Raw genomic sequence first — 72,089 nt, 5'->3', positions numbered from 1 at the left:
GTTAAGGAAAATATAAATTCCAATGAAATTATGGAAGATAATATCATAAAGGAGCATATAAACGCTTTCAAATCCTTTAAACTCAAGTGTCTTGATACTCCAAAGCTTGAGTACATGCCATGTATCAAACTTTGTTGTTCAAGAGATGTTTCATCTAAAAGACGTTAACGAAAACCTATAGACACTATAGCCCAGGACTTTTAGGGTTTGACCTAGAACATTTGAACATAAAGATGAAAATTGATAAATGTGTTGTTTTTGACCCAACAAAAAATATACTGAAAGTCCCCTGCTGTAGAGCGCGAGCTTTCGCCGCCATCTTGGAAAATGGCCGCCGGGAATGCCAGCTACAATGTATTCCACGTTCTTCTTCAAAAATTATGAAAATTGGTACACATAATGATTGGAAACACATGAACATCATGGCAAACTTTTACAGCTCTGTGTTCAATAGTTTGGTCGCCATATTGGAAAATGGCCGCCGTGAAGGCTAGGTACAGTATATTTCACCATGTTGTTGGAAAATTATGAAAATTGATAGGTATTATAATCAGAGCTGTGTGAACCTCATAGTAAAATATTGAACCCATTAGTCAGATATTTTGGCCGCCATGTTGGAAAATGGCCGCCATCAATGCCATTTAGATAGAGTATATGGTTCAAGAATTATGAAAATTGGTAATTATTATGATGAAGACCATCTAAATATCATACTTGAATATTGAAGACGTACTACTGATAGTTTGGGCGCCATCTTCGAAAATGACTGCTCGAAGTGCCAAATATATTACTGATATATAAATTTTTTCGATATTTGTTTATTGAGTAGATGATTTTCATTAACGTAATGAACAACAAAAAATGGATATCTCGAAGTCGAAATTATCGACGCCATCTTTAAAAAGGGCCACACGAAAATCATTGCCCTAAATTCTGAAAGAAAGTTATTCTAAGCTGTTATTCTCAACATGTTGATTAGAGAATATGATTTAATATGGGGTTTATACATTCTAGTGTTGTTTAAGATTAGAATTTAGACAAATATCTAACATTTCATACATATTCATCGTCATCCTGAAGATTTTTCATAATAATTGCATGTCAGAGCCTTTGATTAGGCGCTACACCTAGCTGGTGGCCTTATCAGCGCACTCCCCATCATATTCCAAATTTAACCTGCGGAACCGCCGTTATGGCACGCGGGATCGGCCAGCGGGCCCGACAAACGCCACTTGAGCAGGTGACTGAAGCTGGGCACCTTAAGCGGCGAGCCCAGTTAGGAGGTGGTCGGTGACAGGGAAGGATTAAGGCAGCAGAAGACTCGAGGGGACGGGGGGTTCTCTCCAAGCACAACAGTGCCATACGGCCCAAACAAATAGTGTATTCGTGACCCCTAGAGGGTGGCCAATAGCGGGGGCGAAAGCGGCCCAGCAAAACCTTCACGGAATGGGGCAAGGAACGGTCTGAACCAAGGGCGAACCCAAGGAACTCCCGAACCGTCACACCGAACTCGGGCCCCTCCGCCACGAAGTCCTTTGAGATAAAAAGGTTAAGAGAACACTTCTTCAGATAGGCCAAAAAAGGGCTTGACCTAGAACATTTGAACATAAAGATGAAAATTGGTACATGTGATGTTTTTGACCCAACAAAAAATATACTAAAAGTCCCCTGCAGTAGAGCGCGAGCTTTCGCCGCCATCTTGGAAAATGGCCGCCGGGAATGCCAGCTACAATGTATTCCACGTTCTTCTTCAAAAATTATCAAAATTCGTACACATAATAATTGGAACCACTTCAACATCATGGCAAAATTTTAGAGCTCTGTGTTCAATAGTTTGGTCGCCATATTGGAAAATAGCCGCCGTGAATGCTAGGTACAATATATTTCACCATGTTGTTGGAAAATTATGAAAATTGATAGGTATTATAATCAGAGCTGTGTGAACCTCATAGTAAAATATTGAAGCCATTAGTCAGATATTTTGGCCGCCATGTTGGAAAATGGCCGCCATCAATGCCATTTAGATACAGTATATGGCTCAAAAATTATGAAAATTGGTAATTATTATGTTAAAGACCATCTAAATATCACACTTGAATTTTGAAGACGTGCTACTGATAGTTTTGGGCGCCATCTTCGAAAATGACTGCTCGAAGTGCCAAATATATTACTAATATATAAAATTTTTCGATATTTGTTTATTGAGTAGATGATTTTCATGAACGTATAAAACGCCATAAAAATAACTATTTTCGAGTCTAAATTATCGACCCATCTTCAAAAATGCTCGCTGAAATATTACTATCCTAAAATCTGGAAAAAAGAAAAGGAAAGCCATATTACTCGGATTTTGGTTAGGAAAAACCGTTTTATATGGGGTAAATACATTCTAGTGTCGTTAAGGATTAGATTTAAGACACATTTTTAACATTTCGTTCATATTTCTCGTCATCCTGAAGATTTTTTATTATGGCTTATACCTTGACAATGACCACACATTGCCCAGCAAGCTAATCCAGATCGTCTACATTCACAGTTCTTGACACAAGATGTTCTGCAGGCTGCAGGTACAAATAATGAGTGTTATAAGTTGATATGATGCCGGAAGGAGAATGGTGTGGATGGGTCTTCGACTTTCCCGATCGCGAACCAATCCCCACTGTTCGGGATTAAATCGTTTCCTAGCTATTGTTGGACTTGAAGATACGCTCGGCAAAAATGTAGTTTTGGGGCGTCGGTTGTTGGATGAAGCTTGGCGAGATCAAATGAGGACTTGACAGTATGTGTCAATTATCACCCTGAAAAGAAATCTCTCTTCGGCAGCAGCTATGGCTCCCTTAGATGCAATATGGTCATTAAAAAAGCGCAACAAATTTGTAAGATGTTGATTATCTGTCATTACTTTAAACCACGCCTTATCATAACCACACCCAGTTACAGCATGTAAATGAAAGAAGTGTTCTCTTAACCTTTTTAACTCAAAGGACTTCGTGGCGGAGGGGCCCGAGTTCGGTGTGACGGTTCGGGAGTTCCTTGGGTTCGCCCTTGGTTCAGACCGTTCCTTGCCCCATTCCGTGAAGGTTTTGCTGGGCCGCTTTCGCCCCCGCTATTGGCCACCCTCTAGGGGTCACGAATACACTATTTGTTTGGGCCGTATGGCACTGTTGTGCTTGGAGAGAACCCCCCCGTCCCCTCGAGTCTTCTGCTGCCTTAATCCTTCCCTGTCACCGACCACCTCCTAACTGGGCTCGCCGCTGAAGGTGCCCAGCTTCAGTCACCTGCTCAAGTGGCGTTTGTCGGGCCCGCTGGCCGATCCCGCGTGCCATAACGGCGGTTCCGCAGGTTAAATTTGGAATATGATGGGGAGTGCGCTGATAAGGCCACCAGCTAGGTGTAGCGCCTAATCAAAGGCTCTGACATGCAATTATTATGAAAAATCTTCAGGATGACGATGAATATGTATGAAATGTTAGATATTTGTCTAAATTCTAATCTTAAACAACACTAGAATGTATAAACCCCATATTAAATCATATTCTCTAATCAACATGTTGAGAATAACAGCTTAGAATAACTTTCTTTCAGAATTTAGGGCAATGATTTTCGTGTGGGCCTTTTTAAAGATGGCGTCGATAATTTCGACTTCGAGATATCCATTTTTTGTTGTTCATTACGTTAATGAAAATCATCTACTCAATAAACATATATCGAAAAAATTTATATATCAGTAATATATTTGGCACTTCGAGCAGTCATTTTCGAAGATGGCGCCCAAACTATCAGTAGTACGTCTTCAATATTCAAGTATGATATTTAGATGGTCTTCATCATAATAATTACCAATTTTCATAATTCTTGAACCATATACTCTATCTAAATGGCATTGATGGCGGCCATTTTCCAACATGGCGGCCAAAATATCTGACTAATGGGTTCAATATTTTACTATGAGGTTCACACAGCTCTGATTATAATACCTATCACTTTTCATAATTTTCCAACAACATGGTGAAATATACTGTACCTAGCCTTCACGGCGGCCATTTTCCAATATGGCGACCAAACTATTGAACACAGAGCTGTAAAAGTTTGCCATGATGTTCATGTTTTTCCAATCATTATGTGTACCAATTTTCATAATTTTTGAAGAAGAACGTGGAATACATTGTAGCTGGCATTCCCGGCGGCCATTTTCCAAGATGGCGGCGAAAGCTCGTGCTCTACAGCAGGGGACTTTCAGTATATTTTTTGTTGGGTCAAAAACAACACATTTATCAATTTTCATCTTTATGTTCAAATGTTCTAGGTCAAACCCTAAAAGTCCTGGGCTATAAGGTTAATGCTGCTCCCATTGATTCAACAGATAAAGATTTAGATGTAAAGTACAACCCCGACCTTTATGTAGAAGGTAAATTTGGCCAGTTTAAGTTCATCAGCAAAGATTAACATCAAGTGAATTTATAAAAGCAAGATTGATGTCAAAACACTGTCAGTTTCGCTTAAATCAACAATATCTCTTCTTTTTACTAAATGATGCTAATCTGCGTCAAATAGATTCTGGCATTTTCTATAAAATGAACTGTGTCAATCAAAAGGAACAAATTACAGCTCAACAATACTTTGGGATGCTTAATAAAGATGAGTTGGAATGCGACCTAACTCCGATATTTGGTAGATTGAGAAACACCGAGCAGTACTGGAAAAAACCTCGAAACGATGTTAACTGTATGACGCAAAATTACGGGCCAGCAACGTGGTTCCTTACCATAAGTCCTTCTGAATGGATGTGGGATGACTTACGCGAATACATTATGGAAGTGAACGGTTCTGAAAAGGCATACAAAAACGTTTCTCAGTTAGTTGCGCTTGACCCTGTCTCCACTTCCCGCTTCCTTGAAAGCAAGTTTAAGGCTATGTTGGATTTTATTACGTCATCAGATGACCCGCTCGGTAACGTTGTACATTACTTTTGGAGTCGCGAATATCAATCGCATGGGGCGCAATATTTCCATTTGATGTTGTGGGTTAAAGACGCCCCTATCCTTCACGAGTCTTCACTTGCAGAGGTTGCGTCATTTATCTCTAAGTACGTAACTCGCGCTATACCCAACAAAAATCTTTCGCCAACTCTTCATCAGCGAGTCTCGTCATACCAAACCCACAAACATAACAGCTATTGCATGCGAAAAAAGAAAACCAGAAAAGGTTTTGTATCAGTTTGTCGATTTGGATTCCCAGTCGCTGAACTCCTTACAATAAGAGATATCGTTGAATCAATAGCTGCAAGAAAAACGTTATCTTCCAACAGTCGACTCTACAGTATTGTTCGAAAAGAGGAATGCGTGCGAAGTTGACGCTTGCATGGGAGCCTTCGCCGCAGTGGTTTACATAAGGTACACCACCGAATCAAACCATGTAGGTATAGCCTTAATAACCTCCAAAACACGCGTAGCACCCTTAAAACAGTCACAAAACGGGTTAACATTACCGAGACTAGAGCTTATGGGTTGTTTATTAGGTGCGAGACTAGCTAATTTCGTCAAACCCGCATTCCATGAGAATCTCAATAACGTCTATTTTTGGACGGATTCCAACATCGCTTTAGCTTGGATTAGGGATAACACAAAAAATTGGAAACCCTTTGTTAGCAACCGAGCCGCAGAAATTCAAAAACTATCAAAGGGAGAAAATTGGAATCACTGCCCCGGAGCGCAAAACCCAGCTGACGATCCTAGCAGGGGTATGAAAGCGGGGGACTTAGTAAGAAATAAGCTATATTGGGAGGGGCCCCAATGGCTGAAGGAAGGTAAAACCTCGTGGCCAACTAGCGAACCCCTAAGGGCAAATCTTGACTCGGTCGCCAAAGAAAAAAGAAAAATAGCACTAGCTATCACCTCAAAAGAACCGTTAGGACTTCAAAACATAATAGATCTAAGGAGATATTACCATCTCAACACAGCCCTTAAAATAACTGCCCTCTTGTTTCGGTTCAAAAAAATGCACAGGCAAAGGCCAATGGGACAGACAAAATTACTGGACCTATTAGTGCCGAAGAGTTAGAGTTCACAGAACGTTTCTGGGCTAAATCCGTGCAATCAGAAGAATTTGAGTCAGAATTGGCATGTCTGCATCACAAAAAATGTGTTGAGTCTAATTCAAAAATTGCCACACTAAATCCAGTGTTAAATGATTTAGGCCTAATTTGCGTGGGAGGTCGTTTGGAAGAATCTTCTCTTTCTTACGCTGAAAAACACCCTATATTAATTCCCAAAGGGCAAAGGTTAGCCAAAATGCAAATAGTTAGAAGCCACGCACAAGTTTATCATGGGGGGATGAATGACACAGTTACTCAATTAAGGGAAAGATACTGGGTTCCCAGCGCAAGGCAAATCGCGCGTAGTGTAGTAAAGGAATGTGTCACCTGCAAAAGAGTTAAGGTTTCACCTGGCAAAATTGCCACAGCGCCCCTACCAAGGGACAGAGTTGAGGAAGCGACCCCGTTTTCCGTCGTTGGAATAGATTTTGCTGGTCCGCTATTGGTGAAAGCCAACACAAAAACCCAAAAAGCCTATATCTGCCTCGCCACCTGCGCCGTGACCCGAGCTATTCACTTGGAATTGGTCCCTACGCTAAGTACGGATGAATTCTTAATGGCTTTTAGACGAATGATCGCCAGACGAGGGGTACCCAGCATAGTGTACTCAGACAATGCTAAGACTTTTAAAAGGGCAAGCACGGATCTCAAAACAATTTGGCAAAGCGTTAAGGCAGAGTCTTTCAAAGAATTTTTTGGGGTGCGCGGTATCCAGTGGAAAATCATAGTGGAACGCGCGGCATGGTATGGAGGATGGTGGGAGCGTCAGGTGAGATCAACTAAAACCACACTAAAAAAGATGCTTGGCCACGCCTCCTTATCCTATACTGAATTAGAAACTCTTCTTATCGAAACTGAGGGGATAATCAACTCTAGACCCATCACATACACTTACAATGATGCAAACGAACCGGTCCCTTTGACCCCATCTGCCTTGTTGCTTGGTCGTTGAGTCACTTCCTTACCCCCTCTAATGTTCAAGCGTGAGAAGATACCAAAGTCGAGAGTCGAACTTCTTAAGAGAAATCAGTATCGGGAAAGAATAATTCAAAATTTGTGGAAACGATGGCGGCGCCATTACCTTATGTAATTAAGGTCCGCTCATTATTCCACAAATCTAACTTGCAAAGGCAATTTCAAAAATGGGGACGTGGTTGTCATCAAAGAGGACAATTTACCACGCCACATGTGGAGGTTGGGATTAATTGCAGAGGTAATTAAAGGTCGCGACAATCAAACTAGGTCATGCGAGATTAGGACGACTAATGGCAACAAAATTCGGCGTGCAATTCAACACCTTTGCAATTTAGAAATATCCGAATAGTTTAACATGTTCTGCACCATCGGTGACTTTGTGTCACCTGGGGGGGAGTGTAGAAAAGGCGAACGTGTTACACTACGATTTATATACTTCTAATCAATTTTATAAGCATGCACATAACTACTTTATGTTTATCAATTTCTGTTAAAATTTATGGCCATTCGAAGTAAAAGCAAACATAAAACCATTAAGCCTTCTCCTTGGCGTTCGAACCCCAAAATTGTTCACGGCCCTCTCCCACTCTGACCTTGGAAGCAAAAAGAAAAAGCAAACACAAGCTGCCAACAAAAGACACGTTGAAACGTAAAATGTCATACATTGACGAAGGTGTATCACTTTGGACAATAGGGGGAGAACGCTCAAGGGAGAGATGGATGCTGTGGCCATGGGCCGTAAGCCCACGGGTAAAATGAATAATACAAAAAAAGGCAGAGTTGGACAGACACCGAAGGCGAAAGGACCTCTTTTGCTCCACACTCTGAAACTTAAAATTTTAGCGAATGTTTTCAATTTTCAAAGTCAAATAAAATAAAGTTCTGATTTGTTGATAAACCTGACCATTCATTAGAAAATCGCGACACCTCTGACTGCACTGTTTCAGTCCGGTACAGTCAGAGCAACCAAGCTCTCCCAAGCGAACCGAACACAAAGAGAAACAAAGGGTTGGACAACGCTCGCCACAAGTCAAGGCACACTAACCCCAACAACTTTTCTTTAAATCCATAAATAGAAGTAACAGTGGTGCTGGTTAATCCAGGAGGACAGTGTCGTTATGTAATTTTATTATTGAAATAATTTTCATGTTTACATCAGCGGAGATTTTTCCAACGTAACCACGTGGGAGTCAAAGAGTTACGCTGTTCGCCAATCGGTTACACGCTATTTCCACAGTCCACAGGGCCGTTTGTTTATTTGTCTAAATTGCTATGAATTATTTACGCATTTGATGTAATTACTGACATAAAAGCCAAATTATAGAATAGCATCATTCATTAACTTATTTCATAGATGTTCTTTCCGTTACCGCAAATTTAGCAAGGGTATGATAAAAATTGAACGCAATGTGTTGGAATAATCAAAAACTCCTCTAAACATTACAATAAAGGTTTATTATTTATTCAAACTCTTTTTATAACCTAAATAAACACTGCCGAAACACAATCCAGCTTTAATTTAAACTTAATTAAATATAAATAAAGTGAAATTAAACCAAAAATATACATTTTTCTGGATAAAAACTGAAATAACTTTTAAATAAGATTAAAACTACCCAAGCCGTTGGTAAAGCCAAATGTTTTCTATTTCACTTTTAAATTAATTTAAATTATCTTTACAGTACATTAAGGCGCCAAATACTTAATTTTAGGGTAAAAAAAGAATCAAAAACTCCACAAAAATGCAATTATGGTTAATAATTTATTGAAACTCATTTTATAACCTAAATGGACACTGCCGAAACAGAATCCTACGTTAATTTCAACTTAATTAAGTATAATTAACGTGAAATTGAACCAAAAATATACATTTTTCTGGATAACAAGACGTCCCAAGGGCTCGTAATAGCAGCCACATCGTACCCTACTTAACAGGCGTACAAAAAATTTATATGAATAGCCCCTCGATAAGCTACTTTTAACTGTGCTAAAATGATTACCCGTAAGACCATTCTAAAATCAACAATGCTAAAATGATTACACACAAGTAACCCATAATATCAGAACAGAAAATTTATTAGGAGTAGGCTAAGACTAAAAATCGGTGGAAGGTTCTAGAAAACTTCAACGTCTGCCCAAAAAAAGACTTATAAAATCCGTCCACAACTGACGTCATTGAAGTAAAACAATGACTTGTAAATAAAAAAATAAATCAATAAAATAGGAAAAAGGATGGAAAAAGCACTCAATTTTGAGTCCCGAAAAACACGTTATAAAACACACAGTTGGATAAAAAAGCAAACACTAGACCCCCTGACAAATTACCTACGATGTTTCTAACGTTAGCGGAAAATACTATTTAAATTCAACCGGGCCTTGGTTCGGTTTTTTTACCCACAAAATGTTTCATAGAAAGGCTACAACAAGGATTAAAGTCCAACATTATTCGGATGTAAATCATGTGAAGTAAACAAAATAAGTTGTATTTTTGATTCATTAAGCCTTGTTTTAAATTTATATATATATATATATCGAGCCCTTCAATAATTTGCAATGTCACGTGTTATGAGAAAAACGTTAAAATAATCGTTAAGCCTTTGTTTTTGAATTTTGTAATTTCACGTGCTTTAGCAAAAATTGACACATTAATCCACCATTTTCCCAATCGCCGGAAGTTAGGCTTATCTCGGGATTCATGGAGGGAAGGAACGGGAAGAAATTCGTCCGTCGTCTGCTACAGTAAATATTTTTGGACTTTGTAACTTCTCAATTTTTCTCTTTGAAGAGATTGTCAAATATTATGGTTCAGTCGCCACTTTCCTTTTCAAGTTTTTTTAATAACTTCATCAGTAGTGTAGGGCCATTCCCCTGTAGAAATAATAAGGTCTGGAGGGAGAGGAACAAAGCAGGCTGGGGCACTATAGCTTTATACCGGGTGTTTAGAAAAGGGTTGAAGAACAGTGTGTTCTATCATAAGTTTACAAGTGATACGTTCCTTCCATAAGTATGACACTTCCTATACTTTGTAATGCTATAGACTTACAGCTCGAGATAACTAGTTCGAGAACGACGGAACCGAGAATTGCAGACTACACTTTCAACAGGCTTGTATGTTTCGTATCATAAATCATTTATAATAATAATTATCACTATTATTATAAATCTTTCTAATAATAATAAAAATATATTATAAATATAGAATATTTGAATAATAACTACGCATTTTTAATAGCGTTGAAACGCTGGAAAATATTAATTTCTTATAAAAAAAATTTGGCCCATCACATTTACGCACGCTCCCCCCATTTTCAAATAAATTGAAGATCCCTTATTGTTATTGTTATTGTTGAAGGGGGTGACGCGTCGCCGCGTCAAGCACCGATACCAAGGGTATATTGTGCGCCCCGAGCTGGTTAGACTGCGAAGAGTCCTGTCGCCTCGATGAATCGGAGAATCCGATTGGCCGAGACAGTAGAGAACTGGTGAGGTTCCATAGTATGCATATCAAAATGCTCTAACCTCATGGCCGCGAGGTAGTCGCAGCTGCAGAGGATATGGGAGGAGGTTTCCTCTACCTCCCGGCAGAACCTACAGAGTGGGTCATCAACGATGCCCAATAAGTGCAGGTGTCTATTCAGCCGGCAGTGTCCAGTGAGGAGACTGGTGACCAGCCTAATTTTGCTTTCGGTGAGGGCAAGCAGTTCCTTTGCCCTAGTGATAGAAGGACCCGGGACAAACTCCTTGGCTTGTCTCTGTCCATCCATGTCAAGCCAGAGCTGCAGCTGAAGTGCAGACATCCGGCAGTGAATCCTATGGCGAATGATGCCATGGGGGATGGGAACCGCAGGCTCAGGTCCGAAGAACTTCGCCTCAGCCCCCCTTTTGGCATACATATCAGCCCTCTCATTGCCCAGATATCCGCAGTGCCCTGGCACCCACAACAATTGAACCTTGTTGCGGGCAGCCAAAGAGCCCAGCAGATCCAGACAGCTGAGAACCAGTCTAGAATCGACAAGGCACTGATTTAGTGCCTTGAGGGCGGCCTGACTATCCGAATAAATCTGAATCGTCCGTCCGCGGTAGTTTTTCTTGTTGCAGAAATCCGCGCATAAACAAATGGCCATGATTTCCGCTTGGAAAACACTGGCAAAGTTGCCAAGGCTCTCGTAAAAACCAAACTTCTTGGTCAAGCAGTAGACCCCGGCACCAACACCAGAGTCCGTCTTAGAGCCGTCCGTGAACCAGACGGACTCCCCCCCAGTTCCAAGGACTGGGGTAGTCTCCCAAGTAGCGCGACTGGGAAAGTGCACGCTGAAGGGCTTGTCGAAGTGGTATGATATAACAGACTTATCTGAGACCATCGCAAGTGATGGCTCAGAACTGCTAAACTCACTGAAAAGCTTGGTGTGACTGAAGTCCCATTGCTTGGGCTTCCACCAGCCGAGGTTGTTGAGCCTACAGGCTCCCATAATAGCTTCTTCCTCAAAAAAGAGGTGAAGGGGAAGCATATTAAGAAGGATTTCCAGAGAAGCTGTGGGGGCTGTCCTCATGGACCCCGTGATACCGATGCACGCCAGCCTTTGAAGCTTGCGTAGTTCATCTTGGGCTGTCTTAAGGCGAACCCTGGGCCACCAGACAAGAGCTCCATAGGAGACCACTGGCCTGATGATCCTAGTATAAATCCAGTTTACAGCGCTAGGGCTTAAACCCCAGGACTTGCTGACTGAACTCCTTAAACGCCAAAATAGAATTTTGGCCTTCTTGATGCTCAGATCAAGATGGGATTTCCAAGTAAGCTTGGCATCAAGAGTCACACCAAGATACTTGACCTCGGAGGACTTCTTTAAAACCTGTCCAAAGAAGGAAATATCGTTGAAGAGGTCATTGGTCCTTTTCCGGGTAAACGGTATAAGGACAGTCTTGTTGGGATTGACGGTCAGGTTAACTCCCCTACACCATTCCCCAACATCATGCAGGATGGATTTCATCAGTGCAGCGATAGTCACAGGGAACCTCCCTGTAACAATCACTGCGATGTCATCCGCATAGCCAAAGCAGTGACACCCCCCCTCCCCGAGTCGACCCAGCAGCTCATCCACCACCAGGCACCAAAGAAGAGGGGAAAGAACCCCTCCCTGAGGACAGCCACGGTCGGTGAAGATCTCCAAGGATTCCCCGAGAAGAGACGCCGTCACCCTACGATGCGTGAGCATGGATTTAATCCAACGACACAAAGTGTCGTCAATACCAAACCGCCCCGTAGCGCGAAGGATAACTTCACTAGAGACCCTATCAAAGGCTCCGTCAATATCAAGGAAGATGGCCAAAGACATCTCCTTGAACTCGATGGCCCTATCAAGGCAGTTCAAGATGCCATGAAGCGCCGTCTCTGTAGACTTGCCTTTCTGATAGGCAAACTGAAAAGTGGACAGGGGTGTGTGGGAAAGAACACCATCCCGCAAATACCTGTCCACCAATTTCTCTAAAGTCTTTAGGAAGAAAGAGGTAAGACAGATAGGTCTAAATGCCTTAGCCTCAAGATAGCTCGTCTTCCCTGGTTTGGGAATAAAGATAACCTTCGAGCGCTTCCAGATATCTGGAATATGCGCCAGAGCAATGCTGGCTCTGAATATCCTGCACAGATAAGGGCCAATGGCGTCTATGCCTTCCTGGAGGAGGGCGGGAAAGACACCATCTGGGCCAGGCGACTTATAGGGTTGAAACGAGTTTACAGCCCACTTAAGTCTAGAGTATGTAACTATCTTATTGGCGATGCCCCAGTCCCTTAAAATGCGATTGCTACGAAAAGAAAAGAGCAAAATGCAAGGTGTCGCGTTCCTTAACCTCCCCCCCCTTCCCTAGCCAGAAGAGCGTACTCGGGCCTTGATATGACGTATTATTATTATTATTTTATTTTTGGTGAATTGAATGGCTGAAGGAATTCTTTATTATTTTCTTTTGGCGAAGGGAGGAACGATAGTGAATGGAATGGCTGAAGGAATTCTTTGTTCTTAATTATTTTTTTTCGCTCAATAATTTGCGGCAAAAAACGTGGGGCCCGTTACCTAAGTTACAAAGTATAAATAAAACGTTATCCGGACTAATATTTGTGTGGAAATTTCAAATATAACGCTACAATACGTTTTAGGAAATGGAAAATCATTCGCGTTAAATTTTGGACAATATTCGCGTAAAAAAACTGAACATAATTAAATATTGAGTGAGTTTTTATTGCTCAAAATGTTATTCAAAATACGAACAATATTTCGCATTCGATTAAAACTAAAGTCTGTGTATTTAACGATTTATACGTTATGTTTGGACAATAAAATTGTACACTGTCCATGGACTCAACATCAACTTTTTATCGTGATAATCGTGCGCAATATGATCAATATATTTGTCCAATAAAATTTTGTAAACCGTCTCTTCTCTTAGCCGTTGCGGAGGGAGTGTTACTGCGTTGACGTGTGCCGTTAATTAAAAACATTACTCGTGATTAGTTAATTAAAATGGTTTATTGTCAAAGTATGACTAGTCAGGATTAAATAGGCGCGTTGTTACATAGAAACGTTATTCACGACTCGAACATTACCATCTGATTATAAAGTACAAAATTACAACTAATGAAATCTCTTATCAGTAGATCAATATATTTTTTGTGATAACATTAACGATTATTTTTGCCTACTTTTACGTTTTCTAAAAAATGATCTAAAGGTCTACTTTTTATAATCAAACTACTTATTTTGTCGCTTACAATTTTAAGATTAATTTATAATATGATGAGTTTTATAAATGTCCCCCACTTGAAAGTGTAAAAGCTGCTTTTTGGCCGAAGGAATCTGTTCGGGGGAGGGAGGTACGAAAGTAAATGGAATGGCTTGGTAAAAAAATTTTGCAAAGTATATAAAAGCTCCCGCTTTCGAATTGTATTTCATACGCTCCGTTTATAGCCCAGGACTTTTAGGGTTTGACCTAGAACATTTGAACATAAAGATGAAAATTGATAAATGTGTTGTTTTTGACCCAACAAAAAATATACTGAAAGTCCCCTGCTGTAGAGCACGAGCTTTCGCCGCCATCTTGGAAAATGGCCGCCGGGAATGCCAGCTACAATGTATTCCACGTTCTTCTTCAAAAATTATGAAAATTGGTACACATAATGATTGGAAAAACATGAACATCATGGCAAACTTTTACAGCTCTGTGTTCAATAGTTTGGTCGCCATATTGGAAAATGGCCGCCGTGAAGGCTAGGTACAGTATATTTCACCATGTTGTTGGAAAATTATGAAAAGTGATAGGTATTATAATCAGAGCTGTGTGAACCTCATAGTAAAATATTGAACCCATTAGTCAGATATTTTGGCCGCCATGTTGGAAAATGGCCGCCATCAATGCTATTTAGATAGAGTATATGGTTCAAGAATTATGAAAATTGGTAATTATTATGATGAAGACCATCTAAATATCATACTTGAATATTGAAGACGTACTACTGATAGTTTGGGCGCCATCTTCGAAAATGACTGCTCGAAGTGCCAAATATATTACTGATATATAAATTTTTTCGATATATGTTTATTGAGTAGATGATTTTCATTAACGTAATGAACAACAAAAAATGGATATCTCGAAGTCGAAATTATCGACGCCATCTTTAAAAAGGCCCACACGAAAATCATTGCCCTAAATTCTGAAAGAAAGTTATTCTAAGCTGTTATTCTCAACATGTTGATTAGAGAATATGATTTAATATGGGGTTTATACATTCTAGTGTTGTTTAAGATTAGAATTTAGACAAATATCTAACATTTTATACATATTCATCGTCATCCTGAAGATTTTTCATAATAATTGCATGTCAGAGCCTTTGATTAGGCGCTACACCTAGCTGGTGGCCTTATCAGCGCACTCCCCATCATATTCCAAATTTAACCTGCGGAACCGCCGTTATGGCACGCGGGATCGGCCAGCGGGCCCGACAAACGCCACTTGAGCAGGTGACTGAAGCTGGGCACCTTCAGCGGCGAGCCCAGTTAGGAGGTGGTCGGTGACAGGGAAGGATTAAGGCAGCAGAAGACTCGAGGGGACGGGGGGGTTCTCTCCAAGCACAACAGTGCCATACGGCCCAAACAAATAGTGTATTCGTGACCCCTAGAGGGTGGCCAATAGCGGGGGCGAAAGCGGCCCAGCAAAACCTTCACGGAATGGGGCAAGGAACGGTCTGAACCAAGGGCGAACCCAAGGAACTCCCGAACCGTCACACCGAACTCGGGCCCCTCCGCCACGAAGTCCTTTGAGTTAAAAAGGTTAAGAGAACACTTCTTTCATTTACATGCTGTAACTGGGTGTGGTTATGATAAGGCGTGGTTTAAAGTAATGACAGATAATCAACATCTTACAAATTTGTTGCGCTTTTTTAATGACCATATTGCATCTAAGGGAGCCATAGCTGCTGCCGAAGAGAGATTTCTTTTCAGGGTGATAATTGACACATACTGTCAAGTCCTCATTTGATCTCGCCAAGCTTCATCCAACAACCGACGCCCCAAAACTACATTTTTGCCGAGCGTATCTTCAAGTCCAACAATAGCTAGGAAACGATTTAATCCCGAACAGTGGGGATTGGTTCGCGATCGGGAAAGTCGAAGACCCATCCACACCATTCTCCTTCCGGCATCATATCAACTTATAACACTCATTATTTGTACCTGCAGCCTGCAGAACATCTTGTGTCAAGAACTGTGAATGTAGACGATCTGGATTAGCTTGCTGGGCAATGTGTGGTCATTGTCAAGGTATAAGCCATAATAAAAAATCTTCAGGATGACGAGAAATATGAACGAAATGTTAAAAATGTGTCTTAAATCTAATCCTTAACGACACTAGAATGTATTTACCCCATATAAAACGGTTTTTCCTAACCAAAATCCGAGTAATATGGCTTTCCTTTTCTTTTTTCCAGATTTTAGGATAGTAATATTTCAGCGAGCATTTTTGAAGATGGGTCGATAATTTAGACTCGAAAATAGTTATTTTTATGGCGTTTTATACGTTCATGAAAATCATCTACTCAATAAACAAATATCGAAAAATTTTATATATTAGTAATATATTTGGCACTTCGAGCAGTCATTTTCGAAGATGGCGCCCAAAACTATCAGTAGCACGTCTTCAAAATTCAAGTATGATATTTAGATGGTCTTTAACATAATAATTACCAATTTTCATAATTTTTGAGCCATATACTGTATCTAAATGGCATTGATGGCGGCCATTTTCCAACATGGCGGCCAAAATATCTGACTAATGGCTTCAATATTTTACTATGAGGTTCACACAGCTCTGATTATAATACCTATCAATTTTCATAATTTTCCAACAACATGGTGAAATATACTGTACCTAGCATTCACGGCGGCCATTTTCCAATATGGCGACCAAACTATTGAACACAGAGCTCTAAAATTTTGCCATGATGTTGAAGTGGTTCCAATTATTATGTGTACGAATTTTGATAATTTTTGAAGAAGAACGTGGAATACATTGTAGCTGGCATTCCCGGCGGCCGTTTTCCAAGATGGCGGCGAAAGCTCGCGCTCTACTGCAGGGGACTTTTAGTATATTTTTTGTTGGGTCCAAAACATCACATGTACCAATTTTCATCTTTATGTTCAAATGTTCTAGGTCAAGCCCTTTTTTGGCCTATCTGTCCTGGCCTATTAGCAAAGTAGGTAAAACACTTCGTGATGGGCTATACGCGTCAGTATCACAAACTAAACAAGATGGCCCTGGCCATTAAACGTTTTGCCTAGGTTAGCTAAATTTATTGTAAGGTGACCCCGGCCTAAACCTTACAAAAATCTCATAATATTTGGCACTAATATTTGTGCCAAAAAAGTTAATTTAACAACTATTTTATATGCATAAAAGCATTTATCTTTTTTGGTTTAAAACAGTTTTAGAATTAGAAATGGGGTTGAAGGGACGCTCAGCCAGACAGCCAGCCAGGGTCGGACCTATATTTTGCAAAACCTCTAAAAAGCGCAAAAGTAAAAACCAGGATAAAGGAAGCGCGTGAGGAAATTTTTTTTTCATGCTTAGTGGATAGGCAACTCCCTATCTTCGACGGCAGCTTATTCGATATTTAATGTGTTACAGCTTTGGTTCTGCGTGCTGACAACATACGAAAATATTTCGAGACAACAGACAAAAAATACTCATCTTCAGGATTTAAAATGTCGAGGTTTTAAATAATGTAAATCAGTATTTCCTTTGTCTGTTGTCTGCACGCACAAAGCTACGTTAATGATCGCCACTAAGCCGCTTCAACATAGAAATCTGGGTTTGCGCGTGCTGACAACCAAAGCTGGAACAGATTATATATCGAATAAGCTGCCGTCGGAGATAGGGAGTTGCCTATCCTCTAAGCGTGAAAACAAATATCCTCACGCTCCTCCTTTATCCCTGGTGAAAACATTACTGAATTTTTAAAAAAATTCTACCCTCTCGTGGAACCCGTAATTAGTATTACCATCATTAAATTCACTATTTAAATTAAATAAAATTACTTAAATAATAAATACATTAGCAACATATAATTATTTAACTTTAAATCATCACGATCAATTAATTTAAATTATAATACTAAAAATAGACAGATGGCTGGCAATATAGCTAGATTTGAAAATTTGATCATGCTGAGGTTGCATAGTTTACAGACTAGGAGGATTCATACCATTTACGCGAGGAGGCCCAGCTTTAAACTCACCCAGTGAGTCAGGCCTCCTTGTGTAAATAGTATGAATCCTACTAGTCTGTAAACTATGTATTCTCCCTCATTATCTTAATGTTCATTTTTGAGGAGCTTAAGTTGTAGATTTTTATTTGATTTATTCATAGTAACGTTATTTTAACCTTCAATACCCTTTTATTTATAGTTGAGTAACTAAGTTTTTAGAATGATAACTTAATTTAAATGTGATGTCAGTTTGAAGAGGTGGGGTGGCGTAGCAGTTAACGCTTTCGCCTCGCAGCATGAGGATCCCTGGTTCGATCCCGGACTGTGGCACCGGGTGAAGATCTGGGAACAAATCCTTCTTCGTAGAGTTTGCAAGTTCTCTCCCCGCTGGTTAAAAGGAGTTTTCCTCCGCGGTCTAACCCGGTTACTCCTTTCCATCCAAACTTGCAGAGGTTAAGGGTAACAGTTAGTATAGGGCGCTGTAGGTTAGCTGTGGCATAGGGGCTAGCCACAACCCCTCTATGCATTGTAAAGGGACCCACCTGTAAACAAGCCACAGGCTTAGAGTGGAAAACCCTTCATAGACAAAGCTTAGTAGATCTAGCTAATTGAATTCCCCCTTTCCCACAGAGGTCTGAAATTTAAATCACTTGGCAGAGACTAGAGGTCGTTAACGTTTAGTTACAGACTCTCAATGGGTATTTTAAAAACTAGGTTTCATTAAAATTGAAATTTCAAATTATAATTAAATACTTTTTGTTTGATACGTTCTGGGGTTGGCAACCAGTCTGGTTGAGTATGGGGCTAAACTTTACTTTAGCTCGCGAATTTTAAATACAGTTTTTTAACTTTTTCAATAAATATCATTTATTCAAAGTTAATTATAGGCTAATTTGTTAAAATTAAGGTTCGGAAACTAATTAAAATATATATTTTCCATGTTTTTTAATATTTTACCCTTCATATTATAGGTTGGCTTTGGTTAGATTATTTTAGTTTTCCAAATAATAGCACACCTTTTCCATAATATTGTTGTTTATCTTCATTTACTTCCCAAATAATATTACGCCTTTTCCAAGATATTGTATTTTGTTATCTTCATTTAAGTTCCGAAATAATATTGCCCCTTTTCCAAAATTTTGATTAGGTTCAGGTTAGGTTAGGTTAAGGTTTGGTTTGGTTTGGTTAGGTTCAGCCGTCATTTAAGGGTTATATTTTCAGAAATCCTTAACTCTGCCGATATGGACGACAAAAGCTATGGAAATATTGATTAAAATAGTTTCCGCAACTTAAATGTAATTAATTAACATAAAACTGGGTGCTACGGTTCATTACATTCAATTCTGGCCGTGTCTGGGTACATTTGTCAACAGAAAAATTTGACATGCTAATATCACACATCCTGTGAATTCTGGCCAACATTTCCTATCACTGGTTCATTTTCAGCTTCAGAGCAAATCTCTTCTTCTAACAAAACAACATCAGCTTCAGATGTAGAGTCTAAATTACGAAATACCAAAGAGTTTCAAAATAAGCTAATAATATATAACAATAAATTGGTATTATCATAAAACCATTCTACCATGGATTTATAATAGAAGCTTACGCGTAAGCATTATAAATCCATGATTCTATTTACCCGAGACGAAATGCATTGAACATTGAAGGGTTGTTCTCTTAAGGACTCAGGTCCAAGGCCCAACTTTTGTAACCAAAGGTTACGTCGCTTAGCGGATAATTTGTACGATGCTTCTCCTTGGTTTTTTAAAATGCCCGGTATTCGAAACAAGCGCGTTATCTGTTTTACTTGCGCAGCTTCTACAACTCTTCAAAGAACAAATTCTAACCGTTTTATTCTTAAAAACTGGGTACACAACACGTTAAACCGACGACCCTATATCTACCAAAATGACGTCGGCACAAGACGAAGGGGAATCGGAGCTGGTTCAGTGTTAACGCAGAGCCGAACTGAAATGAATTTGGGTTTGGGTGACTCTGTATTTATGACATAGTAGTATAGACCGGCAGGTTCGAGGCCCCGCACCGACAGAAAAATAATTTCAATTGAAATAAAATACGTTACGCCACCTATGTGGTGTAACGTGGACTATGGGTGAATTTAAGGTTGAAAATTCGCGGGAAATTTAAAATTCGAAATGTTCATTTATGACAAAATTCATCAGGTCACAACATTTCCAGCCAGCCGACCAGCAGAGGTCGGAACAATCGTTTTCCAGCTCTAAAGAGCGGCAAAACGAAAAACCAAAGAGACTGGAAAAGGTGAAAACAAGAGAACAGGGGAGAAATCCGTAACCTCGGATCTTAACTGTGATACATCCCAAATTAAGTTATTAAAGAAATGTGATAATAACAAAGATGATCTCAATGATGAAATTTCTATGGCTCCAGTAGCTAAAAGTCAAAAGGCATTGAATGTACCTAAAAAGGCTCGCGTAGCTAAAAGTCAGAATGTTCCTTCAGCTTCTCTAGCTCAAATGAAATCGAAAGGTAAAGTTTGAATGATGCCTGACCTTCCTAGCTCCTCTATTGCGTGCATAAAGATTGATTCTAGTCCCAGAAGACCAGTGGAAATCAAAGGCAAGAAACTAGTCTTAAAAGAAGTCGCTAAACGGGTTGAACATGCATTCCCGACAACTAATATACACAAAAATGAAACTAATTCTCGATTAACCCAAAGAAGACAAAGCCCTAATTGTAATATCTCCCCTAGAAAAGTATCCTAGGGTCATAGTATATTTTTTGTTGGGTTTAAAACATCACATGTACCAATTTTCATCTTTATGTTCAAATGTTCTAGGTCAAGCCCTTTTTTGGCCTATCTGTCCTGGCCTATTGCCTACATTCAAATTTTACGGTTACAAACCCTAGACAACTGATGACCCAAATTAATTACTAAATAAATCAACTTTTATTTTATTCTTTTATACCTTGAAACTTAAATGTCGCATTTTGGGGGTCCGTCCGGGATCGGAACTACTAAAAGTCCCCAATTAATTAACGGATGGTAACCAGTAAGTAATTTAATGAAGTAGAAACATAGAAACTGAATTTTAAAGACTAGCACTAATATTTTTATGTTTACGTGGTTAACGTAACTGTTGTTTAAGTCTGCGTGGTTAGCGTAGTGTTGGTTAGTTTACTCGGTTAGCGTAATTGTGTAGGTTATTTTTAGTGAAATTAGTGTAGCTTTAGTTCAGTTAGTTTGTTGAGCATTTAAGTAGAATAGCTTTGTTAAAAGTTTTGGTTAGATTTTTTTAAAAAAAACCTTAGGAGTGTATTTTTTATGGTTGGTCACTGGTCCCTATTATTATTATTATTACGTAGTTAAATCTCGCCGTACAAGTGCATGCTTTAAATTAAGCTTATAACATAGGTTATATCATCGTCTCAGGACAGTCATGAGCTTTGCCAGCCTAGCTTGGGAAACTTTTACTCTTGCGAAGAGTGCTACCAAATTCTTAAAATTGAACAAATTCACGCCCGAGAAATTAGAAAGCAAAAACGTAATTCCCCACCAGCCAACATGCCTAACGAAAACGCCCCCGATCCTAACGTAGCTGCTATTACAGCATTACAAGGACAAATAAGGCAGTTGTCCGCGCAAGTAGTCGCTCAAAACCGAACGTTAGAAGGTCGACAAAACCCAGAAAATATAGCAGACAATGGGCGCCACGTTGACCAACCTCAGGCTCTCCCTAGCTCGTGGACCCCCCCTATTTTACCCTCCACGTTTTCGGGTAGTTTTAGCGAAAACATGAAAGAGTTCCTTGTAAAAGCGCGCCAAATATTTATTTCCCGGGGTTGCCTTGAAGACTTCTTTATCAAGCATTGGATACAAACAATGTGTACATGTGCAGCATTAGAATGGTTCGAGGACCAAGGCCCTTTCGCTGGTTTTTGAGGAATTTTCCGACGCACTTATGAATGAATTTAATTCTTACGCAAATGATTATGTTCTATTAGAACGCTTATATTACCGTTTTCAAAAGCCGGGTGAATCCGCTACTAATTATGTTGAGGCCATGCAAACTATTATTAGGAAATTAACAGAACCTCTCCCAGTACAGGTGCAAATTAGAATAATTCGTAAAAATCTATGCGAAGAACTTAAAGTCGCGTTAGCCACGGCAAAATTTACGTCAATTAGAGCCTTATTAGCCGATGCCGTCTTAATTGAACAAGCCAAAGCATCCCGCAAGGACAAACTTGCGGCGGAAAAATCTACTCCCACTATCACCGCTAACAATGGTCAGCGAGCAGGTGGCATAGTTTGTTTTAAGTGTGGTGGTCCCCACTACCAAGATAAATACTCTCGTTTCGGAGTCGTTATAATAGGCCCCCGCAAACCTTCCACAATTCTAGATCGAATACATTTAGGCCTAATTATTCCCAACAAAATTTCTCTCACTATCGGGAGCCCGATTCGCATCGCTATAACAACGGCGCCGCAGTTGCCTGCCAGCGTTGCGGTGTTGCCGGTCATATCACTACCAATTGTCGAAACACCAATTTCGGCCACGAAAGGACCTATATTAACTCAACACAACGTCAGCCCCACTCGGGAAACGGTCAGGCGGGGAAGAACAAACATGCAAACCCTTCCCCAGCACACCGATAAACCCTTTGGCCTGTAACGCTGGGTCCACAATTTTAAATAAACAAATTCGAAACTTAAACTCTAATAATTCCTTTAATTTAATTGAAATTCAGGGACCCTTTTCTCAAAAAATCTAAATCATTTGGACGAGGATCCAAATCTAAACGTTTAGATCGGCTCCATTTGGACAGGGCGCTTAAAACCGTATTCTCTAACCCAAATCCAAATTGACATTTGGATCTCTCGCCAAACCTTTATCCAAACCAAATGTACGTCACTTCCTCTTTCATTACGTAATTTTACTTAGTGTTTATTGGTCAATTCTTTTGCAGCGTTTAATATAAAAGTAAAATGCTTTTAAGCCTTCGATTTTTGCATGTTAAATTGTAATAATTTTGTACAATTAAGAAACCTCTTAATTTGATAGTTTAAGCTTATTAGGCCTAAATAATATTAATTTGAATGAAAATAGGTGGATATCTCTTATTAATTTGGAAATAATGCACACATTTTACATTTAATTTTTAGAAGTTATTTATTATTTATTTTGTGTATATAAAATTCAGCATTAATTTCACTAAGACAATAAATTAATTACCTACAAGGAATTAACTAGCACATATGTTTAATATAAGAATTTAACTCGTTTTAAAACTAATAATGCTTTGAGCCGGTTTTCTGTAATTTAGTTAATTAAATTTGTGATTGTCGATTGGTCAATATTGTAAATTAACCAATGGTGGAACCTATTTTTTTTTAAACTCAATGAAACTGAAATATCAATCAATCATCTACTGAAAGAGGTATCAACCTACTTTTTTTCAAAAGAAGATAAATGAGGATTAGATGGCTTGCTGCTTCAGACAAGATTTTTAATCATGAAGAGAATATTTTGTTAATTTTGTTCAAATTTAGATATTTGGTAATAGAGTTGATATGAATAAAGATCTTTTTGCCCATGTCTATTTTAAACTTTAATCATAGATTTTCCCTTACCATTTCACAAGCATAATAAATACTACTGAAAGACACAAATCTATCTGTTATCGGTAACGGTGACCAATATAGCAATTTTCCCAATTAATCGGTTCGAACTTCATTTGCACATTTCTATTCGTTAGTTTCAAATGTTGCGAGAAATTTCAATGGAATATTTTTTGATGTTGATATTAAGGATTCATTGAGTTAAAAAAACATTGTTATGAGTATTTCCAGGAGTTCATAATAACCCCCCTTCGGGGATGGGGGGAAAGTACGAAACTGGCCATGGAGCTAATTGCGTGGAGCAATGGTGTCAGGCGGTTATACTCACTGTTAATCCTGATAAAACTGTCCTTGTTCCTTTTACGAGGAAGATTACTAAGGATCTGTTCAATGATATCTCTTTCTTTGGCCAGGTCCTGACAAAGTCCTCCGTGGTGAAATACCTGGGGGTGACCTATGATTGCGGACTCACATGGAAGCCGCATATTGATCGGTGCATCTAGAAGGCCAAGATGCTTTTCTGGAGGACCAGGAGCTCTGTCGGCCAGACTTGGGGCCTCAACCCCAAGGCTGTACACTGGCTCTATACTGGGATCATCAGACCCATACGGGGCACTTGACTGGTGGACAAGGGTCCGGGTCAAGACGGTGCAGGCTGCCCTGCGCAAGCTTCAAAGGCTTGCCTGCATTGGTGTTACGGGCGCCATGAGATCGACCCCAACTGCTACCCTGGAGGTGCTCCTTGACATGCTTTCTCTTCATCTCTTCATTGAGGAGGGGGCTGTCATGGGGGCCTACAGGCTCAACATTAATGGCTGTTGGGTATCAAGACTCTGGGATTACAGCCATACGTAGCTCTTTTGGGAGTACGCCGCACTTGAGCCGTCGTTAACGATGTGCTCTGACAAAACCGTTACCAGTTTTGATTTCGCTAAGCCATTCAGCATCCACTTTCCCAGTCGGGCCGAGTGGACTAACCTGCTGCCTCTTGGCACTGGGGGTGAAACTATTTGGTTCACCGATGGTTCCAAGACTGATTCCGGCGCTGGCGCCGGCTATTACTGCCAAACCACAAGGGTCGGTTTTTTAGTGTGTTCCAGGCAGAAATTGCCGCAATCTGTTATTGCGCAGATTACTGTATTAAAAAAAGGTATACCGGACGGACTGTGAGAATTTACTCTGACAGTCAGGCCGCCTTGAATGCGCTGAAACAGTGTCGGATTACCTCTAAATTGGTGCGTAGCTGCCTTGATCTGCTAGCGCGGCTGGCGTCCTGCAACAGGGTTCTGTTGTATTGGGTGGCAGGGCATAGCGGATATTATGACAATGAGCAAGCCGATAGATTTGCGAAAAGGGGCGCGGAGGCCAAGCTCTTGGTGCCGGCCGTCCCCATCCCCTACGGGTATGTCAAACGGAGTCTGCATGACAGGCTGACTGTCATACAAAACCAGCTCTGGCATAACATGGAGGGCCAGAGACAGACAAAACAGTTAGTCAATGGCCCCTGCAGGTCTCGCGCTAGAGACCTAATTTCGCTCAGCAGATGGGATATTAGGCTGGCCACCGGTTTTCTGACCGGACCTCGTCGGCTTAATAGGCACCTCCATCTGATGGGTCTTACAGACGACCCTCTCTGCAGGTCGTGTCGGGAGAAGGAAGAAACATCCGCTCACGTACTTTGCGAGTGCGACTGCCACGCCTCGCTTAGACTAGAACATTTTGATTCACACATAGTAGAGCCCTCGCGGGTCTCCTCTTTTACGGTGGAGCGAATTCTTCGCTACGCTGCGGCTACGGGCCTATTCAAGGCCTGAATATGAGGTTGCACAATATGCCTTTGGCATCGGTGCTAGGGCGTGAGCCCAACCTCAATAATAATAATAATCTAAATAAGAAGTAAAAAGTTTCAAACCCACGAATTTAGAAAAAAAAATAACCTATTTCACGATACCATATTCATAGATTTTTAGGGGTTAAAGAGAAAATGAGGGCTTACGTTGAGATATCGTCCTATATTCCCGTTCGTTTCGGAATCTATGATGTTACAAAATGCTTCGTTAAAATTGCTCATGCGCATTGGTTTGCGATGTTCCAGGGCTAATTTGGCCATAAACAAGGAAATCGTGTGCTTATTACACGCCTGTGATAAATAAAATTGTCCAAAAACCACGCGAATGGGACATACAAGGGGGTCGATACGTTGTCATCCGTCTCCGCGCAATCTCATGATTAAAAAGGTACTTAAGTTCAATAATAAAGTGTTCTGTGCGCTTTGAACCCTTTTCCCTAATAAATATTTTTGATGTAAAAATATCTTGTAGGCAACCCTCAGTATCGGGACGTACAATGGGGTTGATACATTGCCATCCGTCTCTGCGCACTCTCGTGATACAAAAAGACTACAGAGCAGGTGTCAAAGAGCGAGATGGAAGGCAAAGTTTTACCCCCTGTCTTTCACTCTTAGTTACATCGAAATGGTATCTTCCATCCCAGAATTTAAGGTTTTAAAATAATTATCGTCGAAAGTAAAGCATATTACAGACTATAGATACTTAGTACTTTGAAAATCCCTGAATTTCCAGGTTATCCCTGACCAAATTTTGGCAATATCCCTGGGACCATTTTAAGGACGTGTTTATCAGAGCCTACTTTATAATGACACCTCGCTCATACTTAGTATTGCTCGAAGCATGATTTGATATACCAACCCATATCCCTGACCTTTTAGGAAAACTTTTGAAACCCTGACTCATCCCTGACTTTTTCCGTTTTTTTACGCAGCGCAAAAAGCAAAAAACATCAACTTATCCATCGTTGTATTTTCGGGTTTGGAAACATTTTTGTCAAGCCCAAATAAAGAGGACAACTTCGTAGCTCTCTCTTCTTTATCGACGCTGATATTACTATTACTATTGCTATCACTGTCCGCTAAGAGGGCGGCATACGCGCCAACAACGGTCTCGCCTTCGTTGGAATTGGAACAATTTCTTTTATTTCGCGTTGACATAGGAATATAGTGGCTACATAGGTGTAGCGGAATTTGCCCGATCATGTGTTCTGCATATGGGGCATTGCTGTTTAGTATACAGCGATGCAGGCTTTTGCTTGGCAGCATGTGATTCCTTGGTGGGCTGAGTCATAAGCATATCAAACTACCCGTAAGCGTGAATTCACAATAAGACCACGGGTATTCAACATTGTACAAGGGCGCCAAAGAGAAATTTGAGGTTCTACGCCACCTAGAGGGAGAACGAAGCAATTCTCTCCTTCCCGATTCTCCCTACCACCTTATAACCCGGAAATCTAAGCAGTCGTCTGCTTTTGCAATAAATGGCAGCGGTAATCGGTTTAGTACGGGCTTTTAAGACTTAAGTTGTTACTTTAAGATTAGAAACAGTAAATTATCTGGAATTTTTAAAGGAAATGGGAAAAACTCTTAGCGATAAGTGTACACAGTACAACTGGTTTCTTATGAATAGGATAAGTACAAAAGATAAAAGTGTAGGTTGTAGCATGCCTTTACTACGCGCTAAGCTTTTGGAGGAAGTTTCAAAATCAAAACCGGAATCAAAAGCTAATCAAAGTGATGATAAGATTGTAAACACAGAGAAAGTACCAGAAGTGACATTTAGAACAACATCAACGCAGTGTTCTATAAAAAGAAAACTAGACACGGAAACAAGTTCATCCACGGCTTTAAAAAAAACTAAATTTTCAGAAATCCATTCTAAGCGTAAAGGGCTTTTAGCTAGTGTGGAATAAATTATTTTTACTAACACCACCCTTACCGAAAAAAAACCTCTGAAAAACGTCTTCAGCCCAACCTAAGACGTGTTTTAGAGGTGGTATTTTCGGTAACGGCACCTACAACGTTTTGATCATTGAGGTAAGCCTTAATGGATAATTTTATAACTCCGTGAGTGATCTTTATGGTTAAACATCATTAGTTGAAAGTATCTCATCGAAAGAAGGAATTCTTGCGTGTTACGAGGAAAAAAAATGTTGGTTTACTTGGATCAATGGCAGAGCCAGTTTCGATAACAATTGAATGGGATGGAACTTAAACTTTCCACATCTTGTTCAAACCAAGTGAGACATGCCAAATATTTTCTGAAAACAAACTGGACGAGAAGCTTTTGAAGATAAAGTTAGATAAATTATCGTTTGTTGGTAATCACGAGTTTTGCTCGGGTATCTTACTAAACGGAATTTGTCAAACCACCAAGTTTGATTTTCTTACATTATCGCTCTGAACGGTACCCATAGGCCAAATGTCTAATGTACTACAAGGTGGACAAGCTTCCCAAAAATACCAAAGTGAAGCAGTGTAAAGAATGTTCATTCACAAGTTCATACTGTTCAAAAGTACGGAAAAGGAAACTTTTTGAATCTCCGAAGCGAAGACTGAAACGTCAGAGTATTACAAGCAATTGAAGAATAGCTACATTAAGCACAAAAAGCAAGAAAATTAGAAAATCACGATTGCGAAATGCTAGGAAAACTTTGGCCAATAAAGTTGCTAAGTTAGAGAAGCTTCTTCTAAAATGTGATGTGACTTTAAAGAGCAGTCATGCCAAAGAAATGGGAAACATCATGGACAAGATTAATGAAGATTTTCCTGATCTTTGGGAGGAAACATTATTGAACGAGAAACTCACAACCACCACTAGACTAGCTCTTCTTAGAGCTTGGGATAGAGATTCTGAGAAAAAACAAAATCAAGACAGGAAAGACTTTATGAAAGACCAGATGAAATGTAAAACTGGGAAAAAATCAAATAAGTTGGCCCGCATTACTCTTCGTATTGCTCTCGCTATTTATTTTCGAAGCAATGCAGCTTACAATGCTTTAAGAAATTTTGAGATTTTGCAATTGCCTTGTGACAGAACACTTCAAGCAAAGTTAAAAAAAATTCATCATAAGGCTGGAATTGACTAATCTTATTTAGCTAGCCAAGAGGATAAAAATAAGAAATTTCAAGATGAGAAAATTCAGCGTGGTGATAAAAAACCCGCTTGGTGAAGGCGTTTTAATATTTGACGAATTCAAAGCTATAGTAAAGGCTATCTGGAATTCAAAAAGTAACGAATTGATAGGATTTGCGATAAACAAAGATGATTTTAAAGATCTAAATGACGTTTTTCAAGAAGGGAAAGATAATGTTCATACCCCAACACTATATGTTCTTCAATTTCTATGGAGAGATCATACTTCTGAATTTGATTTAATCGGACCATATTTCAATCTAAACTATATAGGAGAAGCCCTGTTTAATACGCTGTAAGTGCTGCATTCCTAATAATTTTCTACAATGGCTTTAGTTTGTGATGGCACCAGCGCGAATTTGGCACTAATAAAGTCTACTCTTAGACATAAGGGACCATTTAACTATGAGTAAAATGATATTGGGGAAATTGATATTTCCATAAATCTAAGTTTTGAAAACCCTTTTGGTGAGGAACGGAAACTTCATTGGGTTATTTGTCCCTCTCACGAATTGAAAAGCATTATTCTGGCATTGTACAGCTCAAGAGAAAATGGAAGAAAATAGCTTTTGCAGAAATGATATCAAATTTGGATGGGCCTAAATTCAAGGCGTGAAAAGAAGGGACGAGAGAAGAGCTCAAAATAAACTGCTTAGACATGTTCCTAAACTACTTACGAGCTATGTGGTACGAGATTCATGGACGCGGCTAAATGTGGTTCCAATCAAAAGCATGTAACAAGAAGATGTTCTAAGTGAACTTTATGGATTTAGCCACTCTTTTGAAAGTACCGCTAAAAAAAGGGAAAGTGCAAAATTCGCTTATTATTACCTGAGAGCCTGCAACCAACTCTTTGAAAATGTACTCCTGTCCCACACACGTATCAGTACAAATAATTCTGAAGTCTTAGACAACATAAATAGAGGATTTAAATACATTGAAATTTGGATCAGGGAGGTTTTAGAAAACGATCCTGAAATCAACTTCAGTTCACCTCAACAAAAAAGCTTCCTAAGCTGGCAGACATGGGATCTTCTTAGAGTAACAGTCTATAGCCCAGGACTTTTAGGGTTTGACCTAGAACATTTGAACATAAAAATGAAAATTGGTACATGTGTTGTTTTTGACCCAACAAAAAATATACTAAAAGTCCCCTGCTGTAGAGCGCGAGCTTTCGCCGCCATCTTGGAAAATGGCCGCCGGGAATTACAGCTACAATGTATTCCACGTTCTTCTTCAAAAATTATGAAAATTGGTACACACAATGAATGGAACCACTTGAACATAATGGCAAAATTTTACAGCTCTGTGTTTAATAGTTTGGTCGCCATATTGCAAAATGGCCGCCGTGAATGCTAGGTACAGTATATTTCACCATGTTGTTGGAAAATTATGAAAATTGTTAGGTATTATAATCAGAGCAGTGTGAACCTCATATTAAAATATTGAAGCCATTAATCTGATAGTTTCGCCGCCATTTTGGAAAATGGCCGCCATCAATGTCATTTAGACACAGTATATGGTTCAAAAATTATGAAAATTGGTAATAATTATGCTGAAGACCGTCTAAACAGCATACTTGAATATTGTAGACGTGCTACTGATAGTTTGGGCGCCATCTTTGAAAATGACTGCTGGAAATGCTAAGTATATTTCAAATATATAAATCTTTTAAAATTCCTATTTTGAATAGATGATTTTCATTAACGTAATAAACAACAAAAAATGGATATCTCGAAGATGAAATTATCGACGCCATCTTTAAAAATGGCCTCATGAAAATCATTGCCCTAAATTCTGAAAGAAAGAGAAGTTATTTAAAGCTGTTATTCTTAACGTGTTGATTGGAGAATATGATTTAATTTGGGGTTTATACATTCTAGTGTTGTTTAAGATTAGATTTTAGACAAATCTCTAACATTTTATTAATATTCATCGTCATCCTGAAGATTTTTCATAATAATTGCATGTCAGAACCCTTGATTAGGCGCTACACCTAGCTGGGGGCCTTATCAGCGCCCCTCCCCATCATATTCCAAATTGAACCTGCGGAACCGCCGTCATGGCTCACGGGATCGGCCAGTGGGCCCGACAAACGCCACTTGAGCAAGTGACAGAAGCTGGACACCTTCAGCGGCGAGCCCAGTCAAAAGGTGGTCGGTGACAGGGAAGAATTAAGGCAGCAGAAGACTCGAGGGGACCGGGGAGTTCTCTCCAAGCACAACAGTGCCATATGGCCCAAACAAATAGTGTATACGCGACCCCTAGAGGGTTGCCAATAGCGGGGGCGAGCCAAGGAAACACCTGGGCGGGGGCTAAGCGGCGGGGCAAAACCGTCACGGAATTGGGCAAGGAACGGTCTGAACCAAGGGCGAACCCAAGGAACTACCGAACCGTCACACCGAACTCGGGCCCCCTTCGCCACGACAAGTCTTTTGAGTTGAAAAGGTTAAGAAAACACTTCTTTCACTTTTGCTGTAACTGGTTGTGGTTATGATAAGGATGGTTTAAAGTAATGACAGATAATCAACATCTAACAAATTTGTTGCGCTTTTTTAATGTCCATATTGCATCTAAGGAAGCCATAGCTGTTGCCGAAGAGAGATTTCTTTTCGCTTTTTTAGGGTGATAATTGACACGTGACGCTTCAACTATGTAGATATTACACGTATAATGGAACCGTTGACACACGTACTGTCAAGGCCTCATTTTATCTCGCTAAGCTTCATCCAACAACCGACGCCGCAAAACTACATTTTTTTCCGAGCGTATCTTCAAGTCCAACAATAGCTAAGAAACGATTTAATCCCGAACAGTGGGCATTGGTTCGCGATCGCGAAAGTCGAGGACCCACTCACACCATTCTCCTTCCGGCATCAGATGAACTTATAACACTCATTATTTGTACCTGCATTCTGCAGAACATCTTGTATAAAGAACTGTGAATGTAGACGATCTGGATTAGCTTGCTGGGCAATGTGTGGTCTTTGTCAAGGTATTAGCCGTAATAAAAAATCTTCAGGATGACGAGAAATATGAACGAAATGTTAAAAATGTGTCTTAAATCTAATCCTTAACGACACTAGAATGTATTTACCCCATATAAAACGATTTTTCCTAACCAAAATCCGAGTAATATGGCTTTCCTTTCCTTTTTTCCAGATTTTAGGATAGTAATATTTCTGCGACCATTTTTGAAGATGGGTCGATAATTTAGACTCGAAAATAGTTATTTTTATGGCGTTTTATACGTTCATGAAAATCATCAACTGAATAAAAAAATATCGAAAACATTTATATATAGGTAATATATTTGGCATTTCAAGGAGTCATTTATGAAGATGGCGCCCAAACTATCAGTAGCACGTCTTCAATTTTCAAGTATGATGTTAAGACGATTTTCAAAATAATTATTACCAATTTTCATAATTTTTGAACCATATACTCTATCTAAATGACATTGATGGCGGCCATTTTCCAACATGGCGGCCAAACTATCTGACTAATGGCTTCAATATGAGGTTCACACAGCTCTGATTATAATACCTTTCAATTTTCATAATTTTCTAACAACATGGTGAAATATACTGTACCTAGCATTGACGGCGGCCATTTTCCAATATGGCGACCAAACTATTGAACACAGAGCTGTAAAATTTTGCCATGATGTTCATGTGGCTCCGTTCATCGTGTGCACCAATTTTCATAATTTTTGAAGAAGAACGTGGAATACATTGTGGCTGTAATTCCCGGCGGCCATTTTCCAAGATGGCGGCGAAAGCTCGCGCTCTACAGCAGGGGACTTTTAGTATATTTTTTGTTGGGGCAAAAAGAACACATGTACCAATTTTCATCTTTATGTTCAAATGTTCTAGGTCAAGCCCTTTTTTGGCCTATCTGTCCTGGCCTACTATGGAATCAATAATTTAGCAAAAGATTTTTTAAAACGGTCCCCTGATTATTTCCTCTCCCCACAAAGAATTAACGGCAGCGCTGTTGAGAGCTTATTTTCGGAAATGAAATTCGCAACTGGAAGCAAACTTTCCAGCATTTATTTTTCTAAAATAAAGGCGATTATTGCAAGAGCCAACATTCATGGAAAAAAATCAGAGTAACCGAAATTACCGCGATACATATCTTTACATACGAGATGGTATTTAAAGTCTTATTCGTTTACACCATAACTCATTATGCCAAATTGATACCAAATTTTGATTCACTCAAAAAGAAACAATGTAAAGAATTTCTTTTATTACTTTTTCAAAAACATGTCGGATATACATTGAAATTTAATTTTACTGCTAACTGATCTCATTATTATTTTTACATAACAAACACCTAATAACAGAAATCTTCACTTCTTTTTGACCTCTTTTTCTTTCACTTCCCCTTAAGGGCTGGGTTGGGGACTTTTCTAAAATTGATCTTAGTTTCTTACGATTAATTTCCACTGTTCTAGTGGGACTAAAACCAAGAGTATCACTTGAAGTAGAAGATGCCAAAGTAAGTAAGGTTAAATGGGACTTATCACAGTTTGGCTGATTTGAAAGTTTTTCACATTTTTTTATTTTTTGGGCTTCGTGAACTTCAGTTTCAGTCACGTTTTCCCTATCATGACCCTAGGATACTTTTCTAGGGGAGATATTACAATTAGGGCTTTGTCTTCTTTGGGTCAATCGAGAATTAGTTGCATTTTTGTGTATATTAGTTGTCGGGAATGCATGTTCAACCCGTTTAGCGACTTCTTTTAAGACTAGTTTCTTGCCTTTGATTTCCACTGGTCTTCTGGGACTAGAATCAATCTTTATGCACGCAATAGAGGAGCTAGGAAGGTCAGGCATCATTCAAACTTTACTGTTCGATTTCATTTGAGCTAGAGAAGCTGAAGGAACATTCTGACTTTTAGCTACGCGAGCCTTTTTAGGTACATTCAATGCCTTTTGACTTTTAGCTACTGGAGCCATAGAAATTTCATCATTGAGATCATCTTTGTTATTATCACATTTCTTTAATAACTTAATTTGGGATGTATCACAGTTAAGATCCGAGGTTACGGATTTCTCCCCTGTTCTCTTGTTTTCACCTTTTCCAGTCTCTTTGGTTTTTCGTTTTGCCGCTCTTTAGAGCTGGAAAACGATTGTTCCGACCTCTGCTGGTCGGCTGGCTGGAAATGTTGTGACCTGATGAATTTTGTCATAAATGAACATTTCGAATTTTAAATTTCCCGCGAATTTTCAACCTTAAATTCACCCATAGTCCACGTTACACCACATAGGTGGCGTAACGTATTTTATTTCAATTGAAATTATTTTTCTGTCGGTGCGGGGCCTCGAACCTGCCGGTCTATACTAGACGCCAGTGAAGACGCCGGATGCTCTACCAATCGACCCACGCTCGCTTAGTACAATACCCTTGTTAAGTTAGACTGTAGAGTAGAGAGAGGTAGAATTATGTGGATCCCCACCCACCCTCCCCTTCCCGACGCGCGCCAACCAGCTGCAGCTGGATTTTGTAAGCGGGAGAGGAGAGAGAGTAGAGAGCGTAGCGCGCGTTTGTAAACGGGAGAGGAGAGAGAGTAAAGAGCGTAGCGCGCGCGAAATATTTTTAGCAATTCATAATTTAAATCTATGAAACATACTCATTTAAAGTTAAATAATTATAATTAGCTAACATGATTATTATAATTAAAAAAAATTGTATTATTTAAGTAATAAATTTAACGATAGTTGTTGAGAGATTCAATAGAGGGCAACATGAGATGTCATAAATACAGAGTCACCCAAACCCAAATTCATTTCAGTTCGGCTCTGCGTTAACACTGAACCAGCTCCGATTCCCCTTCGTCTTGTGCCGACGTCATTTTGGTAGATATAGGGTCGTCGGTTATTTTTTGTTGGGTCAAAAACATCACATGTACCAATTTTCATCTTTATGTTCAAATGTTCTAGGTCAAGCCCTTTTTTGGCCTATCTGTCCTGGCCTATTAGCAAAGTAGGTAAAACACTTCGTGATGGGCTATACGCGTCAGTATCACAAACTAAACAAGATGGCCCTGGCCATTAAACGTTTTGCCTAGGTTAGCTAAATTTATTGTAAGGTGACCCCGGCCTAAACCTTACAAAAATCTCATAATATTTGGCACTAATATTTGTGCCAAAAAAGTTAATTTAACAACTATTTTATATGCATAAAAGCATTTATCTTTTTTGGTTTAAAACAGTTTTAGAATTAGAAATGGGGTTGAAGGGACGCTCAGCCAGACAGCCAGCCAGGGTCGGACCTATATTTTGCAAAACCTCTAAAAAGCGCAAAAGTAAAAACCAGGATAAAGGAAGCGCGTGAGGAAATTTTTTTTTCATGCTTAGTGGATAGGCAACTCCCTATCTTCGACGGCAGCTTATTCGATATTTAATGTGTTACAGCTTTGGTTCTGCGTGCTGACAACATACGAAAATATTTCGAGACAACAGACAAAAAATACTCATCTTCAGGATTTAAAATGTCGAGGTTTTAAATAATGAAAATCAGTATTTCCTTTGTCTGTTGTCTGCACGCACAAAGCTACGTTAATGATCGCCACTAAGCCGCTTCAACATAGAAATCTGGGTTTGCGCGTGCTGACAACCAAAGCTGGAACAGATTATATATCGAATAAGCTGCCGTCGGAGATAGGGAGTTGCCTATCCTCTAAGCGTGAAAACAAATATCCTCACGCTCCTCCTTTATCCCTGGTGAAAACATTACTGAATTTTTAAAAAAATTCTACCCTCTCGTGGAACCCGTAATTAGTATTACCATCATTAAATTCACTATTTAAATTAAATAAAATTACTTAAATAATAAATACATTAGCAACATATAATTATTTAACTTTAAATCATCACGATCAATTAATTTAAATTATAATACTAAAAATAGACAGATGGCTGGCAATATAGCTAGATTTGAAAATTTGATCATGCTGAGGTTGCATAGTTTACAGACTAGGAGGATTCATACCATTTACGCGAGGAGGCCCAGCTTTAAACTCACCCAGTGAGTCAGGCCTCCTTGTGTAAATAGTATGAATCCTACTAGTCTGTAAACTATGTATTCTCCCTCATTATCTTAATGTTCATTTTTGAGGAGCTTAAGTTGTAGATTTTTATTTGATTTATTCATAGTAACGTTATTTTAACCTTCAATACCCTTTTATTTATAGTTGAGTAACTAAGTTTTTAGAATGATAACTTAATTTAAATGTGATGTCAGTTTGAAGAGGTGGGGTGGCGTAGCAGTTAACGCTTTCGCCTCGCAGCATGAGGATCCCTGGTTCGATCCCGGACTGTGGCACCGGGTGAAGATCTGGGAACAAATCCTTCTTCGTAGAGTTTGCAAGTTCTCTCCCCGCTGGTTAAAAGGAGTTTTCCTCCGCGGTCTAACCCGGTTACTCCTTTCCATCCAAACTTGCAGAGGTTAAGGGTAACAGTTAGTATAGGGCGCTGTAGGCTAGCTGTGGCATAGGGGCTAGCCACAACCCCTCTATGCATTGTAAAGGGACCCACCTGTAAACAAGCCACAGGCTTAGAGTGGAAAACCCTTCATAGACAAAGCTTAGTAGATCTAGCTAATTGAATTCCCCCTTTCCCACAGAGGTCTGAAATTTAAATCACTTGGCAGAGACTAGAGGTCGTTAACGTTTAGTTACAGACTCTCAATGGGTATTTTAAAAACTAGGTTTCATTAAAATTGAAATTTCAAATTATAATTAAATACTTTTTGTTTGATACGTTCTGGGGTTGGCAACCAGTCTGGTTGAGTATGGGGCTAAACTTTACTTTAGCTCGCGAATTTTAAATACAGTTTTTTAACTTTTTCAATAAATATCATTTATTCAAAGTTAATTATAGGCTAATTTGTTAAAATTAAGGTTCGGAAACTAATTAAAATATATATTTTCCATGTTTTTTAATATTTTACCCTTCATATTATAGGTTGGCTTTGGTTAGATTATTTTAGTTTTCCAAATAATAGCACACCTTTTCCATAATATTGTTGTTTATCTTCATTTACTTCCCAAATAATATTACGCCTTTTCCAAGATATTGTATTTTGTTATCTTCATTTAAGTTCCGAAATAATATTGCCCCTTTTCCAAAATTTTGATTAGGTTCAGGTTAGGTTAGGTTAAGGTTTGGTTTGGTTTGGTAAGGTTCAGCCGTCATTTAAGGGTTATATTTTCAGAAATCCTTCTAATAAACTCTGCCGATATGGACGACAAAAGCTATGAAAATATTGATTAAAATAGTTTCCGCAACTTAAATGTAATTAATTAACATAAAACTGGGTGCTACGGTTCATTACATTCAATTCTGGCCGTGTCTAAGTACATTTGTCAACAGAAAAATTTGACATGCTAATATCACATATCCTGTGAATTCTGGCCAACATTTCCTATCACTGGTTCATTTTCAGCTTCAGAGCAAATCTCTTCTTCTAACAAAACAACATCAGCTTCAGATGTAGAGTCTAAATTACGAAATACCAAAGAGTTTCAAAATAAGCTAATAATATATAACAATAAATTGGTATTATCATAAAACCATTCTACCATGGATTTATAATAGAAGCTTACGCGTAAGAATTATAAATCCATGATTCTATTTACCCGAGACGAAATGCATTGAACATTGAAGGGTTTTTCTCTTAAGGACTCAGGTCCAAGGCCCAACTTTTGTAACTAAAGGTTACGTCGCTTAGCGGATAATTTGTACGATGCTTCTCCTTGGTTTTCTAAAATGCCCGGTATTCGAAACAAGCGCGTTATCTGTTTTACTTGCGCAGCTTCTACAACTCTTCAAAGAACAAATTCTAACCGTTTTATTCTTAAAAACTGGGTACACAACACGTTAAACCGACGACCCTATATCTACCAAAATGACGTCGGCACAAGACGAAGGGGAATCGGAGCTGGTTCAGTGTTAACGCAGAGCCGAACTGAAATGAATTTGGGTTTGGGTGACTCTGTATTTATGACATCTCATGTTGCCCTCTATTGAATCTCTCAACAACTATCGTTAAATTTATTACTTAAATAATACAATTTTTTTTTAATTATAATAATCATGTTAGCTAATTATAATTATTTAACTTTAAATGAGTATGTTTCATAGATTTAAATTATGAATTGCTAAAAATATTTCGCGCGCGCTACGCTCTTTACTCTCTCTCCTCTCCCGTTTACAAACGCGCGCTACGCTCTCTACTCTCTCTCCTCTCCCGCTTACAAAATCCAGCTGCAGCTGGTTGGCGCGCGTCGGGAAGGGGAGGGTGGGTGGGGATCCACATAATTCTACCTCTCTCTACTCTACAGTCTAACTTAACAAGGGTATTGTACTAAGCGAGCGTGGGTCGATTGGTAGAGCATCCGGCGTCTTCACTGGCGTCTAGTATAGACCGGCAGGTTCGAGGCCCCGCACCGACAGAAAAATAATTTCAATTGAAATAAAATACGTTACGCCACCTATGTGGTGTAACGTGGACTATGGGTGAATTTAAGGTTGAAAATTCGCGGGAAATTTAAAATTCGAAATGTTCATTTATGACAAAATTCATCAGGTCACAACATTTCCAGCCAGCCGACCAGCAGAGGTCGGAACAATCGTTTTCCAGCTCTAAAGAGCGGCAAAACGAATGAGGAGTAACACTTAAGACCGACTAACCAGCTTGTTTAAAATTACTAGATAATTTCAATAGCCTTTAATCGGTTAATGTCCATATTGCATCTAAGGAAGCCATAGCTGTTGCCGAAGAGAGATTTCTTTTCGCTTTTTTAGGGTGATAATTGACACGTGACGCTTCAACTATGTAGATATTACACGTATAATGGAACCGTTGACACACGTACTGTCAAGGCCTCATTTTATCTCGCTAAGCTTCATCCAACAACCGACGCCGCAAAACTACATTTTTTTCCGAGCGTATCTTCAAGTCCAACAATAGCTAAGAAACGATTTAATCCCGAACAGTGGGCATTGGTTCGCGATCGCGAAAGTCGAGGACCCACTCACACCATTCTCCTTCCGGCATCAGATGAACTTATAACACTCATTATTTGTACCTGCATTCTGCAGAACATCTTGTATAAAGAACTGTGAATGTAGACGATCTGGATTAGCTTGCTGGGCAATGTGTGGTCTTTGTCAAGGTATTAGCCGTAATAAAAAATCTTCAGGATGACGAGAAATATGAACGAAATGTTAAAAATGTGTCTTAAATCTAATCCTTAACGACACTAGAATGTATTTACCCCATATAAAACGATTTTTCCTAACCAAAATCCGAGTAATATGGCTTTCCTTTCCTTTTTTCCAGATTTTAGGATAGTAATATTTCTGCGACCATTTTTGAAGATGGGTCGATAATTTAGACTCGAAAATAGTTATTTTTATGGCGTTTTATACGTTCATGAAAATCATCAACTGAATAAAAAAATATCGAAAACATTTATATATAGGTAATATATTTGGCATTTCAAGGAGTCATTTATGAAGATGGCGCCCAAACTATCAGTAGCACGTCTTCAATTTTCAAGTATGATGTTAAGACGATTTTCAAAATAATTATTACCAATTTTCATAATTTTTGAACCATATACTGTATCTAAATGACATTGATGGCGGCCATTTTCCAACATGGCGGCCAAACTATCTGACTAATGGCTTCAATATGAGGTTCACACAGCTCTGATTATAATACCTTTCAATTTTCATAATTTTCTAACAACATGGTGAAATATACTGTACCTAGCATTGACGGCGGCCATTTTCCAATATGGCGACCAAACTATTGAACACAGAGCTGTAAAATTTTGCCATGATGTTCATGTGGCTCCGTTCATCGTGTGCACCAATTTTCATAATTTTTGAAGAAGAACGTGGAATACATTGTGGCTGTAATTCCCGGCGGCCATTTTCCAAGATGGCGGCGAAAGCTCGCGCTCTACAGCAGGGGACTTTTAGTATATTTTTTGTTGGGGCAAAAAGAACACATGTACCAATTTTCATCTTTATGTTCAAATGTTCTAGGTCAAGCCCTTTTTTGGCCTATCTGTCCTGGCCTACTATGGAATCAATAATTTAGCAAAAGATTTTTTAAAACGGTCCCCTGATTATTTCCTCTCCCCACAAAGAATTAACGGCAGCGCTGTTGAGAGCTTATTTTCGGAAATGAAATTCGCAACTGGAAGCAAACTTTCCAGCATTTATTTTTCTAAAATAAAGGCGATTATTGCAAGAGCCAACATTCATGGAAAAAAATCAGAGTAACCGAAATTACCGCGATACATATCTTTACATACGAGATGGTATTTAAAGTCTTATTCGTTTACACCATAACTCATTATGCCAAATTGATACCAAATTTTGATTCACTCAAAAAGAAACAATGTAAAGAATTTCTTTTATTACTTTTTCAAAAACATGTCGGATATACATTGAAATTTAATTTTACTGCTAACTGATCTCATTATTATTTTTACATAACAAACACCTAATAACAGAAATCTTCACTTCTTTTTTGACCTCTTTTTCTTTCACTTCCCCTTAAGGGCTGGGTTGGGGACTTTTCTAAAATTGATCTTAGTTTCTTACGATTAATTTCCACTGTTCTAGTGGGACTAAAACCAAGAGTATCACTTGAAGTAGAAGATGCCAAAGTAAGTAAGGTTAAATGGGACTTATCACAGTTTGGCTGATTTGAAAGTTTTTCACATTTTTTTATTTTTTGGGCTTCGTGAACTTCAGTTTCAGTCACGTTTTCCCTATCATGACCCTAGGATACTTTTCTAGGGGAGATATTACAATTAGGGCTTTGTCTTCTTTGGGTCAATCGAGAATTAGTTGCATTTTTGTGTATATTAGTTGTCGGGAATGCATGTTCAACCCGTTTAGCGACTTCTTTTAAGACTAGTTTCTTGCCTTTGATTTCCACTGGTCTTCTGGGACTAGAATCAATCTTTATGCACGCAATAGAGGAGCTAGGAAGGTCAGGCATCATTCAAACTTTACTGTTCGATTTCATTTGAGCTAGAGAAGCTGAAGGAACATTCTGACTAGTAGGGTTCATAAGAGTCTCCCAGGCCAAGCACTGTGGAAGGCAGGGGCGGTGCACGCACCGCGTGCGGTGCAAGCGGTGCGTGCGGTGCAAGCGGTGCGAGGGGTGCGAGCGGTGCGAGGGGGGAGTCGATGGCGCCAGTGGAACTTTCGAGAAGTTTAATTTTATCGCAAACACTAAGATAAGATAAGGGATAAGAAAAATAAAAAGTGGGAATTCAAATCAGTTCAATTCTAGTGTAGTTCAAAAATTAATTTCTTAATGCTGATAAGATATCTCGGAGAAAAATAAATCAATACAGTAGTGGTATGTTATATACCATAAAATTCAATATAGACAAAGGTTGATAACACTCTATTTGAAATGAAACGCGTTCGCTTCTCAGGGTGCATAGTGCATATAATACCACATGAAGATAGGGTCAATTATGACGCAAGAAATAAACGACACTTCAATATGTTAATTAGATTAAAATTCGAGCCATTAATTTCCCCCGTATTAATAAAATGGCGAATGAATGAGGGAAATCCCAATGTGTGAAACCTATTGTGGTGGGTAATACCCCGGAAAGGGTGCCACGTGAAAATATTCTCTACCCAGGTTGTAACATGTGACGCCCCAGAAAACCCATTACTCACCCCCAAGTTAAAGCTTAATGACGTAGAATGTAATGGCACTATAAATAGCCAGACCAGGCAAAGTAGAAAATCATTCCAGCCTCAAAGTTCGTAGAAAGGACGAAGAAGGAGACCAACAAGTACCATGTAAGTACTTAACCACGCAATTACATTTCATCACCCCGGAATAGTAATAACCCATACTCATCCTAGGTTTAAAAACTCAATCGTCGTTGACTTTGAATTCTTGGAAGGTCGATCAACGGTTGGTGGACGGGAAAAAATTGTAAAGGAAGCGGCTGCAACAACGGTCGAACTAACGCCGAGGGTAGCATCATGGTCCTTTGAACCACCGTACTCGGATCAGGAACTCTCGCAGGAGGCCAAACAACAAAACCGGTGGATTTGCCACAATTTACACGGTCTCCCCTGGAGTCATGGAGTTACGTCATACAACAAACTGGAGGTGTGTTTATCTCAAGTCGTCCAAGGATACGAAAGGGTGTTTTGTAAAGGCGAAGAAAAGTGTTTTTTTCTCCTAAATATAATTCACCGGGACGTTATTGACTTAAATGGCGTGGGGTGTCCCAAAGCATCAGATATTGACGAGGATGGACCCATGATCACGTGTTTGGTGGGTCATAAGACAATTTTTAAAAATGGGAAATATGTATGTGCCCTATCTAAATGTATACTTTATTCTGAATGGTTGTATAAACACCAAGATGATGTATATTCACAAATAGATTGAAAATAAATAAAAATTCACTTATTGTTGTTTGAAATAAAAAGAATTCTAAGATTTGATATAATATTGGTATTTTGATTAGACACATTCGGGGATGGAGCGTACACATACTTATAAAGTTTAAAAAGTCACGTGGGGTTTGACGTGTAGTGGGAAATACAATCTACGCGCGGAGCTGGTGGGAAAATACCACAAACTCGGCGCCAAGTCAACGAAACCCGGGGAAATCATACAAAGATAAGCCAACTAGAATAAAACGGGGTTACACGAGTGAATAGATCACTCCTCAAGATGTTCCTCTGCGAGAAATGTACATCTACCTTCAGCTGTAAACGGAGCCTAGATCGACACACGCGCAGTGTACACGGTAATGTAAAATTTAATTGTAACTTCTGCGGTAAAGTATTTACGCGTCGGGATATTTTGATTCGACACCAACGGAAATTTAACCACGACGAGCCCGGGGTAAACTTAAACCCTCCGCGGGGAGCGTCACCACAACCCGGACCGTCACACCGTATTACCCCGCCAAATTCTCCCGTAAAGAGGGCCGCTTCGCCCACGTTGGTGGGAATACCGAAAAAGCGTCGAGTGGAAAATGGTAAGTTTATATTTAATTTAGATGAAAAAATACAACTTGATTCGGAAACCCTACCCTCTCCAGTTGAAAAACTTACATTAAATGTATGTTTAGATCCGGATAACCTTCTCTCACAAGATGACGAAGGACTTAACACCTTTATGGAGAAATGGGAGGATGAACAAAAGGATGAACTCTCGTCTCAAGATGACGTGGGAATAAATGAATTCATGGACAATTGGGAGGTTCAACAAAACGCGGTTAACCCACCTGAACCAGAAATCGAGGAAATTAACGCGCTCGAGGACGCGATTTTTTCAGCTCGACTTACCGCGCCGGAAGGGGTTACAGATCCCGTATTGTTCTTAAATGAACACCGTGATAAACTGGAAACATATCTCAGAAACAAACTTTTGGAAAAGAGAGGAATAAAATGGTACATGGTGGTGCGAGCGCGATACACGCGGGAACTCGGGAATACGGGTACAGACGTCGAAACTAGTCCGTACTTCCGCGGGTTCACACACGCAACTCTAACACCAGAGGTTATTCCCCGACAGCTAGACTTAAGTCGGGAGAAAATAGCTGAAAGTATGAACAATTTCGAATCGATGGGAAGTGGCTGGGTTTTGGACCGTATTCTATACGTCCAAATCAACATCATCCAATATCTACCCCTTGTTGGTGGAACCTATTTTCAATTACCACCCATAATTGAAAATAAAAGGGCTACTGTAAACGTGGACCCGGAGGACCCACTCGACAACAAGTGTTTCTTGTGGTCAATTTTGGCCAAGTTACATCCCGCGCCCAACCATCCTAGTCGAATCACTCATTATAGACCATATGAGGACGAACTGAACGTGTCCGGCATTACATTCCCCTTCGAGTTGGACTCATATAAACTTAAGACCTTCGAGGAAAAGAATAACCTCTCCATCAATATTTTCGCTTATGAAAAGGGGTATTTCCCACGTTACGTGAGTGAGAAAAAAGTCCCCGAAGCGCGACAAATTGATTTGCTATTGGTTTCAAATGGTGAATCAAAACATTATGTATTGATCCGACACCTTAGTCGCCTTCTAAGCGACTTCACGAAACACAAAGGAACAGTCTATTATTGTCGGTATTGTTTGAAGAGAAGCAACACGGAAGAAGTACACAATAACCATGTGCGAGAGTGTAATGTGCACGATCCACAACGCGTTATCATGCCTCACGATAAACCAGTTTTAAAATTCGAAAACTTTGGATGGAATCAAATGGTAATATACGAGAAACGTTTTATTTTAACGTGGGATATATCATAATATTTTTTACATAAACAGGTTCCATATATCATCGTTGCTGATTTCGAATCTCTTCTACCAAAAGTCTCAACGTGTCTGCCGGACTCGACACTGTCGTCAACTACGACATTAGCGCTACATGTAGCGTGTGGGTTTTCATACGCTATTGTTGGTCCAACTGGTGAGTTCAAAACCGTGAATCACGTGTCCTATTATCTAACATATTTGATTATTCGCAGGAAATCTCGTCAAGCATGAGACGTACAGAGGGGGAGATGGAGCTTTGAAATTTCTGAAAATGCTTTTGGGTGACGCCGATGATATCGCCGAAATGTTGAAGGAAAATATTCCCATGCAACTTTCTGCGGATGAAGAAATCGCATTCCAAACTTCAACGCGCTGCTACGTTTGCGAGGAACCATTCGTTGGAAAGATGGTCAAAACACGTGACCACGACCACTACACCGGAGTGTATAGGGGGTGCGCATGCCAGAGTTGTAATCTGAAGTTAAAAGCACCTAAATTCATCCCAGTCGTGATGCATAACTTGAGCAGGTAATTAACCATAATCGATAATTATAACTGTATGCTAATTACATAACGCCAACAGATACGACGCCCACCTTATCATGCAGCAAATCGCCCTGATAAGAAACAAGAAGATTGACTGTATCGCGTCCAACAGTGAAACGTACATTTCATTCACACTAGGGAATTTACGTTTTGTGGATAGTATTCGGTTCTTACCAGCGTCACTCGAGACACTTGTTTCGAATGTGGCGAAGGGCGGACCGGCGAAATTCCCATTGTTGAACTCTGTATTCAACCCAGACGAGGTCAAGTTACTTCTTAGGAAGGGTGTTTACCCGTACACCTACATGGATTCGGAAAAGCGCTTTGACGAGAGGCAACTACCACCAATTGAGTGCTTCCATAACGACCTCACTGACGAACCCTTGGCCCGGGAAGATTACGCCCACGCTCAAAACGTGTGGCAATCTTTTAACATACAAAATCTGGGAGGGTATCACGATCTGTACGTGTTGTCCGACACACTCCTTCTAGCCGATGTGTTCCACAATTTCCGCAAAATGTGTATGCCATCCTATCGACTCGATCCGGCCCATGCTTATACCCTACCAGGTTTTGCATGGAGCGCCGCCCTTTGTAAAACGAAGGTACGCTTAGACCTTCTTTTGGATGAGGATATGCACCTATTCATCGAAAAGGGGATTAGGGGAGGTGTCTCGATGATAAGTCATCGTTTTGCCGCAGCCAACAACAAATATCTAGAATCACATGACGAATCGAAGCCTAGTAGTTACATCTGCTACCTTGGTAAGAAATTTTAGATTAAAATCAGCGAAACAAACTAATAACTAGCATTCATAGATTGTAACAACTTGTACGGTACTGTCATGTGCGACGCCCTACCGGTGAAGAACTTCCGATGGATTGAACCAACCCCGAACTCTGAAACCGAAATTCTACGTTGTTCAGACATCTCACCAGAAGGTTTCATAGTTGAGGTGGACCTCGAATACCCGGAGGACTTGCACAACGATCATAACTCTTACCCATTGGCACCAGAATCAATGACAATCAAACCCGAGATGCTCTCCGAATATTCAAAGGACCAGATGACCTCGCTCAACATAAAAATCAAGGAATCGCTACCGAAATTAGTCCCCAACCTTTTCAATAAGGAACGATACGTAGTTCACTACCGTAACTTGAAGTATTACGTATCAAAGGGGTTAAAGATCACCAAGATTCATCGGATTTTGAAGTTCGAACAGGGTGCCTGGTTGAAGGAATATATTAACTTCAATACGGAGAAAAGAAAACTAGCAACAGACGATTTCGAAAAAGATCTATATAAATTAATGAACAATGCCGTCTTTGGTACGTAATTAACTTAATTTACAAAATTAAAAAAAATAAATAAAAATTAAAATGATTTTTCAGGTAAAACTATGGAAAACTTGAGAAATCGTCAGGATTTCAAACTAGTTACAACACCAGAGAAGGCGGTTAAAAAGGCCAGTTCTCCCGCCTTTGAGAAGTTTACCATCTTTCACAATCAATTGGTCGGTATTCACATGACAAAAAAGAAGTTGGTCCTAAACCGCCCCATCTACACGGGGTTCGTTATTCTGGACTTATCAAAACTTCTGATGTACCAATTTCATTACGATGTAATCCAGAGACGATATGGGGAGAGGGCGAAATTACTTTTCACAGATACAGGTACGAGGTTTTTAAGGTGTTTACCCGATTTTAAACTAATCCATCTTATAATTACAGACAGCCTCACGTACTGCATCGAAACCCCCGACCTATACGTCGATTTCGCCGCCCAAGCGGACATGTACGATTTTTCTGGTTACCCTCGCGATCACCCGCTTTTTAGTGAAGCGAACAAGAAAAAACTCGGAAAATTCAAAGACGAGCTAGATGGTACACCGATCGAACAGTTTTGTGGTCTAAGACCCAAAATGTATAGTATATTATCTGCAAAGGGCGAGAAGAAGACTTGTAAAGGTGTATGCAAGCGTGTGGTCAAGAAGAATGTTCGACACGAGCAGTACCGCGACTGCTTGTTTAATCGCGAGTTGACTGTAGCTGAAATGACTCGAATCGTGAGCAAAAAACATGTTTTAACAACGGTGAGACAGAATAAACTATGTCTTAACCCTTGCGACGACAAGAGGTTCATTTTAGATGACGGTGTTTCTACACTCGCCCATGGTCATAAAGATACAAAATAAAAAATTTTAAGACAAATTTATTGAGTAATTCTTATACATATATTCCACAATCATACGATCGTTTACATTTTTGTTTGTAGAGAATCTCTCTATTATTTTATACATTTTAATTCCTCGACATCGATAGAGGGAAAAATAGACGCAATATCCACCGCATGTTATACTAGATTCTCCTTGTAATTGACGCGAATTGTACGTCACAGTTAGGCTGTTTCGTTCCACGAAATCGTTAAATTTAAACACATCAGGTGGGTTGCCGTAACTTTCAAAAAATTCAGTGTTCTTTTTCCTCGAAATGTAGATCGTTGTCCAATGTTCTCCGCGACCTCTCGACGTATCGGTATTCACGATGAATGATGAGGGAAACGTTGTAACGGTCTTTGGGAGTTTATCCGCTGGGAATATCCCTCTAAACAGATTCTTGGTGTAGCGATCACGTCTTAATATTCGTTCAAGTTGTTGAGTGTCCATTTTGAACGCGTTTCCGGACGCGCGCGTATTCAAATGTACGTGACTCGCGCGCGCGATTTCAAATATGTACTCGACTCGCGAGCGCGGGCTGGCCCCCTGGCGCGGTTCTTACGAACTTTGGTCGAATAAAACGGCTCTGTTTTTATCAATTTCAATCAGGGATTGAAACTCTGAATAGTAAATCACGCTAACCGTAGACGGCAGTGATTCCCCGAAAATTAATTCCAATCGCACACTCCCATTCTTTATAAGGTTGAAACTTTCACCGGAACTACCGTTGAGATCGGGAGTTAGGTCGAAGACGAATAGAGCGTTTCCATTGGCGAATTCATCTCGCCCGATAAAGTTTCCCTCGTCGATATTCCATTGTCCAGTTTGGAGGAATAGATTAGTATACGATCGCATGTATAGGTTATCCTTGAAGTTTGGGTTCAGCGGTTTATGCGGTACGCTAACCCCGTCAACGTACAAAGCGATTTGAGATACCGCATAGTTTTTAAAATTGAAAGGCGACATTTTGTAATCACCCAAAAACGCGTTTTGATCGACAAAGCCAATCACTACTTTATTCGGTAATTGTCCGCTAAATAAATTGTCTTTCACGGCTATTTTATTTCCTTGAGATATTGAAAATGAATTACACTCGGTACGAGTAATTGGGTATTTCATCGTGGCCATTTCCAGGGTTTTGGCGTGGGATATCATAATCTCGGGTGTTAATCTGACTCTTCTGACGAACATTGACGCGTGCGAGAATACAACCTTACACTTTGTTCCATCCGTGTGTAAACAGAATTCGTTGGGACTTTTGATAAACTTGAAATTAAGGTCGATCAAGTTTGGTATAAAGCGGTTTTGTTGACAAATATCCACGTGTACTATGCCGATTAAATCGATAACACCTTCTTGGGCGAATTTTGCACGCTTCTCGAACCCTTCATTTTCAAAATAATCGTCGAATTTTCCCGATGAATCCTTGTAGAAGAGCGCCCCCGTCAAAAAACTCTCTTTGGCGGGTCCTCCGAAAGTCAACTGCGTTTGAATCATACTCTTGAATGGGTATTGTTGAGGGCACGATGTAACCGATCTATCACCCAACGACGCGTGGACTTCGCTAAAAAGGCTACTTAGAAATAGATTTTCCGGTCCAATTTTATCAGCGGTCGTTACTACGGTATTTGACGCATCGCGAACTTCGGCCTTGGGTAGCGTTCCGTCGGGTTTTACCACTTTGACTTGTACTTGAATGAGAGTGTTCTTCAAATCGATGTATGTTTCCGAGTTTCCAGTAATGGAGAATATGATTGCCTGATTTTCATTAACGTTGGACGTTGGGTTATACTCTACCCACTGACTCCCTAATATTCCGGTTTGGGTGTACGGTACGTGGAATAAATCCAATTCCGAGCTGATGCTGCTTTGAGAGCTTGGATGCGCCAGAGACATTATGAAAATATATCGGGCTGCAACGGGTACGACCTTCTCTTCTTCCTGGTTCGAACTGAACTGACGATACGCGAAGTCGTACTCTTCCTTTTACGACCGTTTCCGGTTAATCCCGTTACTGTTTCGGCCGCCTTTCTCAACGTTTCCTTGCCCGCTTCGCTTCCTCTTGTTTTTAACGCCTCTTTAAACGATACACCCTCCGTGAGGTCTGTCGCAATTTTTGCACCCGTATTTAAAGCTTTTCGTCCGAGAAATTTCGCACCCCTTTTTAGAATGGGCATGGCGGATCGAAATGCCGAGGCTAATATATTTCCGAGACCGTAACCTCTTTGAACGGCCACACCGCGGTATACGGGAAGTGACCCATGTCCAATTTGATTCAGATAATAGTTTTGATAATCTCCCACGGAGAGGTGTCCCGAGTTATACGGCGACATGTTGCAACCCCGACAAACGTGTGGAAAGTGAGGGGTTTAATAATGTTCATGACGCTTTTATAACAGAGTCCAGGGTCTCCTAGGTCTAAAGTGAAGAGTGACGTGAACTTTCCCTCGTTCGAAATGTACCGGTACGCCCATCTCGCTCATAATATTTATTTCGATGGTTTGAAATTGGTTGTTCGCTATAGGCATATAATGCGGTCTGGAAAACTCCTTCTCGACCGTGTCTCCATCCTTTCCATTTATACTTATAATTCGTAAAAGAGGAACATCAGAGTCTCCGACCGATCGACATTGAATTATATCGGAGTATACGAATATAGAGTGTAACCCAGCATCCATGTCGCAGCTGAATGGCGCGGTCATAGACTTATCCACGGTGACGTCTTCGCCGGGGTTTCTAGTGAAACCTAATATAATGGCGACTTCGTGGGGGATACGAACTCGGTTTGCTCCCTTTAATTCGACTACAACTCGTCGGTTTGGTTTGTTGTAATGAAACTCAACCCTAGAGTTTATTTTTTGACCATCATCGTCGGTTGACATTATTTCCAATAATTCTTCCGCCGAACCGTAATACCCAGGAGGGATAAATATGGTTATGTCACGCGTCTCTCGATAAGCGTCTACTGCGACACTCTTATACTCCCCTTCTTGGTTCCTGAGGTTTGTTCCGACATCGCCATCGTAAGTTGTATCCTGAATTATGAACGCGCATTCTTGTTTCACGTTATTCCAAGTTCTCGGGTAGCTGATTTCGGCCAGTCCAACTTCGTACAAGGATCCGTCGAGTTTAATGGGTTCCGGTAGATATGTCCGGAACCTACTTATGGTGTTGTTCTTGAAATATTGCGTCGATGAGTCGGAAGGTAGTGTGATGTAGAAACTCATCTTGTTTCGATTTCCTGCACCCAAGAATCAAATTCTGAACTGTATCCACGCCAACGAACTAGCAGTTCTTTGGTACCGTCGGGTTTAGTTCTTTTTCGTAAAACCCTTTCGATTTTAAATTTACAGTTTTCGAGATCCTTGCCAATTTTCTGTATTTCCTCTTTGTAGAAAACACCGGAAATGAGTTCGGAGTTTAGATCCGCGAGCTTATATACTGGAGGATCCCTCGCTATTAGTTCCGTTACTTTGAACAATTCCTCCGTGTAATTGGCTAAATACCCCTTTTCAAATGTCCTTTTATTTTTGCTTATTCTAACTAGGTCGCCCACCTCAAAGGGGTAGGAAGCTGGGGGAGAAAAATCAACACGCCCGTATAGGTTATCCCAAACCTTTTTGGAATTTTCACTCGTGACTTCAACCGGTTTGCATTTAATAGATCTATGATAGTTGTTGTTATAAGATTCCAATAAATCCGGTAATACGTCGATGTATCTATACGTATCGTTTTGCGTGAAATATCGGTACATGCGCGCTTTCAAAGTTCGATTAAATCGTTCGACGACGCTAGATTTAACTTCCGAGTGAGTGGCGAAAAACCTAATGCGCTTACGTTTAAATTCCTCTTGTAGTTCTTTGCAAAGAAATTCCTTGCCGTGGTCGGATTGCACAATCTTGGGTTTTCTGCCCGATTCTAAAATAGATCTAAATGCGGCTACCATCGTAGAACCCTTTTTGTCCTTGGTCGCAACTGCGAACGCGAATTTGCTGAATATATCGATACAGCATAATAAATATCGATAACCGTCGTTGTGACGTTTGATGTTTTGCATGTCTGCCAAGTCAATTTGCCACTGTTCGTCTATTCCATACACTATAGTCTTGTTTCTTTTGAATTTGTATCTCGCCGGTTTGTGTAGCGTATACGTATCTTGACGCATTAAAAATTCCCGAACATCGTTCAAGTTGACGTTAATTCCCTTTGAGATAGCGGCGCGATATAGTCCATGCACGCCCCCGTAACTCCCCGGGTCTCTTTCGTTGTAGTAAATCTCTTCAAGTTTATCCATGTCTCGTACTGTTCGTGTTGTTTTGGGCGTACCAATACGCGAAGTCAAATAGTTCAATAATTATAATAATTACTAATATTAACAACGCCGTAATAACTTTGGGTGAATTTAAATATAGGGACGTTAAAACCCCGGTGGGCGCTGAATCATTACACCCTTCCATGATGATGTGTGAATGAATTGTGAAAGAATGTGCACATGGTATATTCGTTTATATCATTCTTTATTACAAAGTAATCCAATTTCCATTACCGAACATAGACTCCGGAGATGGAGGTAAAAAATCAAGTTTATGCACAACACTTGGTGAACTATTTACGCTGTCAATATTCGGTAGACTATCTATGTTATAATGTTGTACATTTTTAATTAAGGTTTTCGGTACACTTTCACTCGAAAGCAGTTCGTAAAAGTGGTCTATTCCGGTGACAGTGTCTTTCGGTTTATTTCTTAAAGCCCTGACGGATTCGTGTAGCATGTCCACGATATTAGATCCGACGATGGGGTGACCTTTGAATATCAGTTCGCCATTAGCGGTCCAGTCAATCTTGGTGTTATTATGAATCCATTTGTATAAAGCGATTGCCTTTTTGAGGTGCGTATCTGGAATAGCGAGAGCTATTTCCGGATACCAGTCCTTCTTTTTCGGTGCCTTAACCGTTTTCTTCCTCCTTCTTTTGTTAACGGCGCTCGATAATAGATGATTATACAAATTTATCTTTTGCGATTTATTTAATTTTCTGTTATTCAAAACGGCATTAGTATCTAGGTGTTCGTCAAGTTCGATTTTGGGTTGCGAATTCAATCGACGATAAACTTCCTCCGGAACTAGAATCATCTTCCTAGCCATTTCTATTAATAGCTCTACTTATGGCAGCACCCGCCGCCGTGCTCGCAAGGGATAAGAGTGGTGCTAACAAAAGTGGGAGAAAACCTCCGTTTTGAGAGAGAATCTTCTTTCGCTTCGCTACTGTTTTCTGTTGAGACAGCTTCCTTAACTTTCGCGTGTATTTCCTCAGTCGCTTCTTCTGAACATCTGATAATTTCACATTCCCGCGTAGGACATTTATACACCCCTCCGCGATGGCTTTGATGGAGTCATTACTGGCGTGTTTGATTGCGTGTTTTCTCTGACTCGGATTGCACGTAGTTAAAAACTTTAAAAAATCTCGGTGCGTGTGTATTCTCTTCATTTTGGTACAAAGACGGCAGCTTCTTCTCCCGGTATAACACCCGTTCGCAGCCGATGTTCATCTGACGTGGTTGGTTTTAAATCAACCCATAAATACCCGTAATCTCTAGATATGGCTTGATGGAATGCGTCGATGACGTATTTACTGTTTGTGGGGCATATCTGTTTCGCCAAATGAAATATAGCCGATTTGTCTCGCGGAGATTTGAATATTATCAGATAGTGGGCGTTTAAATTTAATGTTCTTATTTCCTTCCCGGGATAATATAAGTTTTGCATGAGAATGAAGACCGACGTATTTTTATGATGGGATCCACGTATGAACAAATTCGTTACATCCTTGTTATTTGAAATTTCACAAAGCAAGTCATCGAGAATGACAAAGTTCTTGACATTGGGGTCTAATAGATTTACGTTTAATATACCCTCGTGAAATTCAACTGACGGGGTGTGATCCAATACCGAATTGAAAAGTTTCGGTTGATATTCTGTATAACACCATATTATTCTATCTGGTGGCGGGGTAATACATATATCTCTATGCTTAATGAGATTAGCTACAAAGAATGATTTCCCCGACTGAGTCGCCCCGGCGATAAGACCGTTAAAAGGGTGTTGTAGGCTGAAGTCCATTTTAACGAATGACACACATTTTCATATACCATTAGCTTTTATTAATAAATATTCTCTGCTCTTAAAAATAATTTTTGTTATCACACGTTTACAAAATTCATCTTCCAAAAAGGTTTTGTTTTGAAATACTTTATATATTTCAACGTAATCCAAGTTATCCACCGCGGTCTCATAGTTCATGGCCACACGCATCTCCCAACCATCTAAACAATTGTGTTGTGTCTGGGATGGGTGATCGACACCACACCCGTAACAACATTTTTTTATATTTATACGCAATTGTTCGAGAATGCAGTTTTTAATTAACTCGCGCACGCGTTTTCCCTCGTTGAGGAGCGTAACCACGTCGTTATAGGTTGACATCAACGTCTCGGTGGCGAAGTATCCAACCGCGAAGCCCTTCTTGGTTGGTAGCATCGTGCCGTACATCACACCCGTTCCGGGATACATCACCCTGATGTCCATTATCTTGCGACCCTGGTACGTTCTCAACTCTACACGCTTCGTCTCGGAACCGGTGAAAAACCACGATGTCCCCGGTGCGTCGTTTGCCTCGAAAAACGCTAATATTTCGGCCTTTCTTTGGTAGAGTTCGTGGAAGTCCGACTCCGCTAGGGTGATCCCCGTAGAACTATCTTGGCACCCCAGTCGTACGTCGAGATCCGGCGTAACCTCGATGCCTTTTTCCGACGATATGGGGAGGAACGTTGTGGCGGACATTCTGTCCAATTCAAAATTGTTAATTTACAATTACAACTAAATTTACAATTACTCTCGGTCTTTAAAATATTTTACTTACATTGTACTTGTCGGTCTTTTGGAACTTGCTGGTCTTCTGGTACTTGTTGGTCTCCTTCTTAGAACTTTGAGGTTGGAATGATTTTCTACTTTGGTTAGTCTGGCTATTTATAGTGCCATTATATTCTACGTCATTGTAGCTTTAACTGTGCATTTTTGGGGGTGAGTAATGGGTTTTCTGGGGCGCCACATGTCGCAATCGGGTTTCATTTGGGGACAGAATATTTTCCCATGGCGTTGGTTTTCCCCGGGTTTTCCATGACGCCCTTTTCCGGGGTTTTACCCCCACAAGTTAAAATCCATTTTTAAACTACACTAGAATTGAACTGATTTGAATTCCCACTTTTTATTTTTCTTATCCCTTATCTTATCTTAGTGTTTGCGATAAAATTAAACTTCTCGAAAGTTCCACTGGCGCCATCGACTCCCCCCCTCGCACCGCTCGCACCGCTCGCACCCCTCGCACCGCTTGCACCGCACGCACCGCTTGCACCGCACGCGGTGCGTGCACCGCCCCTGCCTTCCACAGTGCTTGGGCTGGGAGACTCATATGAACCCTACTCTGACTTTTAGCTACGCGAGCCTTTTTAGGTACATTCAATGCCTTTTGACTTTTAGCTACTGGAGCCATAGAAATTTCATCATTGAGATCATCTTTGTTATTATCACATTTCTTTAATAACTTAATTTGGGATGTATCACAGTTAAGATCCGAGGTTACGGATTTCTCCCCTGTTCTCTTGTTTTCACCTTTTCCAGTCTCTTTGGTTTTTCGTTTTGCCGCTCTTTAGAGCTGGAAAACGATTGTTCCGACCTCTGCTGGTCGGCTGGCTGGAAATGTTGTGACCTGATGAATTTTGTCATAAATGAACATTTCGAATTTTAAATTTCCCGCGAATTTTCAACCTTAAATTCACCCATAGTCCACGTTACACCACATAGGTGGCGTAACGTATTTTATTTCAATTGAAATTATTTTTCTGTCGGTGCGGGGCCTCGAACCTGCCGGTCTATACTAGACGCCAGTGAAGACGCCGGATGCTCTACCAATCGACCCACGCTCGCTTAGTACAATACCCTTGTTAAGTTAGACTGTAGAGTAGAGAGAGGTAGAATTATGTGGATCCCCACCCACCCTCCCCTTCCCGACGCGCGCCAACCAGCTGCAGCTGGATTTTGTAAGCGGGAGAGGAGAGAGAGTAGAGAGCGTAGCGCGCGTTTGTAAACGGGAGAGGAGAGAGAGTAAAGAGCGTAGCGCGCGCGAAATATTTTTAGCAATTCATAATTTAAATCTATGAAACATACTCATTTAAAGTTAAATAATTATAATTAGCTAACATGATTATTATAATTAAAAAAAATTGTATTATTTAAGTAATAAATTTAACGATAGTTGTTGAGAGATTCAATAGAGGGCAACATGAGATGTCATAAATACAGAGTCACCCAAACCCAAATTCATTTCAGTTCGGCTCTGCGTTAACACTGAACCAGCTCCGATTCCCCTTCGTCTTGTGCCGACGTCATTTTGGTAGATATAGGGTCGTCGGTTTAACGTGTTGTGTACCCAGTTTTTAAGAATAAAACGGTTAGAATTTGTTCTTTGAAGAGTTGTAGAAGCTGCGCAAGTAAAACAGATAACGCGCTTGTTTCGAATACCGGGCATTTTAAAAAACCAAGGAGAAGCATCGTACAAATTATCCGCTAAGCGACGTAACCTTTAGTTACAAAAGTTGGGCCTTGGACCTGAGTCCTTAAGAGAAAAACCCTTCAATGTTCAATGCATTTCGTCTCGGGTAAATAGAATCATGGATTTATAATGCTTACGCGTAAGCTTCTATTATAAATCCATGGTAGAATGGTTTTATGATAATACCAATTTATTGTTATATATTATTAGCTTATTTTGAAACTCTTTGGTATTTCGTAATTTAGACTCTACATCTGAAGCTGATGTTGTTTTGTTAGAAGAAGAGATTTGCTCTGAAGCTGAAAATGAACCAGTGATAGGAAATGTTGGCCAGAATTCACAGGATATGTGATATTAGCATGTCAAATTTTTCTGTTGACAAATGTACTTAGACACGGCCAGAATTGAATGTAATGAACCGTAGCACCCAGTTTTATGTTAATTAATTACATTTAAGTTGCGGAAACTATTTTAATCAATATTTTCATAGCTTTTGTCGTCCATATCGGCAGAGTTTATTAGAAGGATTTCTGAAAATATAACCCTTAAATGACGGCTGAACCTTACCAAACCAAACCAAACCTTAACCTAACCTAACCTGAACCTAATCAAAATTTTGGAAAAGGGGCAATATTATTTCGGAACTTAAATGAAGATAACAAAATACAATATCTTGGAAAAGGCGTAATATTATTTGGGAAGTAAATGAAGATAAACAACAATATTATGGAAAAGGTGTGCTATTATTTGGAAAACTAAAATAATCTAACCAAAGCCAACCTATAATATGAAGGGTAAAATATTAAAAAACATGGAAAATATATATTTTAATTAGTTTCCGAACCTTAATTTTAACAAATTAGCCTATAATTAACTTTGAATAAATGATATTTATTGAAAAAGTTAAAAAACTGTATTTAAAATTCGCGAGCTAAAGTAAAGTTTAGCCCCATACTCAACCAGACTGGTTGCCAACCCCAGAACGTATCAAACAAAAAGTATTTAATTATAATTTGAAATTTCAATTTTAATGAAACCTAGTTTTTAAAATACCCATTGAGAGTCTGTAACTAAACGTTAACGACCTCTAGTCTCTGCCAAGTGATTTAAATTTCAGACCTCTGTGGGAAAGGGGGAATTCAATTAGCTAGATCTACTAAGCTTTGTCTATGAAGGGTTTTCCACTCTAAGCCTGTGGCTTGTTTACAGGTGGGTCCCTTTACAATGCATAGAGGGGTTGTGGCTAGCCCCTATGCCACAGCTAACCTACAGCGCCCTATACTAACTGTTACCCTTAACCTCTGCAAGTTTGGATGGAAAGGAGTAACCGGGTTAGACCGCGGAGGAAAACTCCTTTTAACCAGCGGGGAGAGAACTTGCAAACTCTACGAAGAAGGATTTGTTCCCAGATCTTCACCCGGTGCCACAGTCCGGGATCGAACCAGGGATCCTCATGCTGCGAGGCGAAAGCGTTAACTGCTACGCCACCCCACCTCTTCAAACTGACATCACATTTAAATTAAGTTATCATTCTAAAAACTTAGTTACTCAACTATAAATAAAAGGGTATTGAAGGTTAAAATAACGTTACTATGAATAAATCAAATAAAAATCTACAACTTAAGCTCCTCAAAAATGAACATTAAGATAATGAGGGAGAATACATAGTTTACAGACTAGTAGGATTCATACTATTTACACAAGGAGGCCTGACTCACTGGGTGAGTTTAAAGCTGGGCCTCCTCGCGTAAATGGTATGAATCCTCCTAGTCTGTAAACTATGCAACCTCAGCATGATCAAATTTTCAAATCTAGCTATATTGCCAGCCATCTGTCTATTTTTAGTATTATAATTTAAATTAATTGATCGTGATGATTTAAAGTTAAATAATTATATGTTGCTAATGTATTTATTATTTAAGTAATTTTATTTAATTTAAATAGTGAATTTAATGATGGTAATACTAATTACGGGTTCCACGAGAGGGTAGAATTTTTTTAAAAATTCAGTAATGTTTTCACCAGGGATAAAGGAGGAGCGTGAGGATATTTGTTTTCACGCTTAGAGGATAGGCAACTCCCTATCTCCGACGGCAGCTTATTCGATATATAATCTGTTCCAGCTTTGGTTGTCAGCACGCGCAAACCCAGATTTCTATGTTGAAGCGGCTTAGTGGCGATCATTAACGTAGCTTTGTGCGTGCAGACAACAGACAAAGGAAATACTGATTTTCATTATTTAAAACCTCGACATTTTAAATCCTGAAGATGAGTATTTTTTGTCTGTTGTCTCGAAATATTTTCGTATGTTGTCAGCACGCAGAACCAAAGCTGTAACACATTAAATATCGAATAAGCTGCCGTCGAAGATAGGGAGTTGCCTATCCACTAAGCATGAAAAAAAAATTTCCTCACGCGCTTCCTTTATCCTGGTTTTTACTTTTGCGCTTTTTAGAGGTTTTGCAAAATATAGGTCCGACCCTGGCTGGCTGTCTGGCTGAGCGTCCCTTCAACCCCATTTCTAATTCTAAAACTGTTTTAAACCAAAAAAGATAAATGCTTTTATGCATATAAAATAGTTGTTAAATTAACTTTTTTGGCACAAATATTAGTGCCAAATATTATGAGATTTTTGTAAGGTTTAGGCCGGGGTCACCTTACAATAAATTTAGCTAACCTAGGCAAAACGTTTAATGGCCAGGGCCATCTTGTTTAGTTTGTGATACTGACGCGTATAGCCCATCACGAAGTGTTTTACCTACTTTGCTAATAGGCCAGGACAGATAGGCCAAAAAAGGGCTTGACCTAGAACATTTGAACATAAAGATGAAAATTGGTACATGTGATGTTTTTGACCCAACAAAAAATATACTAAAAGTTCCCTGCAGTAGAGCGCGAGCTTTCGCCGCCATCTTGGAAAATGGCCGCCGGGAATGCCAGCTACAATGTATTCCACGTTCTTCTTCAAAAATTATCAAAATTCGTACACATAATAATTGGAACCACTTCAACATCATGGCAAAATTTTAGAGCTCTGTGTTCAATAGTTTGGTCGCCATATTGGAAAATGGCCGCCGTGAATGCTAGGTACAGTATATTTCACCATGTTGTTGGAAAATTATGAAAATTGATAGGTATTATAATCAGAGCTGTGTGAACCTCATAGTAAAATATTGAAGCCATTAGTCAGATATTTTGGCCGCCATGTTGGAAAATGGCCGCCATCAATGCCATTTAGATACAGTATATGGTTCAAAAATTATGAAAATTGGTAATTATTATGTTAAAGACCATCTAAATATCATACTTGAATTTTGAAGACGTGCTACTGATAGTTTTGGGCGCCATCTTCGAAAATGACTGCTCGAAGTGCCAAATATATTACTAATATATAAAATTTTTCGATATTTGTTTATTGAGTAGATGATTTTCATGAACGTATAAAACGCCATAAAAATAACTATTTTCGAGTCTAAATTATCGACCCATCTTCAAAAATGCTCGCTGAAATATTACTATCCTAAAATCTGGAAAAAAGAAAAGGAAAGCCATATTACTCGGATTTTGGTTAGGAAAAACCGTTTTATATGGGGTATATACATTCTAGTGTCGTTAAGGATTAGATTTAAGACACATTTTTAACATTTCGTTCATATTTCTCGTCATCCTGAAGATTTTTTATTATGGCTTATACCTTGACAATGACCACACATTGCCCAGCAAGCTAATCCAGATCGTCTACATTCACAGTTCTTGACACAAGATGTTCTGCAGGCTGCAGGTACAAATAATGAGTGTTATAAGTTGATATGATGCCGGAAGGAGAATGGTGTGGATGGGTCTTCGACTTTCCCGATCGCGAACCAATCCCCACTGTTCGGGATTAAATCGTTTCCTAGCTATTGTTGGACTTGAAGATACGCTCGGCAAAAATGTAGTTTTGGGGCGTCGGTTGTTGGATGAAGCTTGGCGAGATCAAATGAGGACTTGACAGTATGTGTCAATTATCACCCTGAAAAGAAATCTCTCTTCGGCAGCAGCTATGGCTCCCTTAGATGCAATATGGTCATTAAAAAAGCGCAACAAATTTGTAAGATGTTGATTATCTGTCATTACTTTAAACCACGCCTTATCATAACCACACCCAGTTACAGCATGTAAATGAAAGAAGTGTTCTCTTAACCTTTTTAACTCAAAGGACTTCGTGGCGGAGGGGCCCGAGTTCGGTGTGACGGTTCGGGAGTTCCTTGGGTTCGCCCTTGGTTCAGACCGTTCCTTGCCCCATTCCGTGATGGTTTAGCCCGGCCGCTTTGCCCCCGCCCAGGTGTTGCCCCGCTATTGGCAGCCCTCTAGGGGTCGCGGATACACTATTTGTTTGGGCCGTATGGCACTGTTGTGCTTTGAGAGAACTCCCCCGTCCCCTTTTTCCTGCTTTAATCCTTCCCTGTCACCGACCACCTCCTGACTGGGCTCGCCGCTGATGGTGTCCAGCTTCTGTCACCTGCTCAAGTGGCGTTTGTCGGTCCCACTAGCCGATCCCGTGTGCCATGACGGCGGTTCCGCAGGTTCAATTTTGAATATGATGGGGAGGGACGCAGATAAGGCCCCAACTAGGTTTCGCGCCTAATCAAGGATTCTGACATGCAATTATAATGAAATATCTTCAGGATGACGATGAATATGAATGAAATGTTAGAGATTTGTCAAGAATCTAATCTTAAACAACACAAGAGTGTAAACCCCATATTAAATGATATTCTCTAATCAACATATTGAGAATAACAGCTTTGAGTAACTTTTCTTTCTTTCTGAATTTAGGGGAATGATTTTCGTGTGGCCATTTTTAAAGATGGCGTCGATAATTTCAACTTTGAGATATCTATTTTTTGTTGTTTATTACGTTAATGAAAGTCATCGATTCAAAATAGGAATTTGAAAAAGATTTACAAATTTGAAATATATTTAGCAATTCCAGCAGTCATTTTCGAAGATGGCGCCCAAACTAACAGTAGAACGTCTTCAATATTCAAGTATGATGTTAAGACGGTCTTCAACATAATTATTGCCAATTTTTAAAATTTTTGAACCATATACAGTATCTAAATGACATTGATGGCCGCAATTTTCCAACGGCAAAACTATCTGATTAATGGCTTCATTGTTTTACTATGAGGTTCATACAGTTCTGATTATAATACCTATCAATTTTCATAATTTTCCAACAACAAGGTGAAATATAATGTACCTAGCATTCACGGCGGCCATTTTCCAATATGGCGACCAAACTATTAAACACAGAGCTGTAAAATTTTGCAATGATATTCATGTGGTTCCAATCATTATGTGTACGAATTTTCAAAATTTTTGAAGAAGAACGTGGAATACATTGTAGCTGTAATTCCCGGCGGCCATTTTCCAAGATGGCGGCGAAAGCTCGCGCTCTACAGTAGTATATTTTTTGTTGGGTCAAAAACATCACATGTACCAATTTTCATCTTTATGTTCAAATGTTCTAGGTCAAGCCCTTTTTTGGCCTATCTGTCCTGGCCTATTAGCAAAGTAGGTAAAACACTTCGTGATGGGCTATACGCGTCAGTATCACAAACTAAACAAGATGGCCCTGGCCATTAAACGTTTTGCCTAGGTTAGCTAAATTTATTGTAAGGTGACCCCGGCCTAAACCTTACAAAAATCTCATAATATTTGGCACTAATATTTGTGCCAAAAAAGTTAATTTAACAACTATTTTATATGCATAAAAGCATTTATCTTTTTTGGTTTAAAACAGTTTTAGAATTAGAAATGGGGTTGAAGGGACGCTCAGCCAGACAGCCAGCCAGGGTCGGACCTATATTTTGCAAAACCTCTAAAAAGCGCAAAAGTAAAAACCAGGATAAAGGAAGCGCGTGAGGAAATTTTTTTTTCATGCTTAGTGGATAGGCAACTCCCTATCTTCGACGGCAGCTTATTCGATATTTAATGTGTTACAGCTTTGGTTCTGCGTGCTGACAACATACGAAAATATTTCGAGACAACAGACAAAAAATACTCATCTTCAGGATTTAAAATGTCGAGGTTTTAAATAATGAAAATCAGTATTTCCTTTGTCTGTTGTCTGCACGCACAAAGCTACGTTAATGATCGCCACTAAGCCGCTTCAACATAGAAATCTGGGTTTGCGCGTGCTGACAACCAAAGCTGGAACAGATTATATATCGAATAAGCTGCCGTCGGAGATAGGGAGTTGCCTATCCTCTAAGCGTGAAAACAAATATCCTCACGCTCCTCCTTTATCCCTGGTGAAAACATTACTGAATTTTTAAAAAAATTCTACCCTCTCGTGGAACCCGTAATTAGTATTACCATCATTAAATTCACTATTTAAATTAAATAAAATTACTTAAATAATAAATACATTAGCAACATATAATTATTTAACTTTAAATCATCACGATCAATTAATTTAAATTATAATACTAAAAATAGACAGATGGCTGGCAATATAGCTAGATTTGAAAATTTGATCATGCTGAGGTTGCATAGTTTACAGACTAGGAGGATTCATACCATTTACGCGAGGAGGCCCAGCTTTAAACTCACCCAGTGAGTCAGGCCTCCTTGTGTAAATAGTATGAATCCTACTAGTCTGTAAACTATGTATTCTCCCTCATTATCTTAATGTTCATTTTTGAGGAGCTTAAGTTGTAGATTTTTATTTGATTTATTCATAGTAACGTTATTTTAACCTTCAATACCCTTTTATTTATAGTTGAGTAACTAAGTTTTTAGAATGATAACTTAATTTAAATGTGATGTCAGTTTGAAGAGGTGGGGTGGCGTAGCAGTTAACGCTTTCGCCTCGCAGCATGAGGATCCCTGGTTCGATCCCGGACTGTGGCACCGGGTGAAGATCTGGGAACAAATCCTTCTTCGTAGAGTTTGCAAGTTCTCTCCCCGCTGGTTAAAAGGAGTTTTCCTCCGCGGTCTAACCCGGTTACTCCTTTCCATCCAAACTTGCAGAGGTTAAGGGTAACAGTTAGTATAGGGCGCTGTAGGTTAGCTGTGGCATAGGGGCTAGCCACAACCCCTCTATGCATTGTAAAGGGACCCACCTGTAAACAAGCCACAGGCTTAGAGTGGAAAACCCTTCATAGACAAAGCTTAGTAGATCTAGCTAATTGAATTCCCCCTTTCCCACAGAGGTCTGAAATTTAAATCACTTGGCAGAGACTAGAGGTCGTTAACGTTTAGTTACAGACTCTCAATGGGTATTTTAAAAACTAGGTTTCATTAAAATTGAAATTTCAAATTATAATTAAATACTTTTTGTTTGATACGTTCTGGGGTTGGCAACCAGTCTGGTTGAGTATGGGGCTAAACTTTACTTTAGCTCGCGAATTTTAAATACAGTTTTTTAACTTTTTCAATAAATATCATTTATTCAAAGTTAATTATAGGCTAATTTGTTAAAATTAAGGTTCGGAAACTAATTAAAATATATATTTTCCATGTTTTTTAATATTTTACCCTTCATATTATAGGTTGGCTTTGGTTAGATTATTTTAGTTTTCCAAATAATAGCACACCTTTTCCATAATATTGTTGTTTATCTTCATTTACTTCCCAAATAATATTACGCCTTTTCCAAGATATTGTATTTTGTTATCTTCATTTAAGTTCCGAAATAATATTGCCCCTTTTCCAAAATTTTGATTAGGTTCAGGTTAGGTTAGGTTAAGGTTTGGTTTGGTTTGGTAAGGTTCAGCCGTCATTTAAGGGTTATATTTTCAGAAATCCTTCTAATAAACTCTGCCGATATGGACGACAAAAGCTATGAAAATATTGATTAAAATAGTTTCCGCAACTTAAATGTAATTAATTAACATAAAACTGGGTGCTACGGTTCATTACATTCAATTCTGGCCGTGTCTAAGTACATTTGTCAACAGAAAAATTTGACATGCTAATATCACATATCCTGTGAATTCTGGCCAACATTTCCTATCACTGGTTCATTTTCAGCTTCAGAGCAAATCTCTTCTTCTAACAAAACAACATCAGCTTCAGATGTAGAGTCTAAATTACGAAATACCAAAGAGTTTCAAAATAAGCTAATAATATATAACAATAAATTGGTATTATCATAAAACCATTCTACCATGGATTTATAATAGAAGCTTACGCGTAAGCATTATAAATCCATGATTCTATTTACCCGAGACGAAATGCATTGAACATTGAAGGGTTTTTCTCTTAAGGACTCAGGTCCAAGGCCCAACTTTTGTAACTAAAGGTTACGTCGCTTAGCGGATAATTTGTACGATGCTTCTCCTTGGTTTTCTAAAATGCCCGGTATTCGAAACAAGCGCGTTATCTGTTTTACTTGCGCAGCTTCTACAACTCTTCAAAGAACAAATTCTAACCGTTTTATTCTTAAAAACTGGGTACACAACACGTTAAACCGACGACCCTATATCTACCAAAATGACGTCGGCACAAGACGAAGGGGAATCGGAGCTGGTTCAGTGTTAACGCAGAGCCGAACTGAAATGAATTTGGGTTTGGGTGACTCTGTATTTATGACATCTCATGTTGCCCTCTATTGAATCTCTCAACAACTATCGTTAAATTTATTACTTAAATAATACAATTTTTTTTTAATTATAATAATCATGTTAGCTAATTATAATTATTTAACTTTAAATGAGTATGTTTCATAGATTTAAATTATGAATTGCTAAAAATATTTCGCGCGCGCTACGCTCTTTACTCTCTCTCCTCTCCCGTTTACAAACGCGCGCTACGCTCTCTACTCTCTCTCCTCTCCCGCTTACAAAATCCAGCTGCAGCTGGTTGGCGCGCGTCGGGAAGGGGAGGGTGGGTGGGGATCCACATAATTCTACCTCTCTCTACTCTACAGTCTAACTTAACAAGGGTATTGTACTAAGCGAGCGTGGGTCGATTGGTAGAGCATCCGGCGTCTTCACTGGCGTCTAGTATAGACCGGCAGGTTCGAGGCCCCGCACCGACAGAAAAATAATTTCAATTGAAATAAAATACGTTACGCCACCTATGTGGTGTAACGTGGACTATGGGTGAATTTAAGGTTGAAAATTCGCGGGAAATTTAAAATTCGAAATGTTCATTTATGACAAAATTCATCAGGTCACAACATTTCCAGCCAGCCGACCAGCAGAGGTCGGAACAATCGTTTTCCAGCTCTAAAGAGCGGCAAAACGAAAAACCAAAGAGACTGGAAAAGGTGAAAACAAGAGAACAGGGGAGAAATCCGTAACCTCGGATCTTAACTGTGATACATCCCAAATTAAGTTATTAAAGAAATGTGATAATAACAAAGATGATCTCAATGATGAAATTTCTATGGCTCCAGTAGCTAAAAGTCAAAAGGCATTGAATGTACCTAAAAAGGCTCGCGTAGCTAAAAGTCAGAATGTTCCTTCAGCTTCTCTAGCTCAAATGAAATCGAACAGTAAAGTTTGAATGATGCCTGACCTTCCTAGCTCCTCTATTGCGTGCATAAAGATTGATTCTAGTCCCAGAAGACCAGTGGAAATCAAAGGCAAGAAACTAGTCTTAAAAGAAGTCGCTAAACGGGTTGAACATGCATTCCCGACAACTAATATACACAAAAATGCAACTAATTCTCGATTGACCCAAAGAAGACAAAGCCCTAATTGTAATATCTCCCCTAGAAAAGTATCCTAGGGTCATGATAGGGAAAACGTGACTGAAACTGAAGTTCACGAAGCCCAAAAAATAAAAAAATGTGAAAAACTTTCAAATCAGCCAAACTGTGATAAGTCCCATTTAACCTTACTTACTTTGGCATCTTCTACTTCAAGTGATACTCTTGGTTTTAGTCCCACTAGAACAGTGGAAATTAATCGTAAGAAACTAAGATCAATTTTAGAAAAGTCCCCAACCCAGCCCTTAAGGGGAACTGAAAGAAAAAGAGGTCAAAAAGAAGTGAAGATTTCTGTTATTAGGTGTTTGTTATGTAAAAATAATAATGAGATCAGTTAGCAGTAAAATTAAATTTCAATGTATATCCGACATGTTTTTGAAAAAGTAATAAAAGAAATTCTTTACATTGTTTCTTTTTGAGTGAATCAAAATTTGGTATCAATTTGGCATAATGAGTTATGGTGTAAACGAATAAGACTTTAAATACCATCTCGTATGTAAAGATATGTATCGCGGTAATTTCGGTTACTCTGATTTTTTTCCATGAATGTTGGCTCTTGCAATAATCGCCTTTATTTTAGAAAAATAAATGCTGGAAAGTTTGCTTCCAGTTGCGAATTTCATTTCCGAAAATAAGCTCTCAACAGCGCTGCCGTTAATTCTTTGTGGGGAGAGGAAATAATCAGGGGACCGTTTTAAAAAATCTTTTGCTAAATTATTGATTCCATAGTAGGCCAGGACAGATAGGCCAAAAAAGGGCTTGACCTAGAACATTTGAACATAAAGATGAAAATTGGTACATGTGTTCTTTTTGCCCCAACAAAAAATATACTAAAAGTCCCCTGCTGTAGAGCGCGAGCTTTCGCCGCCATCTTGGAAAATGGCCGCCGGGAATTACAGCCACAATGTATTCCACGTTCTTCTTCAAAAATTATGAAAATTGGTGCACACGATGAACGGAGCCACATGAACATCATGGCAAAATTTTACAGCTCTGTGTTCAATAGTTTGGTCGCCATATTGGAAAATGGCCGCCGTCAATGCTAGGTACAGTATATTTCACCATGTTGTTAGAAAATTATGAAAATTGAAAGGTATTATAATCAGAGCTGTGTGAACCTCATATTGAAGCCATTAGTCAGATAGTTTGGCCGCCATGTTGGAAAATGGCCGCCATCAATGTCATTTAGATACAGTATATGGTTCAAAAATTATGAAAATTGGTAATAATTATTTTGAAAATCGTCTTAACATCATACTTGAAAATTGAAGACGTGCTACTGATAGTTTGGGCGCCATCTTCATAAATGACTCCTTGAAATGCCAAATATATTACCTATATATAAATGTTTTCGATATTTTTTTATTCAGTTGATGATTTTCATGAACGTATAAAACGCCATAAAAATAACTATTTTCGAGTCTAAATTATCGACCCATCTTCAAAAATGGTCGCAGAAATATTACTATCCTAAAATCTGGAAAAAAGGAAAGGAAAGCCATATTACTCGGATTTTGGTTAGGAAAAATCGTTTTATATGGGGTAAATACATTCTAGTGTCGTTAAGGATTAGATTTAAGACACATTTTTAACATTTCGTTCATATTTCTCGTCATCCTGAAGATTTTTTATTACGGCTAATACCTTGACAAAGACCACACATTGCCCAGCAAGCTAATCCAGATCGTCTACATTCACAGTTCTTTATACAAGATGTTCTGCAGAATGCAGGTACAAATAATGAGTGTTATAAGTTCATCTGATGCCGGAAGGAGAATGGTGTGAGTGGGTCCTCGACTTTCGCGATCGCGAACCAATGCCCACTGTTCGGGATTAAATCGTTTCTTAGCTATTGTTGGACTTGAAGATACGCTCGGAAAAAAATGTAGTTTTGCGGCGTCGGTTGTTGGATGAAGCTTAGCGAGATAAAATGAGGCCTTGACAGTACGTGTGTCAACGGTTCCATTATACGTGTAATATCTACATAGTTGAAGCGTCACGTGTCAATTATCACCCTAAAAAAGCGAAAAGAAATCTCTCTTCGGCAACAGCTATGGCTTCCTTAGATGCAATATGGACATTAAAAAAGCGCAACAAATTTGTTAGATGTTGATTATCTGTCATTACTTTAAACCATCCTTATCATAACCACAACCAGTTACAGCAAAAGTGAAAGAAGTGTTTTCTTAACCTTTTCAACTCAAAAGACTTGTCGTGGCGAAGGGGGCCCGAGTTCGGTGTGACGGTTCGGTAGTTCCTTGGGTTCGCCCTTGGTTCAGACCGTTCCTTGCCCAATTCCGTGACGGTTTTGCCCCGCCGCTTAGCCCCCGCCCAGGTGTTTCCTTGGCTCGCCCCCGCTATTGGCAACCCTCTAGGGGTCGCGTATACACTATTTGTTTGGGCCATATGGCACTGTTGTGCTTGGAGAGAACTCCCCGGTCCCCTCGAGTCTTCTGCTGCCTTAATTCTTCCCTGTCACCGACCACCTTTTGACTGGGCTCGCCGCTGAAGGTGTCCAGCTTCTGTCACTTGCTCAAGTGGCGTTTGTCGGGCCCACTGGCCGATCCCGTGAGCCATGACGGCGGTTCCGCAGGTTCAATTTGGAATATGATGGGGAGGGGCGCTGATAAGGCCCCCAGCTAGGTGTAGCGCCTAATCAAGGGTTCTGACATGCAATTATTATGAAAAATCTTCAGGATGACGATGAATATTAATAAAATGTTAGAGATTTGTCTAAAATCTAATCTTAAACAACACTAGAATGTATAAACCCCAAATTAAATCATATTCTCCAATCAACACGTTAAGAATAACAGCTTTAAATAACTTCTCTTTCTTTCAGAATTTAGGGCAATGATTTTCATGAGGCCATTTTTAAAGATGGCGTCGATAATTTCATCTTCGAGATATCCATTTTTTGTTGTTTATTACGTTAATGAAAATCATCTATTCAAAATAGGAATTTTAAAAGATTTATATATTTGAAATATACTTAGCATTTCCAGCAGTCATTTTCAAAGATGGCGCCCAAACTATCAGTAGCACGTCTACAATATTCAAGTATGCTGTTTAGACGGTCTTCAGCATAATTATTACCAATTTTCATAATTTTTGAACCATATACTGTGTCTAAATGACATTGATGGCGGCCATTTTCCAAAATGGCGGCGAAACTATCAGATTAATGGCTTCAATATTTTAATATGAGGTTCACACTGCTCTGATTATAATACCTAACAATTTTCATAATTTTCCAACAACATGGTGAAATATACTGTACCTAGCATTCACGGCGGCCATTTTGCAATATGGCGACCAAACTATTAAACACAGAGCTGTAAAATTTTGCCATTATGTTCAAGTGGTTCCATTCATTGTGTGTACCAATTTTCATAATTTTTGAAGAAGAACGTGGAATACATTGTAGCTGTAATTCCCGGCGGCCATTTTCCAAGATGGCGGCGAAAGCTCGTGCTCTACAGCAGGGGACTTTTAGTATATTTTTTGTTGGGTCAAAAACAACACATGTACCAATTTTCATTTTTATGTTCAAATGTTCTAGGTCAAACCCTAAAAGTCCTGGGCTATAAATATAACCAAAAAAATTCCTAGCTAAGATTTCAAACTTCGTCCATCTCTTTGGACAATTTATACTCCCTCTTACAGGAAACTGTGAAAGGAATTTATTAAAGAGTCTATTGCACTAATGATAATGTAGAAGGGGAATAATTGAGGCCATAGAACTGTTTTCATGTAAAGTAAGAAAACATTTTTGTTCAAATAAGTTTAAAGAATAAGATTTCACTCGCTTTGAAATTCTAGCTTTAAACATGCCTAGCTTAGACGAGGGTAAAGGATATGAAAAAATGTCATCATGGTACTTGCAGATACTCCCAGCTAACATTACATCGTTACATTTAGTCTTATAGATATGTTTAATCTTAATAATTTCACCTGTGTTCAATTTAACACAACTATCTGCCAAACGTTTCGTTAAAATATAGTTCTGGGTTTGCAGCTTTTTAAAAGACTGTGCATCATATGGAACATTTTGGCTCCTGTCTTTAAATGGTTGTTTAAGAACTAAACCGTCAGTGCGATGTTTTGTAGAATAAAGTTTTTGACCTTCATTTAAGCGTTTGCACAATTGTTGCAAGGGCTTACTTGGGGATCGTAACTTTTTCTTTAAGAACTGCAAATGATTCTCAAATGGAGAAGCGCTATATGCATCCAAAGGGCCAAATCTTTTAACATCTGCAGCTATATGCGTTAAACTGTGCACATTTAAACTAACAAATTTTTGGCCATAAAAATCAGAGCAAGAGAAAACGTACAATTCGAGAAGTTGAGCGGCATAATCAACGAGTGTTCTGCTTAAAGTTGGTGAAGCTAAGATATAAACTGCACATTGAAGCAATCTGAAATGATCCATTACATCATTGGCAACAATCCCCTTACACACGACTGGACCAGTATACAAAAGAAACTGTCGAAATTCAGTTGCTTTCCAACGATCTACATGTTTAAGTGATCTTGGTTTTCTTGCAAACTCACTGGGGATATGTGGTATACACGCGTTTAACCTTGATGATAGCTCTGTAACTTGCTGAGTACTAAGCCTGACAACGAATTTGCCTCTTTTAATCCATGCTCTTAAAAATCTCTTGGTTACTCCTAAACATAAAAGGTGCATGTAATCTAACGGAAATTGGACTACTAAATCGATGTCTAAAAGTTCAAGGGGTGAACGAGCGCCTCTTAAATGATGTTCCTCGTTACTCTGATTTCGGAATGAGATATTAGTTCGAAGAGAAACATTCTCTCCTGTAATATCTTGCAGGAAAATCATGTTATGATCTAGCATAAACCCCTGAATAGTGCACTTGTCACAAGAATAGTATCCCGTATGACCCTTTGTGTTTTTGATAAAAGACCTGGCTGGAGTATCCAAAATGAAGGGCCCATCTAGTTTACATATGAAAGACTTTCACCATAAATAAACCCATTTTCACTGAGATCTAATAATTCCTTGATAAAGTTATCTAGATATTCAGCAAGTGATCCCGGTTTCGTATCACCACAAAAAACGCCTACTGGAAATACATCTCCAACAATGCCATGCTTAAAACTAAACACGCCTACCAAAATAGGCCAAAAATTGGTGGTTGAGCTATCAGTTAAAGGAATACCATCAATGTTTGTTGCAAATGAAATAGGCTCATCATAATCAGGATGCAAATCCAAAAATGTTTTCAAGCCAATTTTAAAACCAATGTGCCAGTACTCGCCATTGGCCACTTTCGAAATTCCCGAAGTTTGCCTAATAGTTTTTAGAAGTGTTCGAGAATCTTTGGGTAACTCATTGTGACCGTGATCTTTAAATATTTTAAGCAAGCTGTTAACTTTAACTGTATCTACATTGTGGTTAATGATCCATTCTCTAAGGTCTTGGGCCAAATCAGAAGGTTCTTCATCAGAAGAACTTGAACTAGAAGTGGTTATGCCACTTGAAAAGTTGTCAAAGCTATTATCAGAACTCTCAGAACTATCAGATGTAGCAGAAATATCAAACACCATATCCCCATCTTTATCACTTTCACTGAAGCTTTCCCTAATATAACCCTCACTCTCGCATACAGTATTAGTTCCATTTCGTAAATCTTCAACATAAGTAACACAATTATTTTCAGATATAGACTGCGGATATTCGGATATCCTATCAACTACACTTTTCAAATATTTATCTCGGTTTCTCCTCAATTGCCGTTTACTGAGTGTAACTTTTTCCATAGTAAATAAAATTAAAAATAATAATAAAAAAATAACTACCCCTTTTAAATAAATTAATTGCCCCGTTTATCCCTTTAAAACAAATTAATTGCCCCGTTTATCCCTTTAAAACAAATTAATTGCCCCGTTTATCCCTTTAAAACAAATTAATTGCCCCGTTTATCCCTTTAAAACAAATTAAATGCCCCGTTTATCCCTTTAAAACAAATTAAATGCCCCGTTTATCCCTTTAAAACAAATTAAATGCCCCGTTTATCCCTTTAAAACAAATTAAATGCCCCGTTTATCCCTTTAAAACAAATTAAATGCCCCGTTTATCCCTTTAAAACAAATTAAATGCCCCGTTTATCCCTTTAAAACAAATTAAATGCCCCGTTTATCCCTTTAAAACAAATTAAATGCCCCGTTTATCCCTTTAAAACAAATGCCCCGTTTATCCCTTTAAAACAAATTAAATGCCCCGTTTATCCCTTTAAAACTAATTAAATGCCCCGTTTATCCCTTTAAAACAAATTAATTGCCCCGTATATCCCTTTAAAACAAATTAATTGCCCCGTATATCCCTTTAAAACAAATTAATTGCCCCGTATATCCCTTTAAAACAAATTAATTGCCCCGTATATCCCTTTAAAACAAATTAATTGCCCCGTATATCCCTTTAAAACAAATTAATTGCCCCGTATATCCCTTTAAAACAAATTAATTGCCCCGTATATCCCTTTAAAACAAATTAATTGCCCCTGTATATCCCTTTAAAACAAATTAATTGCCCCTGTATATCCCTTTAAAACAAATTAATTGCCCCTGCATATCCCTTTAAAATAAATTAATTGCCCCTGTATATCCCTTTAAAATAAATTAATTGCCCCTGTATATCCCTTTAAAATAAATTAATTGCCCCTGTATATCCCTTTAAAATAAATTAATTGCCCCTGTATATCCCTTTAAAACAAATTAAATGCCCCGTTTATCCCTTTAAAACAAATTAAATGCCCCGTTTATCCCTTTAAAACAAATTAAATGCCCCGTTTATCCCTTTAAAACAAATTAAATGCCCCGTTTATCGCTTTAAAACAAATTAAATGCCCCGTTTATCCCTTTAAAACAAATTAAATGCCCCGTTTATCCCTTTAAAACAAATTAAATGCCCCGTTTATCCCTTTAAAACAAATTAAATGCCCCGTTTATCCCTTTAAAACAAATTAAATGCCCCGTTTATCCCTTTAAAACAAATTAAATGCCCCGTTTATCCCTTTAAAACAAATTAAATGCCCCGTTTATCCCTTTAAAACAAATGCCCCGTTTATCCCTTTAAAACAAATTAAATGCCCCGTTTATCCCTTTAAAACTAATTAAATGCCCCGTTTATCCCTTTAAAACAAATTAATTGCCCCGTATATCCCTTTAAAACAAATTAATTGCCCCGTATATCCCTTTAAAACAAATTAATTGCCCCTGTATATC

The 72,089-nt window shown here is 39.2% G+C and overlaps 3 protein-coding genes across 4 annotated transcripts; 1 reads left to right on the top strand and 2 right to left on the bottom strand.

Moving 5' to 3' along the window:
* Positions 1 to 40,540: 40,540 nt before the first annotated feature.
* Positions 40,541 to 46,517, top strand: LOC149612623 (uncharacterized). 2 transcript variants are annotated; one of them, XM_089858378.1, is made up of 9 exons: positions 40,542 to 41,260; positions 41,327 to 42,462; positions 42,556 to 43,706; positions 43,770 to 43,911; positions 43,970 to 44,285; positions 44,341 to 45,068; positions 45,123 to 45,635; positions 45,699 to 45,980; positions 46,038 to 46,517. In XM_089858378.1, exons 2-9 carry the CDS (start codon positions 42,153 to 42,155, stop codon positions 46,499 to 46,501), a joined length of 3,906 nt encoding a protein of 1,301 aa, XP_089714504.1. In that variant the 5' UTR covers positions 40,542 to 41,260; positions 41,327 to 42,152; the 3' UTR covers positions 46,502 to 46,517. The 2 variants fall into 2 exon arrangements, with proteins under 2 accessions (XP_089714503.1, XP_089714504.1); XM_089858377.1 differs by having other exon boundaries at positions 40,541 to 41,260; positions 45,699 to 46,517.
* A 563-nt stretch (positions 46,518 to 47,080) lies between these two features.
* LOC149612622 (uncharacterized protein F54H12.2-like) lies at positions 47,081 to 48,418 on the bottom strand. Its single transcript, XM_089858398.1, has one exon. The coding sequence runs from the start codon at positions 48,416 to 48,418 to the stop codon at positions 47,081 to 47,083; it is 1,338 nt and encodes a 445-aa protein (XP_089714524.1).
* Positions 48,419 to 52,659: 4,241 nt separating this feature from the next.
* Positions 52,660 to 53,897, bottom strand: LOC149612621 (uncharacterized). Its single transcript, XM_089858382.1, has 2 exons — positions 53,441 to 53,897; positions 52,660 to 53,362 (listed from the first exon to the last, which is right to left on the bottom strand). Exon 2 carries the CDS (start codon positions 53,359 to 53,361, stop codon positions 52,663 to 52,665), a length of 699 nt encoding a protein of 232 aa, XP_089714508.1. The 5' UTR covers position 53,362; positions 53,441 to 53,897; the 3' UTR covers positions 52,660 to 52,662.
* Positions 53,898 to 72,089: the final 18,192 nt, after the last annotated feature.

The sequence above is a fragment of the Phalangium opilio genome, unplaced genomic scaffold (assembly GCF_054372755.1).
Source record: "Phalangium opilio isolate 3A_F unplaced genomic scaffold, DU_Popi_V2 ptg000240l_1, whole genome shotgun sequence".
NCBI lineage: Eukaryota > Metazoa > Arthropoda > Arachnida > Opiliones > Phalangiidae > Phalangium > Phalangium opilio.
The sequence above is the reverse complement of the archived record's forward strand: the minus strand, read 5'-3'. Positions and strand labels throughout refer to the sequence as shown.

What these genes read in the sequence shown, in the direction of transcription:
- LOC149612623 (XM_089858377.1), top strand. Translation starts at nt 42,153, where the DNA reads ATGTTCCTCTGCGAGAAATGTACATCTACCTTCAGCTGTAAACGGAGC. An exon ending in AAAGCGTCGAGTGGAAAATG is followed by an intron (nt 42,463 to 42,555) that starts GTAAGTTTATAT and finishes ATGTATGTTTAG; the next exon opens with ATCCGGATAACCTTCTCTCA. An exon ending in CGCTATTGTTGGTCCAACTG is followed by an intron (nt 43,912 to 43,969) that starts GTGAGTTCAAAA and finishes GATTATTCGCAG; the next exon opens with GAAATCTCGTCAAGCATGAG.
- LOC149612621 (XM_089858382.1), bottom strand. Translation starts at nt 53,361, where the DNA reads ATGTCCGCCACAACGTTCCTCCCCATATCGTCGGAAAAAGGCATCGAG.
- LOC149612622 (XM_089858398.1), bottom strand. Translation starts at nt 48,418, where the DNA reads ATGTCTCTGGCGCATCCAAGCTCTCAAAGCAGCATCAGCTCGGAATTG.